The sequence below is a fragment of the Silene latifolia genome, chromosome 8 (genome assembly GCF_048544455.1).
Source record: "Silene latifolia isolate original U9 population chromosome 8, ASM4854445v1, whole genome shotgun sequence".
Lineage (NCBI taxonomy): Eukaryota > Viridiplantae > Streptophyta > Magnoliopsida > Caryophyllales > Caryophyllaceae > Silene > Silene latifolia.
In genome coordinates, this window is record NC_133533.1 from 104915946 (window position 1) to 104988034 (window position 72089).

At 37.7% G+C, this 72089-nt stretch overlaps 3 protein-coding genes, 1 long non-coding RNA gene and 1 other non-coding gene across 6 annotated transcripts; 3 read left to right on the forward strand and 2 right to left on the reverse strand.

The window, feature by feature from the left end:
- Positions 1 to 21441: 21441 nt before the first annotated feature.
- LOC141597175 (uncharacterized) lies at positions 21442 to 24390 on the forward strand. Of its 2 annotated transcripts, none has more exons than XM_074417547.1 (3): positions 21442 to 21821; positions 22744 to 23899; positions 23988 to 24390. In XM_074417547.1, exons 2-3 carry the CDS (start codon positions 22766 to 22768, stop codon positions 24009 to 24011), a joined length of 1158 nt encoding a protein of 385 aa, XP_074273648.1. In that variant the 5' UTR covers positions 21442 to 21821; positions 22744 to 22765; the 3' UTR covers positions 24012 to 24390. The 2 variants fall into 2 exon arrangements, with proteins under 2 accessions (XP_074273648.1, XP_074273647.1); XM_074417546.1 differs by lacking the exon at positions 21442 to 21821 and adding an exon at positions 21907 to 22218.
- A 435-nt stretch (positions 24391 to 24825) lies between these two features.
- TRNAL-CAA (transfer RNA leucine (anticodon CAA)) lies at positions 24826 to 24909 on the reverse strand. The gene has a single exon. It is a non-coding gene; the product is annotated as a tRNA-Leu (tRNA).
- A 600-nt stretch (positions 24910 to 25509) lies between these two features.
- On the forward strand, positions 25510 to 31135 carry LOC141597176 (mediator of RNA polymerase II transcription subunit 4-like). The gene is made up of 2 exons (XM_074417548.1): positions 25510 to 25739; positions 29588 to 31135. Exon 2 carries the CDS (start codon positions 29628 to 29630, stop codon positions 30858 to 30860), a length of 1233 nt encoding a protein of 410 aa, XP_074273649.1. The 5' UTR covers positions 25510 to 25739; positions 29588 to 29627; the 3' UTR covers positions 30861 to 31135.
- A 610-nt stretch (positions 31136 to 31745) lies between these two features.
- Positions 31746 to 38377, reverse strand: LOC141597177 (glycosyltransferase BC10-like). Its single transcript, XM_074417549.1, has 11 exons — positions 37834 to 38377; positions 36350 to 36843; positions 35389 to 35487; positions 34054 to 34154; positions 33896 to 33967; positions 33619 to 33709; positions 33026 to 33106; positions 32777 to 32836; positions 32564 to 32686; positions 32269 to 32307; positions 31746 to 32180 (listed from the first exon to the last, which is right to left on the reverse strand). The coding sequence occupies exons 2-11, from the start codon at positions 36692 to 36694 to the stop codon at positions 32052 to 32054; spliced, it is 1140 nt and encodes a 379-aa protein (XP_074273650.1). The 5' UTR covers positions 36695 to 36843; positions 37834 to 38377; the 3' UTR covers positions 31746 to 32051.
- A 14365-nt stretch (positions 38378 to 52742) lies between these two features.
- LOC141595814 (uncharacterized) lies at positions 52743 to 53252 on the forward strand. Its single transcript, XR_012522302.1, has 3 exons — positions 52743 to 52839; positions 52933 to 53064; positions 53164 to 53252. It is a non-coding gene; the product is annotated as an uncharacterized LOC141595814 (long non-coding RNA).
- The last annotated feature ends 18837 nt before the right edge of the window (positions 53253 to 72089 follow it).

Below are 72089 nucleotides of genomic sequence, written 5' to 3' on the forward strand. Positions count from 1 at the left end.
GCTTGAAGTCAACAAAAACAACGTAGGGTATTCGGGACTGCGGGTACCACAGTCCACTCCCTCTCCCGACTCGGGTGGGTTACCCCTCCCCGCTTACTTTGGCGGAGTCCAAGGTTCGATCTCGGCATCCGCTTAAGGCATACGTTCAAGCAACTTATATAAACATACTACCATTTACCTCATGTAATTTGAATTCAACTTGTCAGCTAGGCACACCAATTTATCAACAAATTTCAGCATGTGGAGCACATAATTCACGTTGTTACTTTGAATATTAAGATAGGTAAACATGTTCACTAGCAGTTTCTACGATTTTAACATACAAGTTCAAATTATTACTACTCATAAGCCATAGTGGTGAAAAGAATTATCATGATGATTACATATGCTCAACAATTTGAATGTCCTAGCATAATCCTAAGGTTATTCCAAACACACTCCTAATCACATGTTACTAATTCAAGAGAAAGAATAATTTATAACATATCATTATCACCCTTCACTATTATGTACAACAACTCAATTAAAATTTTCAGACGGTCTTTACAGCTGTGAAAATTTCGGCATATATTCATCAATCATCGTTTCTATTATCATATTGAAGTTCAACTCATGCTTATACTATCAATTACAACATCAATTTTTCAGTTATGAATCACGAATTTCCATTTAAGGCACTTTTAAGACGGAGTTTTAAGGCAACTTTCTAAGGGTAAAATCATCAAAATCTATCCTTCAACATGATATAAACAATACTTAAGGCTCAATTCTACCATCTAATCATTGTAAAACAACCAAAAATCGATTTCAATTTTGGAAACCCTAGAAATTTCGGGTTCAACCCTTGCAATTCCTAATCTAATTTACAGCAATTAGTCACCAACAAACATGGAAAGGAGGCATGTGAATCATAATTCAACTATCAAAAGCAACTACCTACTCATGTAAATCGAAAATTTCAGATTATTTCACTATTTTAACACATTCAAAGTAATAAACCATGTACATTAGGAAGAATAGCATACCTTGATTTATGAACAAAGTAGAGAAACGAAATTAAACTAAGAAATCAACCCCAAGATTCACTACTAACCCAAGAGAATGAGAGGATTTGAGACGGAAAAAGGAATTGAGAGTAGATTAGGTGGAGGTGTGTCAAAATATAGAGGAATAAGAAGAAGAAATAGAAAGATTTGGGGTTTTAAGAAAACTCGTAGGATTTGCTGTACAGTAACCTACTCGATCGAGTGCCTGGGGTACTCGATCGAGTACCACCCTACTCGATCGAGTAGGAGCTAAATCGTCGAGTATCTGCAGGAATTTTCCCACATCCCGACGTTATAGCCTCCTAACTAGATCGAGTGAGGTCTACTCGGTCTAGTAAGCACTCGCACTCGGTCAAGCAAAGTTAAGTACTCGGTCCGAACACTAAGTAACTCGAAGATACCTGCAAAACAACGCCGCGTGTCGATTCCAAACTAAGTTCGGGATTCGACACTATTTATCACATTCAATCACGTTTTATAACTATTGTCGCGCAAAATACAACCCTTCAACAACTAAGAGACATATCCCGTTACGTTATACAAATTACCCAACTCGGTCTACCTGTCACCGAGTTATATATAAACCTAGCCGTGTCATTTTATTACACTTAAACTTACTTTACATGCTATTACTAAACTCGTGTTTACTTCAAATTGAAACGTATAATTAACATTAATTCCTCCTTTCACTTATCACATAATTATATACTTTGCAAATCACTTAATCAATCATGTCTTATATTTTATCCTAAGCAATCTATTTTGCATAAATCAAATATTACGCAGCGGAAAAATTTCAACTAGCTAACAAAGCATATACACATTACCATATGCCGTGATTCGGATTATTACTCATCCATACTATAATTGTCATTGTAGTCATCGCGGTAGGATCTACAAGCTCACTTACAACTTCCGTCATCATTAATTTATGGCAACACCTACGTGTTCACTATTCATGTTACAACATTCGATTTCACGTTTTCACGCATTTCCATGACGTATAATTTTGTCACATATCTCATAGCTATCATATAAGTTCACTAATCATCCAAAGAACCTCACTAATCTCATCGACAATTACCATACACGGTCAAATATATCACTAATACACCCCTATCATTTCTAACAAAGACTTAACCGGAGGTAGCTCCGGCACAATTAACATACATAGCACACATAGACACACGGACTCCGCATTCCCATCCCATGTGACTGGCTTAAGTGTCATGGGGCCAAGATTTTGAAATGAGGGCGCCTACTCACCCAAAATCTAGCATCAGCCGGGGCTCCCATTACACATACACCAGGTTCATTTTATTAGACTCCCTACGTTCATTATGTTCATTTGTTACATGTTCCAAAATCGTCGCTCTGATACCACTTTGTAACACCCCCATATCCAGAGGAGCCTTAACTAGGCCTTCCTTAGCATATAAGGGCGTTACCATCTCGGTTGCCCGAGGAAAGTAGTTATCAAACGTCAATAAAAGAACTATCAAGTTATATTACAAGTGATTCGAACCAAATACAATACAAAGGTACAACTCAAAGACTACTCGCTATGACCATCATATCTCGTGAAGACTCATCCCTGCCCGGACCTCAGCTATCAACAACATCAACACCTGCTAAGACCGACTGCTCACCATAAAGGATCATGGCAGACACATAACAAACAAACAACCAAACAAGGTCAGTACTGAGATAAGATAAGACAATGGCAACTGAAATCAACAATACAAATAATACTACTTGTCCCAACCACAATCACAACAATCCAACCAACTCACACGATCGTCCACCGACCAGCCACGCCATGGGGGACCGCAGCACGTACCAAAATCCCCGCTCATCAAACCGAGCGATAACCCTGTCCATTAATGTGCACATCCCCTTTCGTGGCGGGTTCCACAAAGGGCGAAACTAGGGCGTGAAGCCACTCCCGCAAGTGACCCCACTCAGCCGAGAACGTATCTCGAGAACCATCAACAACGACCACAACTATCACGATACAATAATTATAGCAAACAACCAAACACAACACAGCCACAATATCCGACACACTAGACCATCTACAGAAACTGAGTAGGCGAACCTACCTTTAAGCAACCGTAACCAATCCACGCCGACGATAACATATCCAAATGACCAAGCAAAGCCTATAACCACCATACAAATATCTATTACTAACAAGCAAACCCTAACTATAGAGACAAAGGCACGGATGATGACTATGACATACCTATTAGGGAGAAACTCAGCGAAAGACCGCTACCCGACTCAAGAGGCTCTCTCCCAAGGCTCAAGAATCTTCACAAAGGTTTCCATGGAGGTTTTGAGGTGAAGGGAAGGGAAAGAGGCGACTGAAAGATAGGAGGAAAGTGGCGGAAGTGATTTGCGGATTTAACAAAACGCGATATAAAACCCTCGAAAAAACCCGGCACTCGATCGAGTACCCAACATACTCGATCGAGTAGCCCCCTACTCGATCGAGTAACCTAGCTACTCGATCGAGTAGCCTCTACTCTATCGAGTACCACCCTTAACACGCACCCCAAGATGGTTTTGGCATACTTTCCTAAGATTACTCCCGCTCCCAAGGACAGTCAATGATGGTCAAAGGGGCCCTAAAAGGGCGGGTATTACACGGTCGGTGCCGGAGTCGGTTCGGTATAACCGACCTCCACCAAGTCCCATAGCTCTTGAGACTTGAACATGGTCTTCATTTTAAGACTCCAAAGATGATATTTTTTTCCCCCTTAAAAATAGGAATTAAGGGTTGAGACGAAGAATTGGTTCCATTTCCAGCCATTATCGTCAATTAATTGGGGTTATTTGTTGGGTTTTTGCGTGTCTGGCAAATTTCAATTGAATTGGGTTTTTTTTTTTTTGTTTTTTTCGGGAAGAAGAAGAGTGAGTTGTAGAGGTTAGTTGACTTTTCTTTGTTTGTTTCTTTTGGTTTTCCTTCGGTCAACAGGGAATTTTGTGGTTTTACGTTTGATTTTGGTTTTTTTTTTTTTTTATTTATTTATTTATGGATCAAAACTTGGTCTTCTGATACCACATATAAGAGTAAACAGAGGAAAGTGAAATATTGTATTGATGTGAATAATCAAACTACAAAGACAAGTTTATTTATAGTAAATAGACCACATCATGGCAAAAAATGAGCAACCAAACAAGTTGCAATTTTATAATTCATGGAATTTTACAACTCCCACGATTTAGAAAGGGCAACCAAACGAGGCTTTAAATTAAAGAAAGAAACCGTTCAAATTACATCAAGGGGGCAGGTCAGGGGGGAGTGGCGTGGTAGCCACTAAAAAGCGGGCAATGGCGTCCGCGGCTTGGTTAGCCGACCTCTTCTCAAAGCGAGCTTCAAATGAGGTGAGTCCTTTAATTGTTCCCTACACTCAAGAATGACGTTAGTATAAGGACCGCAAGAGTGGTCCCGCATCATAATTTCACTCACAGCATTTAAATAATCCGAAGCAATCACAATATTATTCGTAACTTGACTAGCAAAGAGTAATCCCTCTAATGGCGAGCACCTCACAAACGAACGGGCTAGGGGCAAACAAACGGGTGGACCATCCCTTAACCCACGAGCCCACACTATCCCTAACAATACACCCCACACTAGCAAAGGAAGAGGAGGAAGAAAAAGCCTCATCAACGTTGACTTTAAGCCAACCAAGCAGAGGAGATGGCCAGCTACACGAGTACCAAAAGGCAGAAGGGCTGTCACAAGAGAGGGGGGGTTGAGGGTTAGGGGAGATAAAAAAAGGCAAGGGGTTGAGACCCAAGCTGAAGCCTGGGCAGAAATGGCGTCACAAAAGCTATAAAGCGAGGAGGGAGGGGAAGGAAAAAAGGTGAGATCACAACGACTTAGCCACATACGCCAAATGATGAAGGTAAAAAGAGTATTCCACGAAGATTTCATGGGAGTACAATTCGAATGAATCCAGGGCTGCATGTCAAGGGATAAAATCACGTTTGACATTGAATAGGGAGCAAACATTGGCTGCCACACAACAGTCTCGAAGAACATGTACTATTTTATTAAGGTTTTTTTTTATGTTTTCTAATTACGTGCAATTTCATCATTTGTATTGCCAATAATTGTTCCAGAAACCATTTTAAACAAGTGACTCTATAACCAAATGATAGTTTACATAAAATAACACCCACTGATCACCACTTTTCCATGATAAGGGCATCAACGACTCATCAAGGTCTTTCCAGTATAGTTTTATAGTGTTTTATTATAAAACCATTATTTACTTATCGTTACTATGTTGGAATTTGAATTTCCATTGAATTGGTCGGGTTTTAATGTTTTTGAAAACGGGTTGAAATGAGACCAATAAAGCTAAAATACAATTATTAGATCCATTGAGGGCATAGGTCTATCTCAGTCAGTATTATTAAGTACATATATATTAGTATGATGGTACATATAAGTGTATGGCATAATTATTAAACAGCGAGGAGCCTAATAGGGGTTCAAATATAGTTCTATTATGCCTAGGTCACACTTTCTGTGTAGAATACCTCTTAAATAGGTTATCGGATTGATATGTCTCAATGATTGTCATTATACAGAAACCTCGAAGAGGGAGGAGAAGATATAATACTCGTCCTTTTTTAGATTGATATTTGTCCCAAGTAAGGTGAAGATCATATAAGGTATATGTCTTATCTCAAGAGTCAATAGTCAGTTTCATGTGTGTGTGTTTATCCCATAGGTAATACTTCGGAGAGTGACTCGGCCGAGTTAGCATCACTCGACCGAGTACCTGACTGACTCGATCGAGTAGGGCATCACCCGGTGTTACTGAATCTCAATAACACCCTAATTAAATAAAAAGAAAGAATTAATGAATTTGCTTCAGATTTTGTGCCAAACACTTAGGGGTAAAAACGAAAGTATGTGCGAGTGAATTAAGATATGTTAAAATTTTAATAAAAAATATACAATTTAACAACCTCTTTCTGGTATATCATTGTGTTCATCTTGTTCGTCGTTCAGCTTGCAAAGTAGATTTTGGCAAAAGAAAAAAAAAATTAACTATATAGTCATTAATGATTTATATTTTAATTTCTTTTAATTTGTTTTGTTGCACTTTGCAATTGCTGACCCTAGGCCTTATTAGGTTTTGAAGCATGTCAAGTTATCATTTTATTTCTAAGTTATTTTATTTATACTTTCATGAGCTTGGTATGTTGTGTAGTATACATACTGTTTAAGTACTCAAGCTTGATTAAAATGATGCATATAAGACGATGATTGAAGTCAAGGACATATCTGCGAAGTCATCACGAAGTCCTCGAAATAGGTTAAGATATATATTAATCAAGTGAATTGGACAATGTCATGAATTGTGTATTTTAATAAAGGATTTTTATTATAAAACTAATGATATTAAATTATACATTTTTGCTAATAACATATTGTTCAGCTACAACTTGTATCATAACAAGTAATGACTTTTTTTTCTTTTTTTTAACCTATAAAGACCGGAGACAAATATTATGCAAGACAAATTTGTGTAAATTGTTAGATTTTAAATTGATCAAGATACCATTTCCCCCATTATGAGCTGCATCGCCACATCGTCTTCTCATGTTATCTTCAATGGGTCTCCCTCTCGTGCCTTCCTTCCCTCGAGGGGGATAATTAGACAAGGGGGCCCACTTTTCCCCTATATCTTCATCATTTGCATGGAAGCCCTTTCCTCCCTTATCCACCAATCCTGTGCTGACCATGATTGGTCCCACTTTACCCTGGGCAAGGGTGGGGCATCTTTCTCTCACCTCCTCTTTGCTGATGACATCCTCCTTTTTGGTCGGTCTACCGAACAAAACCTTTGTGCCCTTCAAGATACTCTTCTTTCCTTCTGTGATGCTTCAGGGCAAAAGATTAACCGCCTTAAAAGCAGAATGATTTTCTCTAGGCACACTGACTTGGATGATATCCACATGTTTGAGACCTCCCTGGGTATCAATTGTACCAACAATCTTAGAACATATCTCGGCTTTCTCCTTACTTGGAAAAACCTAAGAGATCTGACCGTCAGCATATCGTCGATGCCATCCAATTCAAACTTGCAAATTGGAAGACTAGATTTCTTTCACGTGCTGGCCGTCTGTGCTTAATTAAATCTACCTTAAATGTCATCACTTCTCACTCCATACAGTGCATTCACCTCCCGACTTCCACTCTCCGTGATATTGACAAAATCACACGAACCTTCCTTTGGTCCAGCCGCTCTTCGAGCAAACTCCACTCCACCTCTCGAGCTAGGATTTGGTCACCCCTCCCATTGCCTCTGGTGGCCTTGGTATCAAAGCTTCCCGCCCTTTGAATGATGCCTTCTCCACCAAGCTTAGCTGGAAACTTCTCATTGACAAAACCTCCATTTCTGCCTTGGCCATTAAAAGCAAGTACCTCACCCCCTCTCCCACTCCTTTTAGAGCGGGCTCCCGTATCTGGAAAAATGTGGGTGTGGGCTGGCCTATTCTTCAACACCACCTCATATGGTCCATAGGGGACGGTTCAACCATTTACCTTTGGAATGATACTTGGTCTAGCCTTAGACCCTTAAGGAACCTTGTCTCTGGGTCTTTAAATGTTCTCTCTCAGAAAGCAAAATTATGCTCCATCATCCTTAACAATCAATGGATTCTGGATGCCCTTGATTTCGTTCTGCCCGACTCTACCCGTGATTCTATCCTTGCCTTGCCTCTCCCTCCTCGGCTAGGAGTGACTTCCTTAGTACCTCTCTTGCTTCAAAAGGAAAATTCTCCTTTAGATCTTGTTATATGTCTCTTTTTTATCACTCCCCTTGTCCTCCCTCCGTCTCCGTTGACCTCTCACTACTACAAATCCAGGCAACTACAACGCGCCTTTAACAACGCTTGTTCACGAAAATCACCATAGACGTTGTAGAACGTACGGCGCGAATTTTACTAAAATTAATTACAACGGTTATGGTTATATAACCGTTGTTATAAGTTTTAACAACGGGTCAAACATGCACAACCGTTGTTAATAATTTGGCGCAAAATTGGCGCAAAGTTAGTGAAAAGTAATCACAACGGTTATTTTTTAAACCCGTTGTTAAAACTTTTTAACAACAGTTTTTGTTTTACAACCGTTGTTAAAACGTTTTAACAACGATTTTTGTTTAACAACCGTTCTCAATACTTTCCATACTATAAACCACACAAACACAGATCAGCTACAGCCACAAAACACAAACCTTAACACAAACACAAACACAGACAAACACAAACACAAACACAAACACAAACACAAACACAAACACAAACACAAACACAAACACAAACACAAACACAAACACAAACACAAACACAAACACAAACACAAACACAAACACAAACACAAACACAAACACAAACACAAACACAAACACAAACACAAACACAAACACACACTTTCTCATCGTCTCTTTCTCATCGTCGCTTTATCATCTCGTCGTCACTGTTGGTTTCATCGTCTCTTACTTTCTCTAATTATCAGGTAAATCTCGCCGTCACTGTTGGTTTCATCGTTTTTCATCGTCATTATTTTCTTTTTCTAATTATTTCATTTGCATGTATGTGTTTTTATCGATCATTATGTTATTTCGCTTAATTAGCTAGTAAAACAAATTAAATAAAATAAAACAAAGAAGAAGCAAGATGATAGAGAGGAATGCATGATAAACTTAATTAATTAATATATATATATATATACATAAATTAAAAAAAGAATTACATTAATAAAAATGCAATTCTTATATTTTCATAGAGAGTCTTATTCTCTTCTATGATATCCGTCCTCTCCTCCTTATCTATTTGGAGGTTCCGTTCAGCAGTTGTTATATCGTCATATAGCTGCAACAACGGTTGCTCTGTCAAGCCATTTTTTTTGGCGTCCTTGAGTGCGAATCGAGCATCCACAAGGTAGCTCCTGAAAATGTCCTCAATGTGGAGCAACCGGTGGATGAAATTGTTGTTGTTCTCGATCATAGTAAGAGTCTTAAGGATGATATCATTCATTTTGTTGATGAAGTTTGGAGTTTGTTTGAAAGATTAATTAGGGTTTGGAGTTTGTTTTAGCAGTTAGGGTTTGGAGATAGTGAGATAATGGAATGGTGGTTGAGATAATGCATGTATTTATACTAAGTAATGTGTGGTTTGAGTTGTTTTTAATTAATATATGTTTAGGAAGTTGTGCCATAATCATCATCATATCTCTCTCTGCTGATTCAAATCTTATTATAACTCTTCTCATTTCATATTGTCCATTCATATGCACAGGGATGGCAGTAATAATGCATGCATCGGAATTATAACGGGCCGTAATTATGCATGCATCTAGTAATATTTAATTTAATTTTTTTTATTTTTTAAAAACAAACAACAACGGTGTTTTAGCAGGATTTCCCCTGAATGGATCCGGCTTTATTTAAAGAGTGATTTGGGTATCTAGTTCTATAAGTTTTGTATATTGTGAGTGAATAATAAGGGAAGACGAAGTGTAAGGAATATCACTTGTATTACTTTGATAAGCTGAATACAAATTTGTATAAGTAACTGAATACACGGGAATAAAAGATAAATTGTAAAGTAGCTGAATAAAAACCAATGAATAATGACTATCTTTACAAATGCTTGATTATGCTATTTATAATTCTACCGATATTAACGTTACATTATTCTCAACGTTCTTCCCCGTTTGTAGGAGCCGTTGCCAGATTAATAGGGCATGCTCCCTATTAATTCGCTTGACCTGTTTTACTTCTTAACTGATCTTCAGTCCTTCCCGTTTATCATTCATAGATGATGTAGCTTTATAGTTAGACTTGGTCTTCCTTGAGAATAGGACACGGTTATTGACTCATACAACTGCACTTTTTGTTTATCTTCTTAATCCAGCTTGTTTGAATGCCTTGCCAGGCTATTTCATACTTACTATCAGGCTCTTCTTCCAGGATCTAATAGCCTGCTTATTTTGTAATACTCTTCATCTGCCAAATAGTAGTCAGATTTGTCCGGCCCCTGGAGGTCTTAATCAGCCTAGTAGGGTCAGGCTAAGTTACAGTCAGACCAGGCTAAACTGGGCCTAACAATTGCCCCTTGACATTTTACCCGTGCTGGATCAGGCCAGGGGTGAGATGTCAACTTTACCAGGTTAAACAATAAAAAGAATTATATTTACTCAATGACTCTTAGACTCCTAGTTACCGTTAAACACTTGCAACGGCTAATTTGTGTGATGTCACGCTGACAGTTTTGTGTTTTCTAGGGTTTTTACACCGTTATTTCTTTCCTATAAATATGGTATTTGCGATGAGTTTGTTTTTCACAAAATTTCTTCCACTTTCCTTGCTTAACTCTCTCTAAAATTCTCCCCTATTTCCCAGGAGTCTTATTCTGCCAACTTATAATTTTTCAATAAAATTCATCACTATAAACTAAATAATAAAGGATATGGGAGCCAAAAAGCGTCCTGCACCCCAGAAAGCTGCTGCTGAACCTGAACCCAAAGACGTCCAGGAGGAGGAGGTGATTGAAGTTGATCCTCCTGCTCATGCTATAGCTTTTAAATATCAGGATTCTATTTTTTCTGCTCTTCAATCTCTGGATCCTTATTTCCCTGAGGAAAACTTATTGAAGACGAACTATGATAGGGTTTTAAGGGAGAAAAATATTATTCCTGATTCGACTGAGGTATGGATTCCTGAATCTTGTCCAGTCAGAGCTAACTGGGTGTCACCTGGTTGGTTCTGTATTTTTGAATGGGCGTTCAAAGCAAGCTGTAAATTACCTTTTACTCCTTTAATGATTGACACCATTCGTGCCATGGAAGTATCACCTTTTCAAATTATGCCCATGGTTTGGAAACTTGTTCATTCCATTGAAAATTTATGTGCTAAACACAATCTTGTAATTACTATTAATGATATTAAGGCAATATATCATATGAAAAATCCTGTTAATGGTCGTTTTAATTTGAGAATCAAGTCGAAGATGTCTCCATTAATCACTAACCTGGATTCTGGAGATGATAAAAGCTGGACAAAGACTTTCCTGTTTATCCGAACCGAGAGTCTGGGGCCAGGCTTTGATTACCTGAGATATCCCCCTCTGGAAAGTGGTAGGTTTCCTGTACTGCTAGTTTGCAATATATATTATACAGAATTAGGATGTTTTGAATCTCACCTGTGTATTTTTGATGACTTTTGTAGCTCCTGATTAGAACTCTGATCCTCTTGACGAGGAAGTTATTTCCAGGATAGAGGCTTTCCTTGCTATTCCTGAGGAAGAGAGGGTCTGGCCTGCTAGTCTGGGCAGGGATCTATTGCCCCGGTATATGAAGACCAAGCTGAGTGTGGTCAAAGTACCCAAAGGCAAGCTTAGTTCCACTGCTCTTTCTTGTACGTCTTCTATATGTCTTTATGTCAATTGTTGTCTTCTTATCGCTTCTCGTCTGATATTTATGTATATTCTTTATATATATTCAGTATTCAGGTCTTCTGCTAGGTTGGCCAGCTTTACTGCAAAAGATTTAAAAGCTGGGGTGGCTCGAATTCTTGAAGCAGTCAAGAGCCGGAGGCTAGTGGGAGTGATAAAACGCTTGATATTTTGGTTTCTGATGTCCAGCCTCCCTAAGAACCGCCCAGGCTAGTATCGCCAGAGGTCGTTCAGGCTTCTAAGAGGAGAAGGGAAGATGTTATTCCTGAAGAGGAAGGGGGAAAGAGAGAGCCTATTCAGGCTCAACCAATCAGGAGTATCAGGCAAGTGTCTGCTAGGATTGATGATATGGACGCTGCCCGGGCACGGATAGATGAATTTTCTGCAAAAATGGGCGGCCAGCTTTTGTCTGCTAATACCCTTGAATCTTATACTAAGGTGGTTTTTATCCTGACTTCTCTTGTGACAAAGGCTGTTGAACTTGCTTCTCAAGCTAAGGAGGTTAGTTGTAAAGTGATGTTTTAATTGTTTATGTGCTCTTTGTGTTGCTTTATGTTGGGCTGATCAATTTTGTTTCTTGTAGGGATTGGATGTCGGGTTGGCTCTTGCTTGTCACTCGGGGATGCCTGGACGGGGTTTCTAGCCTGGAAGAAAAACTGGATAAGGTTAACCGCGAGCTGCACACATCCAGGGGTAATGAAGTAGTACTCCAATCTCAGCTGGCGACAGCTAGAGAGGCATCCAGGGCTGCTATAGTTTGTGAGGTGGCTGCAAAAATGCTTTGAGAAGGTTGTCGTGCAAGAGTTGGAGGTCACAAAGGAGAGATGGCTACGAGAAGCGAGGCAATGCAGGATCACCGAGGAAGAATGAAGAGCTTGGTCTTTGAAAAGGAATTAGTGGAGGCGCGGCTTCTTGATGTTGCTCGGTACTTCTTTGGGAAAGGCCGGGTTGATGCTATGAGGGATCCGGAATTTGACCAAGGCTAATGGGATCCGGACCGGGATGAGACAAAGATGGACACTCGGTATCCCGATTTGGCCAACATGGGTCAAGAAGAAGAAGTGGATTCTCCTCCTTCCAAAGAAAAATCTGGTGATCAGGAAATGGTGGATAGTTGTGAGTCGGTTACCGGCTCAAAACCTACTTAGATTTATGTGTTTCTTTTTTGTTTTGGCCCATCCAGGGGGGATGTTCCTGGAATGAATATTTAGGTATTTTTTTGCCCATCCAGGGGGGATGTCCCTGGATTGGATAATTATTAAGTATGAGGCAAGGTTGGCTATTTTGGATGAATAAATATTTGGTCTTTGTTGGCTCCTTTTTGTGTTTTGATAAGGTACTTTTGTAGTATTGGATGTTTTTACTGGATCTGGCCAGTTATTCGACTGGATCGGGCCAGTTTTTTGTGCTGGATCTTGCCAGTTCATCGTGTTATGGGTGGGGTTATTGCCTGTCTGGAGGGCTTACGTCCCCTGCCTGTCTGGAGGGCTTATGACCCATCTATGTTATACAAGTCAGGAAGAGGTTTTCCAGATTTGTATATTAAGTGGAGCTCAATATTTAAGGCCTATTTTGCAACTGAAAATTGGGTATCAGTTGGATATTGGTGGGGTGGCCCCCAATCTTTAAGATTTGTTTTAAATAAAATGCAGTATGTAAAACAAGTATTGAAGATTCAACTTGGTAAAAGTAAATATGAGAATATAGACAAGTACTTGGACACATAATTTGAAGAAATCATATAGGCATTTATTCATATAATGGCAAGTATCATACATTTAGTTTCATATCAGGCCAGGCAAGAAATATTAAGGTGAAAATTATACCTGGACTGGGAGATATATTTTATATGTGAAATAGTTTTAAATGTGCAATATTCCAAGCCCTTGGGATCATTTCGCCGTCCAGGGTTTGTAATCTATAAGCTCCCTGGCCGACTATTGAGTCAATCAGGTAGGGACCTTCCCAGGTTGGGGCCAATTTGCCAGCATTCTTTTCTTTTGTGTTTTGGAAGACTTTCGTGAGGACGAGGTCTCCTACCCTGAATACTCTGGCTTTGACAGTCTTGTTGTAGCTTTTTGCAACTCTTTGCTGATATGCTGCCAATCTAATGTTGGCTGCATCTCTTAGCTCTTCCGTTAAGTCCAGGCTGTCTTCTATTAAAGGTATATTGCTTGTTATTGTGTTCAGGCTGCATCTGGCTGATGGAATGTCTACCTCAGCCGGGATTACTGCTTCACATCCATAAACCAAGGAGTAGGGGGTTTGGCCTGTGGATGTTTTAGGCGTGGTTACGCATTCGAGGAGGACCGGGGGAGCTCTTGACCCATCTGCCTTTCCTTCTTTCTAGCTTATTCTTTATGCACTGATTACTACTTTGTTATTGGATTCTCGCTTTGACCGTTAGCTTTTGGATATCCTGGTGTGGAGGTTACCAGGTTGATGTTCCATTGAGCACAGAAGGCTGTTGTTCTTTTTCCCACGAATTGCGTGCCATTGTCGCATACTATTTCGGAGGGGATGTCATATTTACATATGATGTTGTGTTTGATGAATGCTATGACATCCTTTTCTTTGACTTGCCTGTATGAGTCAGCTTCTATCCACTTGGAGAAATAGTCAGTCATTGCTAGCATGAAAACTTTTTGCCCGGGTGCTTGAGGTAGTTTCCCTACTATATCCATGCCCCACTTCATAAATGGCCAGGGTGTGGATATGGAATGTAGTTCCTCAGATGGCTGATGGATATATGGTCCGTGAATCTGGCAAGCTTTACATTTACAGCTAAATTCCAGGCAATCGGCCCTCAAGGTGGGCCAATAACAACCTGTTCTGAGTACCTTGCTTGCCAGGCTCCTTCCGCCTTTATGATTTCCACAGTATCCTTCATGGATTTCTGATAATATCTGCTCAGCTTCTTGTGGTTCCAGGCATCTGAGGTACGGCCCAGCCTGCGATTTCTTAAAAAGCACGTTGTTAATAATAGTATATGAAGCAGCTTTTATTTTTAGTGCTCTGGCATCTTGCTTATTTAGGGGAAGGATTCCCTGTTGTAGCCAGTCGTAGTAGGGTTTTGTCCAAGAATTGGCAACATAAATTGGGAAACTTTCATCTTGTTTATTTATTGCAGGTTCTAATAAATGTACGATGGGTATTTTGTCGAAGTCAAGGGGACTGAAGTTGGATCCTAGGCCGGCTAAGGCATCGGCCTGGGTATTCAAGTCCCTGGGAATTTGGTCAATATTAAAATTGCGGAATTTTGCCTTTAAAATTTGAACGATTTCCAAATAAAGCATCATTTTTGAGTCTTTTGCAGTATATATTCCATTTACTTGGTTGGAAATAAGAAGGGAATCAGTACGTACCTTTAGGTTTTGCACACCAAGGTCAATACGTACCTTTAATCCAGCTATTAGGGCTTCATATTCTGCCTCATTGTTGGTAGCCTCAAATGCACAGCTTATAGCTTGTACTATCTTATCCCCCTGTGGCGATTTTAGTACTACCCCCAGGCCTGTGCCTCTCATGTTGGCTGCACCATCGACAAATAGGGTCCATTCTAGGTTTGTTTGGTCGCTGGTCAGTTTGTTTACTTCTTTTATTAGGTCGGGTTCTAGGGTTGGACTAAAGTCAGCCACAAAGTCTGCTAGTGCTTGTGACTTAATTGCTATCCTTGGTTCAAATGTTATGTTGCATGTGCTTAGCTGGACTGACCATTTGCACATTCGTTCGGACAATTCTGGCTTCCTGAGTACAGACTTGATAGGAAGATTGGTTCTGACTATTATAGGGTGGCTTTCAAAGTATGGTCTTAATTTTGTGCAACTCATAATTAAAGCTAAAACATATTTTTCAAGCAGGCCATACCGATCTCTCGCATCCAGAGACTTTTACTTACGTAATAGACGGTGTGTTGTTGTCCGTCCTTCTTTGACCAAGACTGCACTGACAGGCGATTTACTGTGGATCGAATTATACTGTCGGGGTTCATCTTTGACTGGTTTTGCCAGCAAGGGAGGAGAGGATAGATATGTTTTCAGGTCTTCAAAGGCAGCCTGATGATCAGGGGTCCATTGAAAGTCCTTGTTCTTCCTTAGCAGATTATAGAATGATTTGCACCTCTCTGACAATCTTGAAATGAACCTGTTCAGGGCCGCTATTCTTCCAGTCAGCTTTTGTATGTCTTTGACCGTCTTTGGTGGTTCTAGCTCCAGGATAGCTTTGATCTGTTCAGGGCTGGCTTCTATTCCTCTTTTTGTCACCATATAGCCCAAGAATTTGCCAGCTGAGACTCCAAAATGGCATTTTTGTGGGTTGAGCTTCATATTGAATTTCTCCAGTATTTGAAAGGCTACTTCCAAGTCTTTGACGTGGTCTTCTGCCTTTTTTGACTTGACTACCATGTCATCTATGTAGACTTCCATGGTATATCATATTTGGTCTTTGAACATCATGTTGACTAGCCTTTGATAGGTTGCACCTGTATTTTTTAATCCAAAGGGCATAGCAGTATAACAATATATACCTCTTTCGGTAATGAAAGTTGTGCTTTCCCGATCTGCGGGGTGCATCTTTATTTGATTGAATCTACCGAGACATCCATGAATGTTAACATTTCGTGGCCTGCAGTGGCATCCACCATTGCATCGATGTGTGGCAGGGGAAATGCATCTTTTGGGCAGGCTTTGTTTAGGTCGGTGTAGTCTACACAGACTCTCCATTTGCCATATTTCTTTTGGACGACTACTACGTTTGCAAGCCAGTCAGGGTACATTACTTCCCTGATCATTCCCATGTCCAGTAGCTTGTCAACTTCTTGGTTGATGATTGCATGCCTCTCTGCAGCAAATTTTCTTCTCTTTTGCTGTACAGGCTTAAATGATTTGTCAATATTGAACTTATGAGTTATAATATCAGCATCTATACCAGTCATATCAAAATGTAACCAAGCAAAACAGGACATTTTAGTTTTGAGAAAGCTGACCAGGTCGGGTCTGACCGAGTCCGGTGCATCTGACCCTACAAGTATTTTCCTGTCAGGGAATTCTGGGTCCAAAATGACCTCTCCTGTTTCCATCTGTGATTGTGCAATATATTCTCCCCTGACAGGTGACTTTAATTGCTATGCAAGGGACTTACCTGACTTTGAGGGTTTCAAAGCCTGAGTGTAACATTCCTGAGCCGTCCTCTGTTCTCCTCTGATGGTGGTTATCCCCCATTCGGTTGGTATTTTCACACATTGATGGTATGTTGATGGGATTGCTTTGACATTGTGGATCCATGGTCTGCCCAGGATTACATTATATGAGGATAGGCAATCCATTACTCCAAATCTTTCATATGAAGCCACGCCTTCCACATAGGTTGGCAGGCTGATTTCTCCCAGGGTGTTCTTTGTTTCTCCGCTGAATCCAACCAGGACGCTGGATTTCTTGATGATCTTTCCTTCATCTATCTTCATAGCTTTGAGGACGTCAAGCATCACCAGATTGACCGAATCGCCTCCGTCTATCAGGATTCTTGATACCTTAGTTGTGCCAATTTGCATGGTGATTACCAAGCTTTGTCATGGTGTAGATCGATATTCCCCGCAGTCCGAGTCATCAAAAGTAATAGCAGGCAATGACTTGGACCTGGAAGGGGGTGAAGTCTGGATTCCCTGGATATTCTTTTGGCATCCGAGCTGGTCCCAAGACCACGATTTCGATCCTCCATTTATGAACTTAACTTCATAGATGGGGGGAGGAGGAGGAGGATCTCTGCCGTTCCCTGAATCTCTCTTGTTTTGTCCTTCATCTTTGTTCTTTGGCTGCTGGATTAAGTCTTTCAAATAGCCTTTCTTTAGAAGATATGCCACCTGTTTCCTGAGTTGGATGCATTCTTCTGTGGTGTGCCCGATGTCCTGATGGAAGTCACACCATCTCGTTGGGTCTTTCCTGGGGTTGTCGGATTTCTTGGGCCATCTGACCGCATCTCCCAGGCTTTCCAGGTGTTTGATTAATCCTGCAGTATTAATAGAGAAGTTATATTCAGGAATAGTTGGAAAGCTAGAAAGGTTACCTTTGTGTTCTTGTGCCATGTTGACTTCAGATCGTTCAGGCCTGGAATAGGGTGCTGATCTGAGGTTGCCTCCTTTCTGGTAGGATCTTTTCCTGTTAGTGTGTCCATAGCCTTGCTTTCCTCCGGACGAGTTTGTCCTGAAGTTGAGATCTTCCTCCAATCTGACATGCTCTAAGGCGATGGATTGAACAGTGGCAAAGGTTGGGCATGCTTTTTTGGTTAAATCTGCATAGATGTCACTGTCAAGCAAGACTCCTTGCCTGAAGGCTTCTACCGCTCTTCATCACACTGGAATGGCCACCTTCTCTTTGACAAATCTGGCCAGGAATTCTTTGAGAGATTCTTTAGGAAGTTGTTTTACCCTGAACAGGTTACTGGGTCTCTTGGCCATGTCTCTGCTGCTTGCGAATTGTTGGTTGAAGGCATTGATCAGTTCTGCAAAATTCTTGATACTTCCATTTGAGAGATTAATGAACCATTGTAATGCTGCTCCGGTCACGGTTGTACCAAAGCCTTTACACATGCAGACCTGCCTGAGTTCACTGGGTATTGAGGCAGCCAACATCTTCTGTTTGAATATGGTAACGTGATTTTGTGAATCAGAGGTCCTATCATAAGTTCTCATGGATGGAACGGTAAATTTCTTGGGGAGATCAATCTTTGCAATTTCATCTGCAAAGGGTGAATCTGCAAAGTCATCAACTTCTAACTCACCACAGGTCTGTACTCCGGTATATTTTCTATTTTGTTGTGGAGTTTTTGGATTTCCTGAAGCATAGCCATCATTATTGCTGCTTCAGTTTTGTTTGTTTCATCATTGGAGATGACTAGGGTACCGGATAATGTATCCTTCTCCGGAGTTCCAAAATTGGAAAAGTCTATGTTTTTGATAATGGATGAGAATGGGGTTCCTGGTTCGAACCTGGTCTTGGAGCCCGAAGCCTGATTTTCTAATTTTTTTCCTCAGGCTAGACTCAGATTCCTTCAGCCTATTGATTTCTGCTTCTGCTTGGGCTGCCTTCTCTTGAATTGCCTCCAGTTCTTTGATTTTAGCCAGGGCAGCCGCTAATTGTTGTTCTGGAGTGAGTTCCACCATTTTTTTATGTAAATATTAAATGGAGAGATGGTAAAAGGAATTTTTTTTTTTATTAAAGAACTAGATGCCCCACGGTGGGCGCCAATTGTTTTAGCAGGATTTCCCCTGAATGGATCCGGCTTTATTTAAAGAGTGATTTGGGTATCTAGTTCTATAAGTTTTGTATATTGTGAGTGAATAATAAGGGAAGACGAAGTGTAAGGAATATCACTTGTATTATTTTGATAAGCTGAATACAAATTTGTATAAGTAACTGAATACACGGGAATAAAAGATAAATTGTAAAGTAGCTGAATAAAAACCAATGAATAATGACTATCTTTACAAATGCTTGATTATGCTATTTATAATTCTACCGATATTAACGTTACATTATTCTCAACGTTCTTCCCCGTTTGTAGGAGCCGTTGCCAGATTAATAGGGCATGCTCCCTATTAATTCGCTTGACCTGTTCTACTTCTTAATTGATCTTCAGTCCTTCCCGTTTATCATTCATAGATGATGTAGCTTTATAGTTGGACTTGGTCTTCCTTGAGAATAGGACACGGTTATTGACTCATACAACTGCACTTTTTGTTTATCTTCTTAATCCAGCTTGTTTGAATGCCCTGCCAGGCTATTTCATACTTACTATCAGGCTCTTCTTCCAGGATCTAATAGCCTGCTTATCCTGTAATACTCTTCATCTGCCAAATAGTAGTCAGATTTGTCCGGCCCCTGGAGGTCTTAATCAGCCTAGTAGGGTCAGGCTAAGTCACAGTCAGACCAGGCTAAACTGGGCCTAACAAACGGTTATTGAGAAACAACCCGTTGTCTTTAGTTATAACAACGGTTTTGTATATTGCAACCGTTGTTATAACTTTCCCACCAAAATTGAGTCACACTTTCCACAACGGGTTTTTATACTTAAAACCGTTGTTAATAGTTTTAACAACGGGTTCCTTAAGAAAATCAACCGTTGTTAAAACCTTTTACAACGGACGCTTTAACAACGTCCGCTTTTTTATATAACAACGGTTTTAAACCGTTGTTATAGCCTGTATCTGTAGTAGTGTCTTGTGGTTATGGGATTTTTCTACCCAACTTAAGATTAAACTCTTTATATGGTTGTCTTGGTGGGACAAGTTTTCTCAGAACTCCACCATTCCCTCACGATCCATTATTTCCTCCCCCCGTTGCACCCTTTGTGAAAACCCCTCCATTCCTGAATCATCCCTTCATATTCTCTGTGACTGTAGTCGTGCAAGTGAGGTGTGGTCCTACTTTAAAGTCCAAACTACCTTCTTTTTTCTCGACCTCCAACCTTGGCTCCATACCAACTGTACCTCCTCTGACCCTTCTTGGAACACCCTTTTTTCCTTTATCATCTGGAGGCTTTAGACTGAACGTTGCAATGCTATGTTCACTCCCAACCCCATCCCCCCGTCCTCACGCCTTAGTACCCTCATCTCCTCCCAAGCCTATTCCTGGATTGCTGCCAATAATCACACCCCTCTTCCCCCTACCTTTGTTCACCCTACCTCTGCCTCTTGCTCGCGTAGCTGGGCCCCTCCGCCGTCTGATTGGTTTAAAATCAATGTTGACGCGGCCTTTTCTTCCTCTTCCTCCTTTGCTAGTATAAGGTGTGTCACTAGAAATAGTATTGGCTCTTGGGTTAGAGGTTGGAGCACTAGATTGGATGCCCCATCCCCTTTTATTTGTGAGGTGCTTGCGATTAGAGAAGGCTTGCGTGGTGCGAGTCAGTCCACTAGTAAATTTGTTATTGCTTCGGATTGTCTTAATGCGGTCAATGCCCTTACTAACCTAATCTCTCCTTGTGGACCTTTTGCTAACATTCTAATTGAGTGTAGGGAACTACTAGACCCCTCACCCCATTTAAAGATTGTCTTTGAGAAGAGAAGCGCCAACAAAGTAGCGGATGCTATCGCCAAATTCGCTCTTAAAGACACTAGCCCTCAGAATGGAAGTTTATTTGGGCTCATGCCCCTTCTTTTGTAATTGATTATTGTAATTCAGACTTTATTTCGGCTTGTACGCCATTAAGCCCCGACCTTCCCCGTGATGTATTTGAACTACTCTCTTTCATTTATTTAATGCACTAATTCAGTCCAAAAAAAATTACAAATATCCCAAGTTAAAAGACCAGGCCCATTTCTTAACCCAACATACATAACATATATTTATAGAATAGACTACACAAATTAGACCTAATTGTAAACTTTAGTGTTTAGGCGAGAGAATTTTCAATATCTCTTATTCTTTTAGCAGTAAGTAGACTATACAACCAGTTATAGTGGTTGTATAGAATAGAACCCGAACTTTATGATGTGTTTACTTGAGCTTAGATTTACCTATCACGAGTTTTATTTGAAAGATTCCGAGCTCCATCATAAAAATACTGAACTTAAAAATTTATAATGAAACTAATAAATAATATATATCTAACCATCCGTAGACATATATTCTCATTTCCGAAAGGAAAATTAGCACTTTCCGAAAGGCCTTTTCGTTTAAAATTAAAAATGAAAAAATATCAGTCATTTTGTCATTTTGTGGGAAAAAAAGTGACAATTTAATGAAAAAAAGTTAAAGCTTTTGTTTAATGAAAAAAGGGACAATTTAATGAAAAAAAAGTGTAATTTTAAATAGAAAAGCCGCATCTTAGGCGAGACAAATGGTAATCCATATCCATGTCGGCCTGCTGTACTCTAATATGGAATTTTATGTAATTCATAATTTAATTTTATTCTTTATATAAAGAGATACGGTATTGGAATTTATCTGCTTTTATTCTACTTGTCTGAGTTTCCTATCAGTTTTTTTCCTGATTAAATGCAAGTACAACTAATCCGACCAATGAATGCAATAAATTTACACTGTTTCTTTTTGCAGTCTTCAGTCCTGACATTCTTCTTCAATTTTGACATACACCCACCTTTTTCCTGGCAGTTTCATTCACTTTAAGACTAAACTTTCAATCATTTCTGCTAAAAATAAACAAAATTGAAACTGGGTTTTTTTTCTCTTGATTAATACTCCGTATTATATTGGGTTTCAATTAATTTGCTGTTCTAACATTTCATTGGCTCATTTTTTTATCAACTGGCCTGCAGCCCTGCAGTATTGTCAGGTTTGTCCTTTTCCAAATTAATTTGATTAAAATATTATTTTGGTGGTAAGTCTCTCTTAAGACCGTTATCTGTTAGAGAGATCCGTTTTAAATCCATTTCACGTTTAGAGTCGTCTTGAATAAGAATTTGTATATTTTTGACGTTTTAACAACGATGAATTATTGGAATTGAATATCAAAATGTAGCTAATATGTTAGTTGCCAAAAAATAAGGAGTAAAAAAGGTGGCTAACCATTGACTTTGGTAGATTAATGATTAGTCAAGTGGAAATTATAGTTTATATCCATGATTAGTGTTTAGTTGGTGAGAATATGTATGTTAAATTGTCCTAAAGAGTTTGTTTTGTCAATGTATCAACTGAATTTCCACCGCAATTCAAAGTTATTAAGAGATTAGGTAAGTCATTTCTTCATCTTGTAGTAGTAAATTAGATTTCTTGGGATTTTGTGTTTTTCTACATTTTGTTAGAATTTTGATTTTTGATAGTTGCATTTGTTAAGAAATTCCAAACCGGAGGCCCGGTTTCCCCGCTCATGCCTGAACATGGTCTTAAACGCCCCTGCTAATTCCTACTTGTCCCTTGTCAACATAGAATTAGGAGATTAATGAATTTCATACATGTAACTTGAACAATTTTGATTATGAAACATATGAATTGCTTAGGATGTTGATAGGTAGCCAAACATTGTATGGGTCTCTGATTGGATCAACAAACTTAGGGACAAGTATGGGTCTCTGATTGGATTAATTTGGGTTTTTGGTCATACTCAGATGGTTGTGTTTGGGTCTCTAACTGTCTAAGTGTGTGTAACTGGAGCCTTAGGTGAGTCGCCTGAGTCGAGTCAAGTTATCTGGGTACGCTCAATTTTGGTAAATCCACTTGTGTGTGTCTGATTGATGGATGTCCTCAAAAATTTTCAGATACGAAATTAAAAGCGCGACAATGATGGCTGCACGAACTATGTCCCTAGGGAATCATGAGATTTGTGTCAAGGAGACTTTACAAGCTCAGCAAGAACTGCTTCAAGACCTGTACACTGAATTGGATCAGGAGCGAGAATCCTCGGCTACTGCTGCTGATGAAACTCTATCAATGATTTTACGCCTGCAAGGTGAAAAGGCGGCAATGGAAATGGAGGCCAGCCAATATAAGAGAATTGCAGAGGAGAAAATGCATCATGCTCACGAAACACTCGAGACTTTCCAAGAAGTTATTTACCACAAAGAAATGCAGATTGCTTCCCTTGAGTTTCAAGTCCAGGCTTACAAGTTCAAACTTGCAAGCTTAGGGATCAATGACTTAGCGTCCTCTGACGTGCAGTACCCAGAAAACATATTATCAAGAAAGAATAATGGGTTAGTTGAGGAAACAAATTCTCAAACCTCTGTGGAAGCGTTCAAAAGGGGATATTCTCTGCCTCCTCGGGCAGATTCTAACTCGTACTCTGAAGAGATTAAGAAGTTAGATGAACGGGTTAAAGAGTTTACTAAGCTAGACAGTTTGAACAATGTTCCTGTACCTGAAGGCTCATTGAATTGGCCAGATGATTCATCAAATAAAACTGATATTGACGAAAGTTCTGAAAAAGTGCTTGATGTTCAGGGTATCTTTGAAGTTACAAAATGTTCCGATGATGATAAGAAAGGCAAACCCGAGTTGAATTTGGAAAAGGAAATTGGGATAAAAAAGATGGATTGTGAAAAAACTTCGATGAAGCTAAAAGATGTGATAGAGAAAATTGCCAGGGAAAGGAAACCGTTGGTATCACTGAGTGAATATAACGGATCACATAAACCAAAGAGCGGGTGGCCTGAGATACAAAAACTTTTGAAAAATCAGACATTTGGTGTTGCTGACTTTGAAGTTAAGCAGTTTAACAGAAGGCTTAAGCAAATTGAAGATGGGCGGTTTATGAGCACAGTCCGCGAAAGCAATCATGAAAATGAAGATGATGAAGAATTGAAGTTATTGAGGGAGATCATGGAGAAAGTCGAGGCGATGCAGTCTGAGATCACGAGCTGGAGAACTAAGAAATTTCCTCCACAAGAAGATCGTTCATTTGGTTGCTTCAAGGAGGTAGTTCCTCTAACTTTACTGCTGAAACATAACTTACATTTTACGCCAAAACATGTCTTATAATTATTCTGTATTTTCTTTTCAACAGGTGATGCAATGCTTTTTGCCGTAATCTTATGGGTTATGCACTTATGCCTAAACAAGTATACAGCATTAATTTTCACACTGTTTCCTGAAGCTGATGTATGAACAAAAGGATGGTGGAGATGGATATCAGAGACTTCATATGAAACTTTTCTTCTTTTTAAGGCTAAATATAAAGTTTGAATCTAATTTGTATTTTCTGTTAAATGTAAGGGTTGTCGTCTGTCGGTTATTCCATGAATGATCCTTACATGGTTAGCTGACACAGCGCAAGAACCCATCTACTTTGTCTGATCTTATAGTTTCCTGAGTGCAGAATTGCATTCGCGGCTACTTTCTAGTTTCTACATGTAGAGTTATTACACTAGTCCTATTTTGATTGATGGGTGAATCGACTTAATTTACCATGCTATTGCAAAATTGGATCATTTTGAATATAAGGTAAAACTATATTTTGACCATGATGCTCCATTATAATGCTGACTTACTGAGATTCTTACGATTTCTGATGAACTAAGTAAGCATAACATGCAAAGATTAGGGCTGTTTATTTTCAACACTTTCTACATCCAAAAAACAAAAACAAAAATTGCGAAGTTTTTGTTCTGTTCTGTCGACGTCTTAACTGGAGTATTCAAATCCTGTTTCCAATTTCGGCATACCATGAATGCATCTCAAAATCAATTATCCAGAGTCAATATGAAAATCGTAAATCCCGGTTGTGCAGCTTATAAAATCTGTGGAAAAAAGCAGCGGCAGGCCAGGCAATAGCACGTAGTTACACGGGAACCCATTTGACAGGAAATGTATGAGGAGCAATGAAGACAGCAAATAATAAAAAATGTCAGAAGTGGGATTTGAACCCACGCCCTCTTTCGAAGACCAGAACTTGAGTCTGGCGCCTTAGACCACTCGGCCATCCTGACTTTGATGTTTAATATTCAAGTTGTTCTTTATTTATATATTTTTATGTTGACTATTCGTATTAGATGTTGTGTTGAACCAAATCAAGTACTCCGTAACTAGTTTAGATCCCGCGCAATGAATGCGCGGTATTTATAGAATTTTTATTTTTGTATTACTTAATCACGCTAAATTAACCCCTCGTTAATTTTTCATGTCATTTTACTTAATTTTTCATATTTCACGTCTTTTTTACAATAATTTGTAATATGAACCCAATTTTTTTTACTTCGAGATTTGTAATATATGAACCCAAATTTTTGACAATGATTGAGGATTTTTTACTTGTAGCAATATAGCAATGATTGACGGTATATTTTTTTGGCAATGATTGAGGATTTTATACTTATTTTTTGGCAATCAGTTTTTACGTTATTTTTGGGCAAGATCATTGATATGATCTAGATTTAGCACATAGTAGTAGAATAGGGTTACACATATTTTTTGGGAATCATTTTTTACATTAGACCTAGCCCATAGTAGAATGCAAAAATTAAACGCCCAATTAGAAGATAATATTTTAGGCGGGAAAAAACGTAGATTGATCTATTCATTTAGTAAATAGAGGATCCGTATACAATGCTTGTAATTTCCACTTGAACCGCCATTAAAGCTCTAAAGCTAGAGCTCGAATTGCCTAAATCTTGTAAAAACTTCTTTTAATATGATAACACAATTATTCAATCTGCTTAATTGATGCAATTCTATTAAACCTCTAACCCTAGACCCAAATCATAAGTTCACAATACAAAAATTCGATTTCTTTCAATTGAACTTCCGATACTAATCTCAGGTATGTATTTCTTCAACCTCTTAAGTTCTAATTCATTTTTGTAATGATTTCTGCTCAATGTAGATGAAACCCTAGGTAATTAATTCTGAATTTGTTTGCCCTAATTACACACCAACTTCGTAAACACTTGCTAGTTATCTAAATTATTGAGAAAATTAATTAATTTACTGTGGCTGAATTAGGTATTATTGATTACGTATTATTGTTATTTCGACAAGTTTGTAGTGTATGGTAACTATGAGATTTTAACTAAAGCTGTTCATGGGCGGTCTCAACTGTTATGCAAGCTCACGAAAGAAGCGGGGTAACCCGCTTGCCCGTGAGCCAAAATTCTACATTGACCTGACTTTGATCGGCCGAAGTATTCCCACATTTGGTTACATCTAGAATTTAGTTAGAGTGCAGTAAAAATTATGGGGATGGCTGAGGCCTGCAGGCCTCGGCTTGTGCTAAATTTGCTTTGTTGAGTTTGGTTGGGTGTGTAACTATCGAATGAGATGGTTGACTGAGGGGAGGAACTAGAACAACTGTTTGGTTTGGAGTGTAAATGTGGTGTTTGAGCAGAAATGTCGTATGACTTGTCAAAGAGGCTTGAGCGTGATATATTCCATGGCTAGTTAATGAAAACATAAAATCAAAGAAATTCCGAGTACTAAATTAGGGTTTTAAGTATTTGAGGAGGAAGACCTGTACTCCTCCTTGTCTTCTCCTTTCCTCTCATATTAATTTCGAATTGTTCTATTAAAGTTTCCGAAATGAATTAGGGTGAAATTTTGATTTCTAAGTTGGGGGCTATGTTGATTTGGGGCTCTTTGATAGGATCTGTATTTTGGTCAACTGGCGATGTAATTGTGTCTGATTAATGTCAATGGGCATGACTTGATGATTAAATTGACGAAAATGTGTTGGATTTATTGGTGTCTTGGTGTGAACGATTAGAGAGCAAAATGTGAGTGAGTTAAGTTGGTGAAATTGAATTGGGTGAGAATTCAAGTATTGTTAGCTGAGAATTGGTTTAGTCACTTACGATACTAGGGTATATTAAGGATGTTTTGGGCATATACTGGGGTGGTCTGCTTACAAACTAAAAGGAAAGTGACGTCATTTTGTGTGTAAATACTTGTTATGGGTCATTGATTCGATATTGTTATTATAGTATTCAGGCCCGTCTTTGACCCTGTGCGGCCCGTGCCGTCGCACAGGGCCCCCAAATATTTGGCCCAAATTACGTAAAATGCAACAGTAAATGGAAAGTTGAGTAGAACTTTGGCCCAAAATTAATCGTGATATTAGGCATAGATTCCATTTTCATTTAGGGGTCGTTTGGTTCAACAAGTCGGAATGGAATGGAATGGAATTTGATAGTATGGTGGTATGGGATTCTAAATCCATACTTGTCTTATCTTGTTTGGTTCATCATAAATTATAGAAGGTTGGAATGGAGTTTGAATCCAAGGGGGGAGGGTGGGTATGGGATTCCAAGGGGTTGGGGTGGAGTTAGAATCCATTGGGTATCTAACTCCATTCCAAATCACCCCAACCAAACAATGGAATGGATCAAATCCATTCCATTCCATTCCAATATATCCAACCAAACACCCCCTTAATGACTATCCATTACTCCGTATTTCTTTCCTCTTCCCAAAATATTAATTACCTCCTTAACTAAATATTTTTAATAAATTTTAAAAAGTTGTATTTCCAAGTGCTCATTACATAAATTCATGATGAAATTCTTTCTAAACATTTTTTTCGAAGAATACAATTTATGGGTAGACATGTTCATATATCTTTCCTTCAATTACTTTCATCAATTGTTAGAACTTAGAACTAAAGGCAGGATTTTTTTCCTTCAATTTGTATGAATTACCTTAATTCTCCCTTTCTACTCCTGTTAATATATTATGTTTGGATTTTGATGTTTAGTATTTTTATTGTGATAATTTTTATGATTGTTTGCGATTTCTTGTATGAACATAAGTTAAAGTTGATATCGTAAAACAAAATTATACGGTTATATTTGTTGTGTTTGTATTGTTTAAAGATCGGATATATGAATTAGTTGGATATCAGACCAAATAATTAGGTTATTTTCACATTTATTTTTATAATAATATATTGGTAGGGGCCCATATTTTTGATTTCGCACAGGGGCCCTCAAATCCCCGAGACGGCCCTGATAGTATTATAGAACATTTAGGAATTTTCACATATTTAGAAGCCCTAGCATCCTAATTTGGTTTACGGTGTGCGATTGACAAAGGGGAAGTTTGTGTGGAGTCTGTCAAATGGTTTTAATAAGTTGTTTATGGACTAGAAGTATGACAAGTAAGAGTAGAGTGGCATGTTTGTGGTAGTAGTATTAGGTGAATCGTGTTGGTGGAGTATATTGGGATGGAGTTAATCCATTCCAATGATTTGTTGAGGTACTTTGGAACGGAGTTAGATTCCTATTAGATTCTAATTCCATCTCAGCCCATTGGAATTGCGTACCTGCCTTGTCCCCTAGGTTTCAAGCTTTGTTGCTCCTATCATACGAACTTAGAATGAACCAAACAGCTACAAATGGCTATGACCTTTATGAGCTTAGCGACTCGGGGAACTTGGATTTGAAAATACCACCACCAAGCCCCACCACTACCACTTAAGACACCATTACAAAAACCTGTCACCGGCGTTGTTACTGTTACATTATACGGAGTACAAATTAGAAAATTGCTGACAGTTTCTTTGCTTTCTTTCATTTTTGCATTTGTTTTCTGGCTTGTGGGAGTCTAAAAAAGAATATTGGATTGAGTTCAAGGTTCGACACTACATTCTAGGGTTCAGATAAGGCTGACAGATCAAAGTATCTTTTTGCAGTATCTAACTAGCCTGTTTTGCTTTAGACTTTGGGATTCATTTAATACTATAATTCAGGAGTAAGAAGATCGTTATTCTGTGCAAAGTGTGGAAAAGTCAGAATCAAGTTACCTTTGAGTGTCTTGCATTCATTTAGTCTACTGTTAGTAGTGGTATATGGTATTTTGGTACTGTATTGTTGTAATGGATCAAATCAGAGTGGGTATGGCATGGATATTTTGTTGTAGAATGATTCTCCTAGTTCAGTAGCGTTGCACTTGTCTAGAGAATGCTGGCTGAGACCTGAGGATAACATAGACCTACGAGTTTGCACCCCTCTATTCTCTTCACAGTTGCTTGTGGCTCCACCCTGTCGTTTCTGCTGTTGGGGCAAGTTAAATTGGTTTAACCATTCTTGCAAGCTTTTGGTAAGATTGAGTGTAGATCTGGTCCGCATTGTTCCAGCTCATTCAAGGAAGTTGAGCCAAGCACAGGGGAATAACTTTAAGATATTGAGTTAGTTTCATTTAGTTTGCCTTCCTTTTCGTGCTGATTCATAAATTTCGTCTCTTGGAGTTATGTGGTGGATATACAGTTTTTTTTTCTGAGTCACAAAAATGAGTTTATAATGTCAGAAAATATTGAGGTTCATGTTAGCTGCCTCATTTCGATTCTCATTCATATTACGTTTATGTTGTTTGTGTGATTGTAAGCAATGGCCGTAGTTTTGACATAATGAAAGTTTTTTTTTTCTTCATTTTACTTTTTTTCAATCCCCTCACCATTCATCAACTACTTGCTAATGCTCAATAAATACCCTCTGAAATTCTAAATGATGTTTGATCTTTGAGATATTTGTAGCTTGTGGGCCAATTTTTTTGATGGGAATCCTGTAAAACACGATCTTACATGTAGGACCAACCCAGATCCTTTTGTTTTCCTCGTATAGTAATAACGATGTCTCACACATTCTGGTGATTTTTCTGATTCTGATTTTCTCGTTTCAGGTACTTTCATCTTGCATCTTGCTGCACAAAAGTACTCAAAATGTTCCAAAGTGTACCTCGCCAAGTTGTGCCATCGCCAGCTAGGCTAGGCCTGTCAAACCCTAATTCACCCTCTCTTCAAAGTCCCAGTGCATCTAAGCCGACCTCTCAACAAGTTTCTCAGTCTCACCAGTCTAACCAACAGATAACCTTGTTGACTCCAAAAATAACGTCGCCCACTCTTCTTTCTCTTCTCCCTCCTCTTTCCAGAGCTCAAGCTCTTCTACTTCAGATGGCCTCCTTAGCCACTAAAATCTTTGATGTCTCATCCAATCGTGCTTCCTGGGTGAGTGCCTTTCGTGGCTCACTACCAACTTTCCTCTCTTCGCAAATCCAATCCATGAGCATACCAACACTTGATTCCTCTGTTTCTAATACCAAAGAAATAACTTCCCTTGTCACCTCACTTCAAACACAGTTATTTGAAGCAGTTTCGGAACTTCAAGAAATTCTTGACCTTGAAGATACCAGACAAAAGCTAAATCATGAAATTGAGATAAAAAATGCTAAAATTCTTTCGTTTACTAAGAAACTGAAAGAGGCCGAGCGAGTTCTCGACATTCTAATAGATGATTATGCCGATTATCGTCGTCCTAAACGATCAAAATCAGAAGATACCGAGAACTCGTCTACCACTACAATTGTTGCATCTCAGCTCAAATTGTCAGATGTCATCTCCTATGCTCACAAGATAAGCTATACAACATTCGCACCACCTGAGTTTGGTGCTGGTGGACCGCTTCGAGGTGCTCTCCCACCGGCCCCACAAGAGGACCAAATGCGGGCCTCCCAGCTGTATGCTTTCTCCGATCTTGATGTGGGCCTACCTAAAATGGCCGAGGACAAGGAACGAGCTATTGAACCTCTCATCGAAATCCATGCTATACCTGAGCCCGATCCAATGGAAGCAATCAAAGGTCAGCTCCCGTCAAATTTCTCGGTCCCTGTTCCAGCAGGCTGGCAACCCGGTATGCCGGTGGAGCTACTGGATCTACCCTTGCCGCCAGCTGGATGGAAGCCCGGGGACCCCATCCCATTGCCTCCGTTAGAGTCGGCTCCATTATTACCTCCTAAAAGTGTACACCAGCAACCACGACCTGCTCCTCCATCTGCGCCTACAAGAGTACCTGAAGTTGTACATGTCCGCCCTGTTGACATCCGTCTTCCAGGTCTGGATGATAGTAGTGATGAATATTCTACTTCTTCCGAGGAGATCTCAGATGACGAGGATTAACTACACTAGATTAGTGCGTAACTTGGTATCTAACAATTTGTAACATCCATTGCTGATACTTGCCCTTTTTTGTTTGTGGTGATAAATATGATGAACTTCTGTATTATATGAAGTCAGAAAAGCTCCCTCACAATTTTCTTGCAGGCGCAGCGTTTTTCGGAAGAGAGTAGAAATTGAAGTATTACTGGCTGATCATACTATGCTTATGTTACTCCTTCCTGTGGCCCTTCCGATCCAGTTGATCTAAAACTGTGAATGTAGGCTCTCTTTGGGATTATGTATTTACATTTTGTACTTTCAGTCAGATATGGCGATTTGAGATGTAAAGGCTGGTAAATTAAGATTCGAACGTTTGTTACAGACGGTACTTCATGCATCATCAGATGCCAATATTGTCGGGCAAGACAATAATCAAGCACTCGTTAAACCAATGAGCTCACCGCTCAATCTTCTGGCTTAATCAGACTCGAAATGATCAACGACCAAGTAACGCCTATCTGATTGATGACAATGATTCATGTCTAAGCAACGACTGTGTTCAATGACTTGACATTATGAATTAGCTTCTCGGCGATCCTAATAAGATATATTCGACATTTAACTTCAAAATACCAACTTTTTTTAATGGCACATTACCATATATACGGAGTATAAAACTTCTTTAATCTCAATGATAGTTAATAGAGTATTTATTTTGTGGTCCTCCCTTTTTTCTGACTTGAAACTGTTTTCGCCTTTAAAAACCGATTTTATATGAGTTCCTTGTTATGTAGGTAAATAGTTATAAGATTTTTGTTAGTAAATCGATATTCAGATGAACCGAACTAGACCAAATCAGAATGATATTAACCAAACAAAACTTCACTCGATCGCTAACTCAGAAAATATGAGGCTGTAAAAATTGTATTTAATCTAAATGGAAAATTTTCATGTTGCATTTCAGAAAGATTGTCGTCAAAATGGCTAGATTTCACAAGGTATGAGTTGAAAGAATAGACACAGTTGCCGGATTCTATCAAAGAATCCAATTGACGGAAAAAAATGCTCCTTGTCAAGCTGCTATTATGTCTGAGTTAAGGCTTTGTCATTGAAGCGGCTCAATAAGATCTCCGAGCAATTCGGTATGCGGACGGACATTTACAAAATGGGGTCGCAAAGGAGTCAACCCAAAGAATTTACTTGGATTTGTACTTAGGCAGAAGTATAGTTGGAGAAAAGTTCTGTCATAACGCTCAAAGTTTCTGGGTAAAATTTTCTGGCGAAAAGATAACATGGCCGCTTTACTCCATTCCATAAACATGGCTTTACATCCATTGCGGTCTGCAATATTTTGACAAGAGTGATGATATTCAGAGTTCAATCGACTCATCAAATTGGAACATCAGTGAGAAACGGCATAGATTCTTACCCATGACTCGCTAGTTTCATGCACAAATTCATCAATTGACTGCAAAACAAAAACAGATAGATAGCAACAATCAGCCGAGTGTGAAAGTGGAGACGGTGAGAGGAAAAAAATCATACTCCGTACAATTCTTCAAGTAAACTGAATTTCTATTTTTTACTTTCCGGTGTAATTCCAGCTACAATGACAATTTTGATGCTGATGCGTTCTAAATCTAGATCATGATGTGCATCACTAGTCGATGACATTACTAACTAAGCTAATTGACACGTGAAGTATTGTGAAGGAAAATTCATACCGTCAGATTTTGCAGTAGCTCATAGCTGACATCCTGTGACCTATATGACTTCGGATGCCACTTATGTTCGGACCAATCAACATGCGTGACTGACCAGTTTGCCATGCCTCCTGGATCGATCATCTAAAATCGCGAAAAAGGTGTGATATTTAAACATTTATTGGACATACGAAAAAAAAACTTTTTAACTTTTGGAAGATGACTGGTGCTTACATTAAAAAGGGTTGGTATATAATGTTCATCAGAATAGCAATTGCGTCCCTCGAAACCAGGCTGCCAAGAGAATAGAGACATAAAACCAAACATTTCAGTTTCACAAAGCAACACTCTGATTGTTGTAGATCCAAAATTGGCATCCGCAATAGGCCAATATCATTGGATGACTTCGAAAATTACAGGTAAAGAATGACGAAGTATAGGGCCAAATCACAATGTTAATCAGGAGTCGAGAGAAAAGCTTACCTTGCAGTAATTCTTGAACTTTGAGTAGTAAAGGTTGTCCGATATAACAATTAATGCATGTTGTCGCTTCAACGTGAACCACTGCATAGCATTTATTCAGGATATGTTATGATCACAATATGGAGCAAGATTTTGTAAAATGCCAAGAAAAATGAATTATACGATATCATTTCAATAGTTTTTGACAGATCGAAAAAAAACCCAAAGAGGACATCAGACAGACAACCGCTTCACATAAATGTTATTAGGCATGGCCCGGAGGTCAAGCAGCATGGTTACTGAACAGCTCAAGCCATTGGAGAAAAGGAAAGCGCATAGAGGATCGACAAACAGAAAGATAGAAGATTCAATGTAACTCTCAGAGAAGTTAAACAAGAAATCAAGGTCTGAGAAATGTCCTATAAACTAGACCCTTTAGCCAACCACGGAGCCAGAAAATAAAATTTCAAAATATTGAGGACAACAGACAAATTTTATGATTTTCTCGATGCTTTTCAATGAAGGTTTACCAATTTTGAATATTTCGTGGGAGCTAAACTCCTACGGTTAATGTCAAGTCAAACATAATTCACAGATTAGCCATGAAGTCAAACCTGAGCACCCTTTCGGAAATCTTTCTTCTGAATTTCAGGCAACATATGTGGTGAAAACCTTTCATTTCCATGAGGGCCTGGATCCAAAAAACTGGCAAAAATAGACAGGAACGCACATTTAAATACACGAAACTCCATTTGATTACAAAAAGTCTTCATTCTTGGCATGGGAATCACTACACATTGAACTTATGAGATAACCAAGATCTATACTTCTTTCTATAGGCTTATAGCAGAAAGTGCCAGAAAGTAAATGGTACAAGCTTATTGTACTCACCTATCAATGTAGCTTAAATTGGAATACATCAGGAAGTTGTACACATATTCAAATTTATGCAATGGTACACAGCTGCAATTATATAAAAGGATCATCAATAAAATCGGCCAATAGTATAGAGGGGTAGTACAAAGCACGGGCGAAAAATGTTTGAATACCTATCAGAGAGTAAAACAAAGTGGTGATTGTTAGTATCCTTGAGTGCATAGCCCAAAAGGCGTCTCTCTGCGTCTATCATAGAGATTTGACCCCAGACAACCTGTAATCAAATAAACATACGGATCGAAATACTGTCAAACTGTATACAGCAGCACTTGCAATTTATCATAAACTCCTTCTGATATGATTGTGTAGTAGAATTTCAACACTGCCCTTTCCATCGGATTAAGGGACAAGTGCTTGTTTATATTGGGCAACTTATTATGCATCTATGCGATAATAGAAGAAAAAACAAAGGAACGCATGAGATAATGGCGGTGATCGATAGAGTAAGGAGATGCAGGGTAATAACTCCTCATAAGGAGATAATAGGTACCCACCTCCCCTTAGGTAATGCGGTGATGCAGTAATGCATTAATGCATTATCCTCATATAGGGGTACTAACTCCCACTAACATTTCCCGCATTTTCTCCTTTATTTGACCTTCGTTGCCCCGGAAACTATACTCCCGATCCAAGCAAGCCCTTTAAAGGATTGCTCGGTAAATCCTATGATCTGTTTTGTTTGGGATATTTATAGTTGGAAGCCAAGTTTCCTTAATTTGGTTGTATGGGTAAAACCAAGAAGGGCGAGGAAGGATAGAAGGGGGCAGAGGAGGGCGACGAGGAAGAAAAATGGGAATTCGTAGTGTAGGAAAGAAAAATAAGTTGGTTCTTAGGGAAAAGATATGTTGTCCAGTTTCAGTTTTCCCAGTGTCTCTACCATGCATACCAAACAACAAACATTAAAAAAAAAGTAACTTTGTGGCTAAATGTATTCCTCATACTACAAAGAGCCAAACCCTTTCTTTTCTCAAGTTGATTTTGGACATGTCTGAATTTCTGAAATAGGTAAGGGTAAATCAAGGAGTCTCGTGAGTATACCCATCTTTCCTTTTTATCTCAAAGGGAGCTTTGCAAGAGGTAACAGGAGTCAGGAATAGCGCAATGATATGGCAAAGTAAACTGAGGAATAGATAAAAGTGACTCAGGGGATAGCGACTGGCACAAAATCTACAGATGAAAAAGGATGACTCCACAAGTGCATCCAACATCAAATGCATCTAACCCCAAACAAGAGAAGCCACTTAAGTCTGTATTAACGAGGTAATTAATATGATAAAGCAATTATAATCAATTGTGATTTCACGATTATATTTCGAACCTCCGGTCAAGTTTCAAACCCTGGCCTCCTTTATATTTCATTCTAAGATTCGTCACTGAATATGATGACCAAATGAAGATGAATAACTAGGAGCATATCATTCACTCTGAACATATTTAACGTTTCTAACCTTATCACTGCGGATGTCACTATTAACAAAATAGCTGCTCTCGTGAACAGGTCTTCTTTGCGATGCATGTACATAAATACTGAACTTGCCTTCATGACCCTGCCAAACAAGATGTACTACGTCATCATAAAGAACATCTACACAAGAAAAAAGAGCTCGATGCTCAGTTTGCTCGACACATAAGAACAACTAATTCGCCTTCCATGTTCCATCACATAATCAAGATTCAAGAGACTGAGGCCATAATAAGAGCGCATAATGTTTTCTCTTATAGGAACAAAACATTTGCACTTAAAATCCGGAGAGTGCTTAAAAATTCATTGGCCAGTGTATATTAGCTTGGGTTAACACATGATAACAACTGTTCAGCGATTAATAGGCATTGGTTATTAGAAACATACAGTGGGAATTAAGAATTCCGGGTAAATAGATGGCAGGGTCAGAATTCATGAGATTTTTTGTAGGGTAAAATTGATAATAACTACCATTAAAAATCCATCTTCAAACTTAAAATCTTTTTTAACACTTGCAACCTTTTATGATGAAGAGGTAAGTACTTTTAGCGATTAGAACAACAACATTACCCCAGTGCCTCAATGGCTACCGGCCTACCGCAAATTGCGGGGTAGGGGGGACGGATATACGCAACATTACCCTTGTTTCAGCGATTAGAAACAAATAATAAATAATAATCTATGCTTCTAAGTGCAAATTAAACACCAAATACCGCAATGCTTCGACGGCTCCCACAACTAGCATGATGGGGGATATCGAGTGTATGTAGACTCACACATTTATTAAAAAAAATGGTTGTTTTTAGATGACCCATAGAGAAAATTCATCGAGAATTGTGGTGAATGACTACTACTAAACCATAAAAAGGAGCACAACCAGTTTGTGTATCATATAAAAAATAGGGGAAATATTTTAACAGAAGATAGAGCGGAAGAGAGAGCCTTACAGAAAAGAACTTATCCCAAAGCTTCTCAAAAGGCAAGCTTCCCGTGGTCAAGAACATGAACGCAATTTTAGGATTTTTTGTTGGTGGTAATGGAGATTTTAACATTTCCTTGGTTAAAACTTGAGATGCCAACTCTTCATCAGTTATTTCTCTTCTACCAGAGGGCGGAAGCCAATCCGTAAAAGCAGAGGAATTTTGGGGAGGATAGACATAACCACAAATAAGAAAGAAGCCAATGAAGCAAGCCAGCACTAACATCCATTTGGGTCTCTTGGAAGCATGTCGAGGGCGGTGGTGCATCGGTAAGATTTTCATGCTTATACGCCAAGCATCTGGCGTCTTCATATATAAACTACAGATCACAGCTCTCTCTAAAGATTGCCTTCAGCCCCTTTACAACTATCTTTAGTGTGCCTCCCTCTCCTTGCACACAAAAATGATAAGCGGCCACTAGTCAACAAAATCGACAATTCAAACACAGCTCGGACTTGAATCTGTAGTAAAAAGAAATCTATCAGGGTAACTTCTTCATATTGATTTCCTGATGAGTCATGACAGAATCGATCTCAAACTTGTATATTCCTCAGATAATTGCAATGTTAGCGGGTTGATCTAACCAGAAATTTTTGTTTACATCCGTTGTAAACAAGAATAATTTCAACGGAGGTATAAATCCATCCAAACCTAACACTTTTTTAAGGGTGATAGTGCTTTCCACCCCTTCGTTGTAACTTACAACGATTGTAAACAAGACTTACTGTGGTCTAACATGGGAACCTGTCTTATATAAGTTTTTTTTTTCTTGATTGCCAAAACAGCTTATGAAATTCACAATGCATATTGTAATACTAAGCATAGAAAGAAGTTCCATTTACGACCTTCACCGAACAAAACGAAGCTTCCATGATCTACCTATCGAAAATTTTGGCTCTTACAAAGTCAAACTAAATAGGAGTAGCAAAATGAAAAAGAGCAGTCAGCAGAAAAGCAAACAGTATACATTTTCTGATTGATTAACTTGCCTTCATTATAGTTGACCTCATCTAGATTACCAACCACAGAATTATGGTTTACAAGGCAATTAGATTACCAACTTTAGGGAATAAAAGGGATCATCCCCAAAGTCATATTCTTAATCCTGATGCATCCAAACTGTCACTTAACCGCGCCCACCAGACGAAAAACCCGAAAGCACCACAATCAATCAATCTTAACAAATTTCCAGCAAATTGCACACTTGGGCAATAATCAAAATCCCATGAAATTAAGCACATTCAGATTACATTCACCAAAAAGGCAAAAACTTTGAAAAGTACAAGTAAAAGGGTGCAGAAAAACATCAGATGCAAGTCAAACCAGCATTAATTTACATCAGAAAAATTCCTGAAATCTGTACAGTACCACATTAACATTCATTCATAATCAAGTCAAACATTTTTATAAATTCCAAATATTGAAAAAACAAAATTGAGTAAATTATATACCTGAAAAAGCAATCAAATTTGAAATTGCCCACTTCAAATCTAGATTTATGCAAATTCTTGAGACAAATGAAGATCTCAAATAGAGAGAGAGAAACACAACAAAGAAATGAAGATAGACAAAGAATTATGGTAGCTTTGATAAACAAGAACAGCTAGTATTTTAAATTATATTTATAATTTTCAAATTTATTTAATTAAAATAAAAAATAATATACTACTGCTATTGTTTTGTCTGTAGTAAAAAATACTGCAAATTGTCTATGGGTTTTTCTTCTACTTGATTAATTTAATAATTATAAAATTCCCAGCTAATCATTCATTCAACTTGCAAATAAACCCTCCCCTAATAACACCAATAAATTTACAAAAAATTTAAAAAATTGAAAAATAAATAGAGAAAATAATGGGTTTTTAGTAGAATGAATGTTGAGAGCATAAAGTTTGAATCTTTTTAAAAAATAAATTTAGAAGAAAGTTCAAATATATAATTTAAGGATGGAATAATTCTGGGTATATTGAGTTGATGAGTTGTGGGGGCGAAGACAAGGAAAGACCAAGTAGACTTGAATATTAAATTGGTAAGATAGAAAGTTTCAATAGAAGTTTTCTTGTTTGACCAATCAAAACCTTGATTTAGGTGATGTTTTGTAATTCTAAGATTCATTCAAACTTGGCATAACTTTGATGTTGCCAAGACATGGATGGTTTGCTCCAAAGAGGGTAACTTATCTTTAGAATTCTATTTTATCCAAATATACCAAATGTTTTACCCAAATTCTCGTAATAGGATGGGGATATTCGTCTATAGTTATAAATGGGTCAAATATACATCCACTTTAAGTATAACACAAGCAACAAGTTGTATGTTGAGGCCCAAAAATATCACCACTTTAACCATATTTGACCTGTCATTCACTTTAACAGATATATCCGTCTACAGTGAGACTAATTAAAAGTTTTAATATTCCAACCTCTAATAAATGTATGATGTTGATCATTTAGACATCTAATGGTGAACTAAGTTTATGTGATTGGTCGATCGAAAAAATTTCAGACAGCTTATGTGTATGATATTATCGTACACTCTAATCAATAAGAATACGCTGTTTTATTTTAGGAAAATGCAGGCGATGCCCCTGAGGTTTCACATTTTACTCGAAATACCCAATTTTTTTATCCGTAAAACTTTAAGAGATCATAACTCGTGTTTAGAAGCTCAGAAAGTGATGATTTTTTTTTTTTTCAAATTGATCATCTTTCCGAGAACAACGACTTGAAAAACAATATTGTCGAGTTTGTAATTCGTGACCAAGAGATTGGTCACTCAAAGTTTGTTTGGTCAAAAAACATTGACATATAAAAACTCCTAGCCACGGTATACAAATACGACAAAGTTTTATTTCAAATCATAGTTCTCAGAAAGATGATCGATTTAAAAAAAAATTATCACTTTCTGAACTCGTAAACACGAGTTTTGGCCTCTTAAAGTTTTCCGGATAAAAAATTAGGTATTTTGGACAAAATGGCAAAATTGTGTAATGGTTGGGACTTGGGATGTTATGGGGACTTGTTGACTGGGAAGTGGAAGTGTAACAGACAGGAGCCGAGCTAGAGCTCATCTATGATGGAGCTCGACTCATATTGTAAAAATCTAGTCCAACCCAAGTCTCAGTCCAAGCCCGAGCTCTTGAAAACAAAGCTTAAACTCGAATCATATGATATTTCACAAGTCCCCAAACTCGAGCTTTGTTTGCGCACATTACTTCAAGCATTGTTTTAATTCCATCATAATTTTTAAGTTAAAAATACAATTCAAACTAATTTTTTTCTCATTTATTTGTTTAAAATAACACTTAATATGTTAATTTATTATCCAAACTAATATTTTAATTATTTTATCATAAAAATGATATAACTTGAAGTATATATATATATATATATATATATATATATATATATATATATATATATATATATATATATATATATATATATATATATATATATAGATTTGGGATCCTATGAGAACCACTAGTATAATGAGAACCATGAGAACTTATTAGGAGTCATTAGATTAAATCTAATCGAAGGGTTCGGATTAAAGCCTTAGTTTTGAGATAAATCTATATTGTTTTCCTGTTTTACGTCACTTTACCCCCTGACACTTCTTCCCTCTTACCTCTCTCTATTCCCTTCTCTTTTTCCCCAATTACGCAACTCTCGATCACAATCATTCAATCAATAGCTTATTAATTTATCGAAGATCTTGTCGTTTCTGCTTTAATTAAAGAATATTTCGACTTGTTTATGCTTCAATCATGTAAGTTTTTTTAATTTCATAAGGTGATTAGTTATTCTCAAAGTTTCTTATTCGTTTCCATCATATTACCTCTAATTTCATCGTCTGTGATCATATTCGTCTAATTCTCGTTGATTTTATGAGTGTATTTTCGTCAAATTGAAGCAATCCAGTAAATCATTCTGTTTTGTCTTCATTTGTTGCTCCAATTATATAGATACTTTGCAACTCAGTAAGTAGGTTGCATTTTATGAGTGTATTTTCGTAGTCATCAAATTTTATTTATGAACAATTATATTTTGTTGGAGTTAATGCAATTTTAGTACATAGACTTGGAAAGTTCTTATCCTTTTTTTATCCTAGTGTTCTTTAACAGGTGAGAGCAACTTGGTCAATTATAATATTGGGATATTGTGCAGAAGATATTGAGTCTTTGCCTGAGTACGAGATCTTGTCTTAGTAAGTTGATGCGTAGTGAATCGCCTCTTGTCCCTTGTACTGTTGCATTTGGCAGATTTAGTATTATTCGTTGCATATTATTTCACTACGCATTTTAGAGGCTATTAGCTCAATGGTAGAGCAATGTGCCAATTTTTGCACAAAGGTATGGGTTCGAGTCCCATATAGCCTATTAAATAGCAAATCACATGATTGGAACTTGTCAAAAAGCAAGCAATAGACTACAATTACGATTAAGCAAGCAGCATTAGTTGGGACGGGATCGTTTTCATAGCAAGTTGTTGGATTCAAGTATAAATCACTTTGGCGACCTAGTTCTGTACGAACTCTGTTCCTGCAGGATGTTTCAATTTGAGGATGGGCCAACTGAACGTGAATTGTACAACATGGAAGCTGATTGCATTTCCTGAAAACATGCTACTAGAACAAGGTAGCTTGCAGCAAGACAAACTCCGTAGCTTGTATGCTTCTTGGTAATTCTAAATAATACAGTAAGCTCTTGTAATTCTTGGGTATGTCTAGATAGTTTGTGCACATAATTTGGTATTGTTGATGCAGCTCATATAATCGAGAAAGATGTATTAGTATGTGATGTTTCGACTTTCAAAGTCTAAGTTTCGCTTCATCTATGATCAATGATAATCTTGAAACTGTAATCAATTTTCAGATCAAAGTCTTCACATGCATGAAATAAGTGTTATATGTGCATGAAATAAGGTTCTATGTGCATGAAATAAGGTTCTATGTGCATGAAAAAGTTCTCATTATGATACTAATCACTGTTAGTTAAGGACATTAATTTTATATGGTCATGAAATAAGAGACTACGTGCATGAAATAAGGTTCTCTGTGCATGAAATAAGTGTTAAATGGGCATTAAATAAGGTTCTATGTGCAATGAAATAAGGTTCTATATGCATGAAATAAGGTTTTATATGCATGAAATAAGGTTCTATGTGCATTAAAAAGTTCTTCAGTTGCACAGTTCGTTATATTATTTTACTAATTACTGTTGGTTAAGGACATTAATTATCATAATATGTGCATGAAATAAAGTTCTTTGTGCATGAAATAAGGTTCTATGTGCATGAAATAAGGGATTATTTTACTAATTACTGTTGGGTAAGGACATTAATTTTGATTATATGTGCATGAAATAAGGTTCTATGTGCATGAAATAAGGTTCTATGTGCATGAAACAAGGAAAATGTTTGTGAAGGAGATTTAATATATTTATCGGCATTTTCAAGGCATTTTAGGCTTATGCATAGAAACTACCAGTCCTTGGCAATTACAATGTAAAAGAATGTAAAAGAAACACCGGTATTTGCTAGCCAATGTGGGAATTGAACCCACATCTTGTGCACTGCACAATGCTCTCCCATTTGAGCTAATTGGCTCTCGAAATAAGTAAAATGTGCATCCTGTTTTGCAGCCTAGTAACTTCATAGTAAAATAGGACTTTTTTTTTTTTTTTTTTTAAATACTGTGGTTGGGGTTATACAACTGGGTTTAGGGACAATAATCAAAAGTTGATCTTATCACCAACTAGTTTTAAGATGTTACCTTACTTGTGACCAGTTTATCTTGCTTGCTTCAACTACGTAACTATAGGCCTATTGTGAGGATATGAGGTGCTCCACAAGTGCTGTCAGAGCGTGATTGTTCAACTTTGGCCGTCAAGGGTAAAAATGGTGATGTGCTTGAAAAAGTGTAGAGTACCATATCATCATGGTGCAGGCTGCAGAGTCTTACTGTCTGGGCTTTCCATGAGTTGTTCAGAGACTGGATGTAAAGTAGCCATCATTCTGTCAAAAGGGAGGTTCCAGCAGGGCTAGACTATTAACGTCTTCCAAAGTGTCCTGTCTCATAAGTGAGGAAACTAGTTTGTACATCATCAAGTTAAATCATTTTACCACAAACAAATAAGGAGAAAAGAAAGGAAACGGAGAGTCAACTGACAAAAGCACAGATAGTCTCAATTTATGCAAGGCTAGACGCAGTTCATCGGCAAATCTCATCTATTTAGAACAAACACGTGACATTTACATTCACCAACCTCTCGATCTCGTCAAGATAAACTAACAACCACAAAGCTAACTTGTAATTTATCGTTTACGATACGACATTACCCAAACAATTCTAATTATGCTGACGGGTTTTGAACTCGAGTAATAATTACCTTGGAAATGTTAGGGACTAAAGAACGAAGTGTGTAAAGTCTCTCATTCAGTTTCTTCCTTCGCTTTCTTTCAGCAACAAGGTTCTTAGACTGAGGTCCTTTAGTCACTCTCCTTCTATACTTAGGATCATCATCATCATCTAGTTGATCACTGTCAGAGATCGAATCAACTCGGCTAACCTCTTGTTTTGGCAACGAACCCTTCTCATCATCGTCCTGAAATACATTTTCAGAGTTGTCCAAAACATGCAAATCATCAACATTAGGTTGAATAATAAGCTCATCAAATTCAGCTAGTGTTCTTTGATTTAGGTTTAATTTTTTCTCGTACATGACCATGTTGGTTGTGAGTTTTAAGGATATCCCATTCACATGGGTTAAGATTGCTTTTGTCATTTGGGTCTTGTTGACGGGACAGGTGGGTCTGATAGGTGGATTTTCAGGTGGTGATGTTGGAACAATAGGTTGACGTGCTGTTGTAGTTTTGGGGGTCTGTCGCATAGGCATATGATGGGGGAGGAAAAGTGGAGGCTGCTATGTTCTGTTAATGATGATTTCATGCTGTATTAGTTTTTTTGTGAGAGCTTCTAAATTTATGGTGGTGCTTTGAGTCGGTACAATTTACATCAATCATCTGTTTATAGGATTCCTAGTCTAATCCTTTAAGAACTTTGGAAACTATATCTTATAGTTCCGTAGGTTTGCCTAGTTGGACAATTTAGTCAGTGCAAAGTTTAATGGCATTCATGTATATGGTTGTCGATTGGTCCTATTTGAATAGTGACTTCAGTCAGCTCCTTGAGTTGTAAGTTATGGCCGTTGCCAAAGGTTTACATTGGGGGAGTGAATGTAAACAAATAGCACTGAAACTAGTTGATTGCTGAGACTGGGAAGAGACAATCGGGACAAAATTTACAGCTTCTTTTAAGGGAGTAATTTCTCTATTTATAAAGAAATTTTAATTGGGTATTTGAAAAGATTGAAACTTTGGTAAATCTCAGGTCAGGGTCGAGAAAATCGAAGGTGTAGAATTTCAGATATCCATAAGCAAAACAGACCAAAATTTCGAATTTCCCATAAGCGGAACCCATATTTCCTACCAAATTTCCAGTAACCACCCACCGGCCACCACCCCCAAAACCAGAGAGATAAACAGCAAAAAAGAGCAGAAAAAGTTGAGCAATCACAGCACAAATCACACAGTATAAAACTTGAAAATAAGCACATTCACACAGTATAAAACTCGAATCAACAAATTCGTAACAATTGAGGTAATTTTTCAATTTTCCCCAACCCTAATTTCAATTCCGTACCCCAATTATACGAATATAAACTAGAATCAACAATTCGCCAATCCTAATTTGTTGACAAATTAACAAATTCGAAACACATAAAGTCGAAAATCAAGGAAATTAATAGAGAAATTAAACAAACCTCGTCGAATTTTGATGACCAGTGTCCGATTTACGTCGCCATGGATGAAGAAAGCAACAGATATTGGTGACCTGGGGAGAGAAAAAAAGTAATTTGGTTAAACGAGTAAATGAAGGAGGATTGAATAAAAGATGTGGTATGATGTCGGTCATTCATTTGTTTCATATCTAAGGGCTGTGAGAGGTTCTCAAGGTTCTCATTATATTAGTGGTTCTCACTGGATCTCGACCCTATATATATATATATATATATATATATATATATATATATATATATATATATATATATATATATATATATATAGAGAGAGAGAGAGATTGAATCAATCATGAGGCACCCTTCTTAGGGTGAGGCGGCCGGACACCTTCTAAACCGTCGATCTAATAACTATAGACGCACCGAGATCTTTGCCACGTGTCCCTATTTAATCATACACTCAAAGCAAATGCCGACCCAACAACTTCATTTACGACATTTTACTCTCTCTCTACTCTCTCTCTCCCTCTCTCTGTCTTTCACTCATTTACTCGCTTCACTCTCAACACTCAACTACCGTTTTCGATTAACTTCGTTCATCATCGTCTGAATCACACGCATTTCATCATCTGATATTTTGATCGCGATCGTCATCATCATCATCATCTCTGTTCGGTCGTCCTTTTTCGGATCTAGGTATGTGATATTCTCATTCGTATCACTATTTTTCTTCATTTTCGATCAATTATTGTAGATCTACTATTTTCAGACGCTTTTCAATCTACTATTTTTTTCGATAATGTATTACTAAATCATTTTCATTATAATGCAGGTTTTAATCATCCTCGAAGAATTACCCGATCAGTACGAACGCAACAAAATCAATTTCGGAGCATTTTCGATCTACTATTTGTATGTCCTGTTCGCTCTCTTCAATACTTACTTCGTCAATTTTTGTTTATTAGGTTTTTCTCATTGTTCATTGCTTAATATGTTTCGTTTTTGTTAATATTGTGCTTTTTTGTTGTTGCTGTTGTGGTGCTCTGTTGATTCTGCAATGTCGATATAGTTATGTGTTTAAAAATCTTAGAGTGCTTTTTGATGAATATGTTTCGTTTTTGTTAATGTAGGCTATGTGTTTTTGTATCATGAAACTTGGAGGTGATATTGTGAATATTGGACTGATGTGTTGTTGTTAAACCTGAGTTAATTTTGTGAATTTTGTAGTCGTTTTTGTGAATCTGGTGGAATATTTTGTGAATCTGGTGGAATATTTTGCGAATCATTCTCATTATAATGCAGGAAGTTAAACTTGCCTCATGATTGTAATTTTTTTATGATGAGTTTATGTGAATGCTTGTCTGAAGCATAGACCTTATCTTGCGAAACCTATAGACCACTTTGTCCATAGTTGGTCATTTGTAAAACTTCATCTGAATGCTTTACCTTGTTTTGATATGGCTTTTAATCCTACTTATCTGGAATGTACTTATACGAAACATGACATTTTGTGTATGTGTATGAAATGTATTACTTATTATGTTTTAGTTATTTTCATTTATTTTTGTCTGAACTGTTTTAGTTATTTATATGCCTAGGTCAATTGCTCCTGTCTGCGTATACATTGCCAACTATGGACACTTGGTGTACGGGTCAGGTAGTCGATATCTTTGAAGAGGCAGAGTTTGAGCTCATTAAATGGATATGCTATCTTGCCGGACAGACTTCTTGATCGTAGGGACTAATCTTGGTCATTTGAAATATAATTTAATAGCTACATTCCCTATCACGCAAGGGTACACTTTTAAGTCTTACAAATGTGTTCTTAAGGTATTACTATGCTCAAACTCTGCCTCATCTGTACAATTCCTTGGGTTGTATTAAAACGGAATTTTAGGTTACCTTTCTTTCCATGTACTAGTAGAAAGAATATATATCATAGATGAAGATGATAACGATGAAGATCGATCCCTACAAACAAGCCTTTCTCACGACCTATATTTTTCGCCATATCCCAACATTTGTGTTGCTCATTTAGCCCGGCCTTCTAGTTGTGACGGTTTCCTGGCTAAATGAGCAACACCAAATGGTGGGATATGGCAGAACATATATGCCATGAGAAAGACTTGTTTTGGAGGGATCGATTATCTTCATCGTCCTCATCTTCATCTTTGATATATTTGCTTTCTTGTACATCTAAAGAAAGCTTGCCTACAATGCCCTTATAATACAACACAAGGAATTGCATGAAGCATGGCTGCTGAATATGAGGACAAGAATACCTTATGAACACAGTTGTAGGACTTAAAGTTGTACCCTTGCGTGATAGGGATGTAGCTACTAAATTATATTTCAAATGAACCTATTATGTTTAGTTGTCGGTCGGTGTACTTAGGTCTATCACCGTTAGTATTTAATCTTACTTTTGTATACTTGCTAAGGCACCCTTGTATAAATATGTAATCAGTAGTTTTCTATTTCGGATGTTGTATCAACATAATGTATGAATACTATGTTCTATTAATCAAGTTTATTTTCCTTTTATTTTGTCAATCCTCGAGCATCTATCTTTCATAATAACTTCGAATACAACTTTCATAATAATTTAGCTGGCATGCACTTGATGAGATTCTTTCGTCTCTCGATCTTTGTAATGTTGATTCATAATTACGTGAATCCTATACTTGATTTTGTGAATCTTGGAGTAGTTGTTGTGAAACCTAGATCTGCCATTGTGAAACTTATTCATTTAGTTACTAACCTACTATGCGTTCCTATTATTATTTTTAGTGAATTATGGAGTCTTGGTGCAAAGGGTGTGTCGTTAATGCTTTTGAAGAAGACGAATCGTCATTTCGTGCGACTTATGTCTGTCAAAAACAAAACGCAATCAGTTTGTCTTTTAAGGAAGCCGATTTGGCGGAAGTTAAATTATCTTCCCCTCGCTATCACTCACAACATTCTGTTTTCAATATTCAAGGAGTTATGCATAATATATTTTCTAAACTTGATGCCTTTGAAGACAAGGCAAATATGGCTATTGTGTGTCGGAATTGGTCTCGATTATTTCTTATTCATCCCAATGCTCCCGGTGTAACCGCTGCATATTGGCTTTCTCTTGAAATCAACCATGTGGAGGGTATTCTAATTATTCATAGGGGTGCTAACCTAATATTCCAAACGTGCAAATGTTTGCTTTGATGATAATATGTCACTAAATTCATCCTTCATTTTCACCAATATAACCATCCAAGTGCCATGAACCTTCTGAATGCTATTGATCGCGCTACAATTTATGAGAACTTACGTTCTTTACCTCCGAAAGATGTCTACTTGAACGAGCCACTTTGCAATTGCTATTGCTGTCAACTTATTACGCAATTGTATAGATGCATGTTCTATTGATTTACCTTCTATTATGGACCTATAGCCTACATTTGTATCCCTTTTCCTAAAATACTATCTTTGTAATTTTCGGCATTTGAACTTGCATCTTGTTTGCCGTGTTCTATTGTCGATAGTTTATAAATATAATGTATGACTACTATGTTTTATTAATGAAGTTTGCTTTGTGTTCTTTGTTTTTTGTGAATCCTTGCGTTCCCTATTGTTTCATAATAACTTCAAATGACAATTTCAATAATAACTTCAATAATAACTTCATGCCCGTTGACATTTCCGGCCCCCTCTTCGTTAACCCCGTCCCCCAAAAAGGGTTCACCCGTACCCTCCTAGGGTGTCTTTTGGTCTTGGCGTTGGTCGAATGACTATGTACAAGGGAAAGGGTTTAGGGTTGGATTAGGCGGATCCGCGGTAGCGGATCTGCCTAACCCAACCCTAAACCATTTCCCGTCCCGTTTTAAGACACCCGGCCCCCTACTGTTAACCCCGTCCCCCAAAAAGGGTTCACCCGTCCCTTCCTAGGGTGTCTTTTGGTCTTGTCGTTGGTCGAATGACTATGTACAAGGGAAAAAGTTTAGGGTTGGATTAGGCGATCCGCGGTGGCGGATCCGCCTAATCCAACCCTAAACCCTTTCCCGTCCCCGTTTTAGGACACCCGCCCCTCATCGTTAACCCCGTCCCCCAAAAAGGGTTCACCCGTCCCCTCCTAGGGTGTCTTTTGGTCTTGGCGTTGGATCAAGAACAGTTTGGACTATAAATCATATAGCTTATTTTTGAATCCTATAGCTTATTTTGTGAGACTGGGGTTTATTTTGTGCATCTCGGTGTTATACCCGGATTCGGACTATATAAATTTTATGCCTTATTTTGTGAATCATAGAGGTTAATTTGTGAAACTGGGGAGTTATTTTGTGAATCTCAGGTCTTCTCCTCACATTCAGACTATATAAATCTTATGTCTTATTGAAAAGAATCCTTAAGGTTATTTCGTGAAACTGGAGAGTTATTTTGTGAATCTCGGTCCTATCCCCCCCCCCCAAATAGACTATATAAATATTAGTTCTTATTTTTGTGTATCCTTTCACTTATTTTGTGACGCTAAAGATGATTATTGTGAAACAAAGCTACAAGATGAAGCGACCATCACAAAGGCGGTTGTTGAGCAAGCTGCGCTCCTCCGACAAAAAAAACAGAGGGTGCGTACAGAGGGACTGCCTACAGTGAGGACTCGAATGTCGCCAAAAGGGTTGTACAACTTTACGAAAGATACGAAAAATCCACCGAGCGATCAATGATTCAAGCTATAAAAGACATGGGCTTTGGCGGTCTGTTAATGATTGAAACAGACAAGGTTCCCGGGGACCTTGCTTATTGGCTAGTGTCAAATTACAACCCAAAGAAAGGGATGGTTATTTGACCAAAAACTCCCTGTATTAGAGGAGGACATCCATCTTTGCATGAGCATTCCAATGGGTTCAAGACCTGTTGAGAAAGCGTCACATGTGGATAAGTGTCCTGCTTATTTAGCTACGTTGGAAAACTTCCGAAAGCAATATCCACACAAATATATCGATGATCACCACGTCTTGAACAAATTATCCATGCAGAAAGATGGTGGAGATGACTTTAAACGAAATTTCATCGTTTACATATTCTCGTCTCTGTTGGGTGGTGTGCAAGGGAATCGCGCAAGTTTGAGGATTTTAAAAAGTTTAGGTGATACTTCATGATTCGAATTCAATTGGTGCAATTTCATCAAACGAAGTTGGTGACCAAGTTGAGTCTTGGCAAAAGGAGGAGTGGAGAGATGTCAAACGCTTGAAAGGAGATAATTTTTTTGGTGGACCCATTATGGTGCTCGTGTACATTTACTTGGACCGTTTCGTCTACAAATCAAGATTGGTCGTAAGACAGTTTCCAACTTGTTGTAATTGGACGAAAGAAAAAATTGCAAAAAGAATTAAACAGGAGTTGAAGGCAAAAAAAGGTTTCGGTCAAGGTTCTGTGGAGCCTCCTCTTGTCATGAGCTACCACACACTCGCACCCGCACCTCAGCCACCGGTCACAAAGCTTGAGCATGTTCAGTCCAAATCAACCATCCAATACCACGAAGAAGGCAAACCAGATATAGGGTCTGATATTCCACATTGCGGTGACAAGGAAACTGATGGCCTTAGTGACAGTAAGTGTGAGATTGTTCACAAACTTGCTGAAGCCGCAAAGGTAGCGGCTGCAGCTTTCGCTAGCTATAGATCTCTTGCTATTCAAGCTACGATCAAGCTACCTTCCTCAGCAGCGGTCTCTACTATGGTGGCAGCCGTTAATGGTATTGCGGACGGGTATATTTCATCCCAACAGGATGAGTTTGATGAGAATGTTGGGGATGAAGAAAATGCCGATGATGGGAATAAGGAGGAAAATATAGAGATGGGTAATAATGAGGATGCTAAGAAGGATGAGGACGGTGAACTGAATTTGGACAACGTGGTCAATAATATCGTTGGAAACACGTTATCCATTTCAGCGAATGTTGTGGAGAAAGATCACGTTGTTAATGACGATGTGGACAGGATGGGTGGATGGTCCGACGCTGATTTACGTGCGGCATTGGAAATTATGGATGACACTTTTGTACCGATTCGTGCACCGGATCCCAAAGTGACAAGCAAACCCATTCGAAACGTCGTAAACCAAGATTGCCAACCCCATCGACCAGATTGCCCACGGTGGAGGTCACTGCGACGACGATCATTTTTTGTCTTCAAGAAGACAGATCTATTGATCCTCGGTCCCACCAACACCAACACCAGTTGTCGAACTAGTAAAACCCCAATTGTTATTGATTTACCTGATACTCCAATGATTCCGATCGTCCGTCCACCATCTCCGAAATCGTGTGTGGAAGAATCGAGCAATTGCCTGAAAAACCATTGGTCACTCACCCGTACATTCGTCGTCGTCATGGAAACCGTTTGTCGGGTGATGAAACCACCGGTCCGTGCGAGAAAGCGAAGAAGAGGGACCAGGTGAGGAAAGCATACAAGGTGAGGAAAGAATAGATCGATGTCGAGGGAAGAGGATGAGGGAACCAGATTTCCTACATTATCGGTACCATCGGTTTACGATCATGTTGATGTCACTAATGTTGATGTCAATAATGTTGATGTCAATACTCCTGCTATTGTGCGTCCTAGAAGAGATAATTCCAGTGCCGCCTATCGATCTCCGTATCTCCAAAGAAACATCGGTGTTATTACTCCTTTTAATAGGGAGGAGAAAATACTTTTTTGGATTTCGGGCTTTGCTCAACAAAGAGAACAAAGGTATTTGACTATGAACTTGTTTTGTAAATCTCAGGTCTCATTTTGTGAATCAGGCAATTTATAAATCGTAGGGCTTATATTGTGAATCCAATAGACTGCTTTTGCGAATCGACGGCTTGTTTTGCGAATCGATTGTTTTGATTGTTGAGTGCGGTGATATTATTTTTCAAAGTAACACTCGAGAGATTGACAAGGAGCATGTTGAGGACTATACCAAGGTGATCGAGTATGTTCTCAAGTAAATATTTGGTGTGAGATCCTAAACAGTAATGAGAAGTTGAAATCACCGGATTCTCCTGTTCGTTTATTTGTTCCATACTCCAATGACGGTGTTAGTTCCCCCAGGTTATCCGGAAAATATTGATGTTTCTTGATTCAATTAGTAAGTTTTGGTTTGGTGTTATTATGTTTTGTGAAACCTATTTTCATCTTTATGTTCTTCTTTTCATTTCATCTTGTCTTGTTTTCAGATTTGCACTCCAATCATGTCTACATCATGCCCACCGTTCTTCTTTTGTTTCGACCTTCGATGGAATAAATTAACATCATACACCCTATGAATGGAGTAGATGTTAACTATTCTGATTATGTGCAACCTACGGTGCGTCTTTTCCTCCATTTCTGGTTATGCAAAGCTGTGAATTTACTTTTTTTTCGTGAATTCACGATCAAAGTGTTTGACAAGCATGTAACACATCCACATAATTAAGTGCTAATTTAGGTTGTGTCTGTGCGAAAGACAAAGGCTCATTAATTGGGTTTCACCAAGATTCGCAGCAGGGGCGACATGATGCCTGAGTTGTTTATCCCTCCTTCAATTTTGAAGTCTGGTGAAATGGATACCGGCGTCTATTTGTTTCACTGTTGGAGCATTACAAAGGGAACAAAAAACTGACTGTCCTTTAATTATAACTTCTGTAAGATACCTTTACTTAACCTTGTGAACCTGAGAGTTAGATTTGTCAGACCTGGAGTTAATTTCCTGAAACCTGGGGCTAGTTCTGTGAACTTTGGAATAATTATAAGGACTTTTTGTTTTGCATTTATAGGTAAGTCACCTGAAACGCTATGCATTGAAGTTATGCCTTCGAATTATGACCTCCGGTGACAACATGTTGAAAGCTACTGTCGAACGAAGTGCAGAAGAGTGGAATTGTGTGCCTATGTATGACCCATTCCCTTATTAATCATGTTTTGTGAATCTTAGATGTTATTATTGGTTTTATCTGTTGTTCTTAATTTCTGAATCGTGGGTCTTATTATGTGAATCAAAGATCTTGATTTGTGAATCACATATCTTAAGCTGTCTTATTAATATTTGTCAGGGGCTACCGGCGTCTACTTTATTCTGAAGACGACCTTGTGAAGTTTATTTGGCACCGCAAAGGAAGAGATGTCACACAGTAAGTATTTTTCCCCTTTACTTTTATTTTTTTGTGCTTTTCCCTTGCCCCTTTACTTTAATTTTTATTTTTATTTGGATAATTCTAGTAATGTTTTTTAATGTGCCTTACTACAGCGAGGCTATGGTGTGTACTCAGTGGATGGAAGTCACACGAGCGGCTTTATCTACGCTTAGACCGCGTCAGTGGGTTATGGATCAAGTAAGTAGACTACTATCAGCGTTCATTTCATTGTATTATCTGTAATCTTTTGTTTCATTCCTAATATTGTTTTTTTAGGTGATTGATATGTTTGGGATTAAGACGACACTTCATCGACCAGATCTTACAGTACTTGCCATCGACTGTCATCGTGGTTAGCTTTGAACTTGTTTTAATATTCAAGTATCTTGATTATCCCAAATTGATATGGTTTGTAAAATCACCTTTTGTGGTATGTAGAACTGTACAAAGAAGAAAAACCCTTGTATTTGGAATCAATACATCAGTGGGACATACAAACCGGTGAATGGTGCCACAATCCGAAAGGTCTGGTCCCTCAACAATATTTTTTTTTTTTTTTTTTTTTTTTGTGGCGGACATGTAGGGCTGTAAATTGGAGACTAATCTTTATTATATCAGGTTTTTATACCGCTGATCAAAGACAAACATTGGTGGGCTTGTATATGCGATATGGAGAGTAAAACGAATTACATCCTCAACTCAAGCAACAGCGTACAGTCTTATGATGTACATAATACAACCATAGACACGGTATTAATTATTTGCCTAATCTAACCCTTGACAGTTTGTGAATCAGAGTATATAAAACATTTTTAGTGTACAATCAGTATTAACTCGAAACATTTTCAGGTGGCCAAATTATCTCCTATTTTGGCAAGTAGTTCCCCGTCATATTATCCCATGCGGTTTCTGCACTCTCACAGGGTTATAACTCTCAAAGTTCCTCAACAATCAAATAAGTAAATTATTCCCTAATGTGTCCGCTTTACGGAAATTAAATATTGTTTACTTAACAGTTGAACACTATACTACATTCAGTTTTGATTGTGGAGCTCATGTGTTGAGGTATTTGAGTATGTTGGACTGTGAGCTCGATGATTGGCGAGAATCCAGGACAATTATCGTAAGGTAAAACAAGTTGAACAAAGATATCGTACATGAAATCTGTATTTGAAACTGTGTTGTTCATTAATTTCAACTATAATTTCTTACAATTGCGAGAGAATGCCAGATTTTCGAAAGTCCAGAATGATGCAACTACTTTCATGGGATGCAAATACTAGAACGGTACAGTCCCGGTTCTTTAATAACTTTTGCATATCAAATCCCCATTCATTCATAGTATCCGCGATATTTTGAATAGTAGCGAGCCATGCTTGTCCGTGTATATATTTTGAAATATTTTATGTGTTTTCTGATATAGGAGTATAAGTAGCAAGATGTGCTTGTCTATGGTGGTGATATGATGTGAAGCAGGGAGATCGTTCTTCAGTGTATGCTTCTCTGGTAGGGAATTTATTCTTCATGATTGTCTTTGTGAGCGTGTAGTAAAAACGGGGCAGCATTTATTCTTTTGCTGTGAGTTTTGGGTGTTATGCAGTGTATACTTACTTATCTCTGGTTGGTTCGTCGGAGGCATTTGTCCCTTATGCGTGGAATTTAACTTGTGGTGGATACAATCAAGTATTATGTTAGTATAGTAGTAGATGGTATATGCAGGATCTATCAAGTATTCTAGTGAATATGTTATTAGTCATTTAGTTGGGTGCTAATCTGCTTATTTAGTAGATCTCCTTTTGTAATAGTTGATTTTAATCAATGGAATTGATTAGTCGCTTGAATTTGACGTGGATGATTTATAAAGCGTCTGATTCGCAAAATGATACCTGAGATTCACAAAAGAATGTCTGAGATTCAAAAAAAAAGACGATATTCACAAAAAGATGGATTCACAAAACAAGTCGACAAAATGAGACCTGAGATTTACAAAAGAATGTCTGAGATTAAAAAAAAAGACGATATTCACAAAAGATGGATTCACAAAACAAGTCGATTCACAATATTAGACCTCGGATTTATATATTGTCATTCACACGGTAAGATTCATGAAATAACGTCTATAATTCACACTAATCCATTTTATATAATATTTAAAGTGTGTCATTCACAAAATAAGACCGTTTAGCCATCATTGTTCCTTTCTAATAAGATTACGAATCTTCCTAATAATCGCGAAAATTAGACCAGGATTCACAAATTAATACCAACAAATAAGATTTCCAGGTCTTTTGTACATATTAAGATTTAAGATTCATAAAACAACCTCTTACATTCACAAAAGAACCTCTCAGATTCACAAAAATAAGATAAACAAATAAGATGTCCATATTTTTGGAAACCAATAATATGTTGCCAAACTAAAAGATCGCTCCTTTCAAAATTGTCAGTGTCTTCTTCAATCATCATATCTATTTCTCAAGGCTTAAGAAGACTTTTTCCTTCATTCTTCATCCTCATCCCCTTCCTCTTCTACTTCTTCGTCCGCTAGCTCTCCCTACGTAAAAGACAAAGCTGGAATTAGAAAGATGTTTACAAACATTAGATGTACAATAATAAAAGTGAGGATCATGCAAAATTGGGTGACACGACGTGAATCACATTCATATAAGCCAACTGTTGTCATTTATGTTACAAAGTGAGGAATTATATCAGGTTACTACATACAATCGCTCATTTCGTGATTCACAAATAAAGATATGTGATTCACATAACAAGACCCATGATTCACAAATTAAGACCTGGGATTCACAAAGCAACCTCTGGGATTCTCAAAATAAGATAAACAGATAAATAAAATACTTGATTAATATCAGATGTAGTTGCGTAGATGAATACAAACCCGATTCACTGGAGGAAGGTCTGCAAAATCATATGGACAATTCCTTTTGTCGTGGTTACCCTTGCGCTTACAGTTAGCACACAACCTTTTTGCTTTTTCCGCCTTCTTGATTGCCTTATTTTTCTTGCTCACCAACCGTTTACCACAACCTTTGTTCCTAGACACATTAGGCGGTAAGATGTTGGTTTCTTCCGAACCTTGCGGCCCAAAGAGAAGCTCAATCTGTTGTTATTTTGTCAACGGTTGAGTGTTTCCCTCTAGTTTTGTCCTGAATTCCTTGATTAACTTGGCAAACTCTCTCACATCCGACTCTTCTTTCCTTTTGAGCATACCAACAGATTAATCTGAATCTCGGACCACACCACGACATTCCAATCTGTTTTGTACTGGTATTGTTGTATTTCTCTAACAGATTCCCATTCCAATCATAAACGTCACTTTTGAGTGCATTCTTGCTCCACCTTTGCAAAATATATTTATCAGGTATGTCCTTAAACTTTCCCGAACAAACCCAAATGATGTGACTGCATAAAATACCTCTCCTTTCAAACAGTTTACATGTGCACCTTACATCATTCGTGCTTCTACCGCACTCAACGCAAATTTTAGTCCTTTCTTTGCATCCTCAACTAACGACACTTCAAAGTTCGTCACAGATCTCAAGCGGAGTGTATCCAACCAAACTGCAGGTATTTATTGAAAGCTTCACCTGGTTTTGGAACTCATAGAACATCGCATGGGTATAGCTTCTCACCGCTTGTGTCTCCTATTTTGACCCATACAAGTGTTTCGAGGATTGAATTCGCATTCTCCTCTTCACGGAGCTTCAAAGAGTGCTTTTGGTGGTCAGTGGCGCTTTCATAGCGCACCAAGAACTCGGTTAATGTCCCGTATTTGTTTTCAAACCGCTTAAAGAAACTATTAGCACTCTCTGACCTTTGTGTAGTTCGTAGTAAACCGCCCATTGGCACATTTCAAATATAGCGGGTATCCATGTGTGTCTATCAGCGAACTTCCCATTCAACCACGTATTGTCTTCCAAGGAGAAATCGTTCATGACTTTAAGCCACTTCTCTTCAAATTCCCCGGGCTCCAGGTCATCGTCCCATACAACACCGTTCAGACGGGTTAAAAAGTCGGTATCTCTACAAATTTTACTCCCAACCTTGTCGGTTATTTTCTTCATGATGTGCCACATGCAAAACCGATGTTTCGCTGTTTTGAACTTAGCTGCAATGAACAAAATCAAATTATCGACCGTCACCATCATTTTATAATAACTAAATTCACGCAGTTTCACATAACAAAGTCATACGATGCACTATTATGTAAATCTCAAGTCTTATCCTCCGATTCGGACTATAAATCATATAGCTTATTTTGTGAATCCTATAGCTTATTTTGTAAATCTGGGGGTTATTTTGTGAATCTCATGTCTTATCCTCGGATTCGGACTATATAAATTTTGTAGTTAGTTTCGAAACATACCGAACTCGCTTTAATTATTCCCCGGTCTTCGTCGGTGATGATGTAGTTAGGCTCCTTCCCACCCATAGCTGCCAAACGGTCAAATACCCACATGAATGACTCCTCGTTTTCATGTTCTATAAGCGCACATGCAAATGTGATTGACCTTTTATGATGGTCAATGCCCGTGAAAGGCGTGAACGTCATGTTGTACTTGTTTGTACCATAAGTTGGGTCGTATGAAACTCCATCCCCAAACAGAGCATACGCTCTTTGCATGTCACAATCCGTCCAGAAAATCCTTGTCAATGCGTTCTTGGAATCTTTTTCATAAACAAAGTGGAGCCCTTTTGTTTCAGCTAGGGTGTCTAAGCGTGATTTGAACATTTCCCCATCATGACTGTTCATTAGACACTTCATTTCCCTCTGAAAATTTTTGAATTGCTTGACTGTTGCCCCGACATTTTGAAAACCACCCAATTGTTGAGTGCATAGTTGGTGTGTTAAGCTAGGACCAACATTTGCTTTTGAATTCTTTGACAATCATTTGCATATGAAATTCATTGATATTTTCAAAGAAGTTTCTCAAATTCCTTATTTTTCACAACATCAAGCGGGTGATTGTGACCCTCAATAAACACGTCAACCATGTACTTGTTCTCATGGAACTTGAACTTTATCATTGCTGGACAGCCCCACCTTCTAATCTTTGTTATTCTTGTGGTTGACCCTTTGTTGGAACTCTCTGCCTCTCCTCCACCTTTTTTCACCCTACGTTTAGCAGCTGGTTTTTTCGGTTTGCTCTTTGTACCACCTATTTCTGTTATCTCTGATGCAACGGATTCATCCGCCTTTTCTGCAACACCAGTTAGGGCAGGTCGTCTTTTCTTCTTATTACAGCCTTCCCGATTACAAACCATGCACTTTGTTCTGATAATATCATCACGAAACCTTTTGCTTGAGGATTTCCTTGATTTAAACCCACAAGCAACATCGTACGTTTCATAAAACAAAGATCGGCCGAGTCTAAGACAATAAATGTTTTCCCAATCGCTGGTGTAAACTTTTCATCAATCCTATTTATCCATCGTTGGCTCGCCACTCGGTGTGTAAGTTATAAGAGTAGTAGGTGTGGAAATAGTTGGTACTGTAGGGCTTGTTAAAACAAAAGAGAGGTAGAAGCTTCACCGCAATTAACATTGGAATCAACACCTGAAAATTGTAGATTCACAAAATAAGCCAAAAGTGCAAGATAGGAGATTAACAAATAAAGTTCCACAATATTAGCATATAAGGTTCATAATCTCTCGCTTACAAACCAAGTTTCAGAATCTTATAGTCTATATTTCAATAAATAACCTACTAGATTCAAATAATTAGCTCTTATATTTACAAAATAAGCACTCGATTCACAAAATAGACAATGTTAAACAATCTCTCTTACAAACCAAGCTTCATAATCTTATAGTCTATATTCACTAAATAACCTATCAAATTCACATAATTAGCTCTTATATTCACAAAATAAGCTATCTGATTCACAAAATAAGGAGAATAGCAAAACAATCTCAAAAAAATAACATCTCAAATTCATAAAAGATTGATGTTTCTTCGGTTCAATTAGTAACTTTTGCCAAAAAGAGCAACATAGGAGATTCACAAATCAAGTTTCACAATATTAGCATCTAAGTTCCTCTCAGATGCACAAAATTAGCTCCTAAATTCGCAAATAAACTTCTCAGATTCACAAAACCAGACCAAAATAACGTCTCAAATTCATAAAATAGGGACAAAACAGAATACCATTTGCAATAGCACTCTTATCGAGTCGTTTGTAGTATCGGGAGTTAGACCTGCAACATCATCAGAGAACACTATAATAAGTAGGAAGAAATTGATAAATTTTGATCAAATTCAGGATATTATAGCATACATTCACGAAATAACTTCTCAGATTTACAAAATTCACTCTTAGATTCACAAAATAACCTCACATATTCACAAATCGGGATAATAGCGAAAAAAAAGAGATTACCTGTTTCAACAAAAATATTATCACCGATTCTTGTAATGTCCGTAATCTCCATTGAAATTGAAGCTGCAACGTCAATTTGAGCCTTATTAGCTCTTATATTAACAAATAAAGTTTCACAATAATAATGTTTCAAATTAACAAAATAGTAGGAACACCATAATAAGTATGACATCGACAACCATAGATAAGAAAGCATGCAATATTACTGATACAAGACAATTAAAGCATTCAATGGTGCGGACTTGTGCAAACTTTTCAGAATTTGTCATCTTGTTTAGTTTTAATCTTACCCAGGTTGTATATATTAGTTATTTAAGTTTCACAAAATAACCTTCTAGTTTCACAAACTAGGGTCTCGATTCACACAATAAGAAATAAATAAATTGCATCAATAACGTTTAACAACAGAGATTCACAAAATAAGGCCCAAGATTCACTAACTATAGGCTGAGATTCACCAAATAAAGTCCGAGATTCACTAAATAAAGTATCGATTATCGGTTCAAATAATTAAAAAAAAATTGGTGAAGATTATGAATTCACTTTTAAGAAAAGGTCAGGTTGTATGTATCTAGATATTTTGTTGATTTGTTAATAACAGTTCCATTCCCAAGAAAAGGACATTGAATAATCAAGCATTCAATCAAAAAATTTAATATATGGGTAATGTGAACAGCACTTGTGATTGTGCCAAATACCAGGCCTATAAATATCTAATTTCTGAAACATAATAGTATATCCCAATAACCTCTCTTCTCTCTTCTCTAAAACATTTCAAAAATCCCTATTGCACACAATGTCTCATTTATTTGTATTTCCCTATACTTGTGTTTTGGCGAATGTTCCAGTTATATGAATAAAAAAGGGAAGTATGTTTGTCCTGACCTCTCTAAATTGGCAGATTGTTTAATGAGCCAAGGTTATGAGATAGAGTCTTTGGTGCCTATTATCTGCAGGCAGACTTGTCATTTTATGGGATTAATACTAATTCAATTTGGCACAAATGACAATGGTGCAAAAACAGCTTTTAAGTTGCGGGAGAAGTTCGAGCAATTTGGGCGTACTAGATCGAATGGTCGGCTACCTATTCCCGAGTTCAGGGGCCCTTTCTATGGGTAGCATCAAGGCTTGATTCAAAATATTTTAGCTACACTCCAGATGTAGAAGAGTCCCATATTCATCTAAACATGCGGGAGAAGATCACTCGTGATGCGGATGAACGCCGCACCTATAGCTATATCAATATTGCTCTATGTGCATTGCCTCGAACAAATAGGGGTGATTGATAAACTAAACAAATATCATATCTTGTTTAATTTTTCAGCTTTTCAGTTTATTTTATTTTTGAATGTTGTTGTTTAGTTAATTCGAAAGACATGAACCTGCGAAATTTTATGTGATGAAAAATTACAAGATTTTTAAGTTTTCTGAATATTATATTTAGCTCTTATATTCACAAAATAAGCACTCTAATTCACAAAATAGACAATGTCAAACAATTTCTGCCACGATCCAAGTTTCAGGATATTATAGACAGTTTATATTTTCGAAAAAACCTCTCGGATGCACAAAATTAGCTCCTAGATTCGCAAAATAACCTCTCGATTCACAAAACCGAAACAGTTTATATTTTCGAAAAAACCTCTCGGATGCACAAAATTAGCTCCTAGATTCGCAAAATAACCTCTCGATTCACAAAACCAGAACAGTTTATATTTTCGAATAACCTCTCGGATGCACAAAATTAGCTCCTAGATTCGCAAAATAACCTCTCGATTCACAAAACCGAGAAGTTTATATTTTCAAAATAACCTCTCCGATGCACAAAATTAGCTCCTAGATTCGCAAAATAACCTCTCGATTCACAAAACCGAACAGTTTATATTTTCAAAATAACCTCTCAGATGCACAAAATTAGCTCCTAGATTCGCAAAATAACCTCTCAGATTCACAAAACCAGAACAAAATAACGTCTCAAATTCATAAAATAGGGACAAAACAGAATACCTGTTGTAATAGCACTATTATCAGGAGTCGCTGCAGTATCAGGAGTTAGACCTGCAACATCAGCAGTAATACCATAATAAGTAGGGCGAAATTGATTATTTTTGATCAAATTCAGGATATTATAGCCTACATTCACGAAATAACTTCTCAGATTTACGAAATAACTTCTTAGATTCACAATATAACCTCACATATTCACAAAATCAGGAGAATAGCAAAACAGCTTCATAAAATAGCGAAAAAATGGAGATTACCTGTTTCAACAGCAGTATTATCACCAGTTATTGTAATGTCCGTAATCTCCATTGAAATTAAAGCTGCAACGTCAATTTGAGCCTTATTAATGAATGAATTATAATCAATTAATGAATGAATTAACAAAATCAACAAATTTTACACCGCGAATGCCGAAATTGCTCAATTGCTCGCTTTTGATCGAATTCAAACCCTAAACTAACGAAATACTTGATTTTGATCCTTATAAATTTACAAAACAGTTCGATTTTGTTCAAATTTGATCATTATATCATCAATTAATGAACGAAGTTAAGAAAATCAATTTTTCATCAAATAATATGAAATTACCTGGAAATTACCGCGAAATCTTCTAAGAAATCGATTAATTTGATGAATTCGCCTCTTTGATTGTCAGAATTTGATTAATTTGATGAAATCGTCTCACAAATTTGATGATATCGCATCTTTGAAATCGACGCCCAAATTGAGTGTTTTTGTATAACGTGAAAGCTCATTAGTTTTGGAAGGAAAGAATTTGGGCCTTTTGTTTAGATTAGAGAGAATAAGGTATTTGGGCTTTTGTTTAGATTAGAGAGAGAAAGTGTTTTGGACCAAATGAAAAGTTTCTTGTTGACCCCTAATTTTCATCCTTGTTTTTTCAGTCCAACATTACAAAATCAGCCCATCCATGTATAATGCAAATCAGTCCAAGGTAGTAATTTGGTGAGACCGGCCGCCTCGCCATAATGAGGTGCCTCACCGGATCCGGCCTCTCTCTCTCTCTATATATATATATATATATATATATATATATATATATATATATATTATTGATAGAAGTTAAGCTACATTAATTAAAAACAAGCTCATACGAGATTCCGATATGTCTCAGTGTGTTTGGGCTCAACCTGGCTCGAGCACAAACTTGGACTCAAATTGATCGATCTCGAATCGAGCGTTAACAATAGCCAATTTCTAGGGTTTATCGAGCACGCTCAGCTCGTTTACAACCCTATATAGACAAATACGCAGCATAATACACCAGGTGTACTCAAGAATTTCTCTCTCCAACACCACCTACTACAACCAGTTAGCCACCGCCACTGTTAGTTGAAAACATGTTCCACTACCACGCATCTTTCACCTACACATAACATCCCAACCACCACAAACCTGACCCCGTATGATAATTGGTATTAGCACCGTTGATTCGCCAACGTCAACTCAGTCAACCCATCGGCCCACAACAGAATTTAACATAATTTACACATTCCCCACCACGTCCCATGCCCTTCACAATCGCCACTATGCCCGACCACAACCCAACAATCAATTCTCACGCAAATGATCCAAACCCCAACTAAAGTAACCATGTTCTACATAATTTTAAGAAAATGTCAATTTGAACAATTAATTATAACTTACGAAATAACTTTCTTGCAAAAAAAATTATAACTTACGAATTAAATATGCGTTAATCAATAAGATTAGGATCAAAGATCGAAAATAATGATAGATTTGAGAGGTCGTATATGGTTATAATTTTAGAGACTATGTGGTTACTATTTGTTTTTAGTCAATGGCATATAAATGGAACTTATTGTGTAAATAGTGTTGCGCTAGTCCACTAAATAAAGTGTGTATTGCGAAGAGCAACTACAAGTCTACAATTACTAATATCTCGCATTATATAAAACAATATAATGACTTCGCGAAAATAATAATATGAAATATTGTTTTGAATACCAAAGTATGTCATGTTCATCTTATATATTCGTAAATATTTACAAAGAATTAGTGTCATACCAAACCATTTGAAGTCAAACATGTAATATAGATGTAAAATTATAGTAATATATAGGTAATTATTTGAACTTTTAAACATAATAAAGTTCTACCATATTTTCTTATAACTACTAGATCTCAACAATTTCTTATCCAATGTTATGTATGGATTACATTCTAACTCTCTCATGAATTTAATGTGTGATTTAAATTCTAAAAACTTCATTTTTCACAAGGATTATTACCTAAACATATTTCCTAAAATGGGTTATAAATGGGCATAATTGTTTAGATTTGAATATTTATCACACATTATGGAAAAAAAATGTACGATAAAAATTCTTTGACTTTTTCTGATAAGAAGTTGCGGCTAACAAAATATGTTCTTGTAAAAAATTGTAAATTAACATATTTAATTTCTCGAAAAAAAGAAAAACTTACGATTAAAATTCTTTGACTTTTTATGATAAGAAGTTGGAACTACAAAAATATGTTATTGGTAAAAAAATTATAAAATAACATCATTAATTTCTCGAAAAAGAAAAACTTCATTACAATACCCATTTCGTGGCTTCTTACGATTTTAATTTTTATTTCTTTAATCAAAATATAATGATGGGAAATATGAAAAATAAATGAATTGTTGATTTAAAATGCATAAATATTCCCCCTTTTACCAAAAGATTAACAAATCTCCAAATGTTTCCACTTAGTTTTCGCGTCCAAGTGATACTCTAATATAAAATGTCTTCTAATTAATTGATCACTATCTATAATTAGTCTTATACAATATTCACCTCATAATTAATCATATAACAAAAATATTAATGGTAATTATGGTCACAATTTTTCATAAATTATTGTTTAACTTTTAGTAGCCTTTTACATGAACAAAACATATTCTCTACCCTTTCAAAATGGAATAAATATTATTATTATTATTATTATTATTATTATTATTATTATTATTATTATTATTATTATTATTATTATTATTATTTATATAAAAGGATGCGCGCAGCTTTCATTAAAAGAAAAATAAAAGTTTACATGAAATTGGTGGGGAGCCGAGAGACAATCTGGGCTCCCACACCCTTAGCAACAGCAAAGCTAAGTCTAGTAAAAATGTAAGTGGCCACCCGAGCCCCCTCATCCTGAGATACCGAGAATTTCTGGATCCGCTTGAGCAAGGCAATAGCATCTGAACCTAGCTCCCCAAGTGAAGAGAAAGAGAAGGGAAGGAAACCATAACCCGCTGCCGCTCACAAATCCCCGTACTTAGCACACTTACGCTGAGCAGCATCAGCGACAACCCGGTCAGGCACAAAATCCGTCATCCCAGTCTGAGTCAAAGGAGAAGACCCTGTCAAGTCAACGCACACATCATGCCCTCTGTCCCAAGAATAAAGCAGCAAATCCGCAGGACGAAGAGAGCGCGCTTTTGCGCAGGATTATTATTATTATTATTATTATTATTATTATTATTATTATTATTATTATTATTATTATTATTATTATTATTATTATTATTATTATTATTATTATTATTATTATTATTATTATTATTATTATTATTGTCCTATTATTATTATTATTATTGTCAAAATCTCTCAACATTAATATCTAAAAATACCGCGCTTTTGCGCAGGATTAATACTAGTTAAATATAAGTTATTATATGTAGATATTGTTTTAACTCAGGTCTTAACGAACATATATATCAAACGATATACAAAAACGACAACAAGATGGATGTGTCATACTGGTAATAGTAAAGGCATCCAAACCAAGAGGTTATGTAACATTTCGTATTTGTTATGTTTAATTGATGTGTCAAAAGTGTGTGTTAACTGTATGTACGATATACAGTACCCTTCTGATGTTTATGTAGTCTAGTTGTGTGTTTGACTGTGTTAGTTATACGGGATGCCTTTATATTCGGATGACATGTTTGATGTGGGAGCGAACTTCGGGACGAAGTTCATTTTAAGAGGGGAAGACTGTAATACCCCGTATTTTATATAATCGAGTAAACGGATATTATTATATATTAATTATTATGTATTTTATATTACTAATTGTGTCGGGATAATAGTTGAGTCGAGTTATTTGTTTAGTCGTGTTGATATCGTAAGACCGAGTTACTCGTAAACTTGTTGGGACGGGTTTAACTGAACGATAGCTTACCCATTTACCAATCACGTTACCCATGACCCATTTACCATCTAACTTGATCTTTACCCTAATTTTTAACCTAGTCTTACCCTAACCATACACACGCCTCCCTTCTTCACGCCTCCCTCCTTCACCAACACCAAAACTTCAGATTTCAAGCATAGAGAGGGAGAGAGAATGGCCGTGAGTAGTGACCACGCAGCAAGGAAGAGCTAGGGAAGCTTGTCGACGTTCATAGGCGGCTATAGGTGGCCGTTATGGTGGCAGAAAGGTAAGCAGTTAACTCCCTTCCTCTGTTTCGTTTTTCTGTCAAGTTTTGTTGAGGGTTGTGCGTGTCTTGGTGAGGTTGCTGGTGGTTGTTGATGGGGTATTTGGGTAGTGGGGTATGTGACGAGTATAGTGGTGGTGGTTAGGGTGGTTTTGGGTGGTGGAAATGGCGGCAGGAGGGGTTGTCGACAGGGGTAGACACAGGGGGTTTGGTTACGGTTTTCAGGCGAGTTTTAGAGGGGTAAGGTTTGGGTGGCACCACCGTGGACTAGGGGGAGGTCGAAACGGTGGTGCTGTGGTGTCTGTGTGCGTGGGTTGGCAGCGAGTTGACTGGTGGTTGTTTGGGCAGTGGTTAATTAATGGTTACGGTGGTGGCAGGTGGAGAACGAGGGGTGTTGGTGATGCGTGGTGGTGAACCAGGCTAAAGGGCGGCCTTGGTTTGAACCGTCGGCGGCAGTCGACCCCAGTGGGGGTGGCCGTTGGTGGTTGGGGTGAAGTGGGGACCACGGCTGGTGGTTGACACGGCCTCGTGGTGGCCTGTGGTGGCGGGTGAGCGCGTGGGAAGGGGTTGTGTGGATGACGGGTCGTTTTGGTTTTTGAAGCGGGTTTTCGTAATTCAATCGTTATATTTCGTAATGGGTCATATTCTTAATTAATTAATCCCCGAGTCTTCTAAATAATTTATTTGAGTTAATTCACGAGTACATTAAAATAAGTAGAGACGGGTTTGAGTCGGGATTGTTGAGTTGTTCAATGTTTGATTCGGATTCTTTTAATCTTATAATTCATTTAATTATCATATTAATTATCCAATTTAATTTCCGAGTCAGTTAAATAATTCAAGTCGGGTTTTGAATCGGGTTTGTTGAAATAGAAAAATTACTATATCGGGAAAGTTTCCATTTTTAGGAAGTTCTATCATTAATAACCCTCTATCTTTGGAACGGGAATGGTGAAGTAATTGTTATCATTATTTATCTTTCAGAGGGCGATTTCGTGATGAAATATTATTGGGCATCTGTCCATTGGACTGCTTAACTGCTTAATTGGATTTGCTGGCACTTGAGGTAGGGAAATACACTTGTCTTATTATCGTCGTTGTTGAGTTGTGTTGACTTGATTCCTGGTTGTTGACTTACGTTATGATTTATATACGGGAAGTGATTGACTGAATTTATCGTATTGAGTATGATATCACAACATCGGGTAACTGGCATGACTTTATGATTTATCAGTTCAGTGATTTATGTACATATCGCATTGCATTAATTACTGTTGAGCATTTCATATGCATTGGAGTTGGAGGAGGATGTGGTGGTGACAATGTTGGGATACGATGTGATGTTGTGATAAGGCCCGGCGGGTTCTGCAGACTTGCCCTGGTGTCCTCAACAAGGAGTGGCAGATCGGCTACGGTCGATATATATAGTCTACCGGGGATCGGTATGGCTGGGTTGTCCGGGGTATGAGATATGAGATATGAGTTGAGATGGAGATGGAGGTGACGGAGGAGCATGCATATCATATTTATTGTTTCATTGTTTTCCCTACTCAACCTCGTGGTTGACCCTGTGTATTCGTGAACACCTGCGATGAACCATAATGGGGAGCAGATTTGACAGGTACTAAAGATTAGCTGACTTGGGAGCTATGGGATGCGTGAGGACTTGGCCAATCTACCTAGAAGTCTAGACCACATAGAAGATTTTATCACTTAATTTATTTTTCCGCTGCGGGTTGTATTTATCTTATATTAAGTATTAGTTGGATAATTTGTAATAAACACGTAATCGTTAAGTTTTAATTTAAAGTACTTTGGTATTGTTGTACTTTGTTATTCACTACCTCGGGAAACCGAGATGGTAACAGTCCGGTTTATTAGGGAATGTCTTGCTAAAGTCTCCTTCATAAACCGGGGTGTTACAAAGTGGTATCAGAGCGAACGATCCTCAGGCCTAAACCAATGAACCCAATGAACGTAGGATGTGTCTAAATAAAATGAACCCCTGGGAATAAACTGTTAGGAGCTCACAGTGCGGTTAAGAAGGGGCCCTTAATGCGTGCTCTTTTGCCCTCTCGCCAAACCGGGTAACCCGAGAGAAATTGAGTGAATGGGGTAGTTGGAAGGAAAACCTTGGTTATAATCGAGTTGATGTACACCTTGAGACCCATATATTCTAACCATGCTACAGGACAACATTACGGTAAGTATTTGTATGAATGATGACGTGATCATATGATGTTGTGGTGATGAGAAATAAATTTTCGAGTTCAGGTTGATAATCAATGAAGTGTTGAATTGTGGTAGTTGTGAGCGTGAAAATAATTGCGAATTTATGATAATTATCTGGATGGATGTTGAATGACATGTTGATAGTACTATTATGTCTAATGATATGCGGTTATGTGATCCCGAAGCCATGCTAGTATAGTATTGTGATAGGAATGAGAAACACTATTGAATTGCATGTTTTAGTCATAGCAATCGTGATTTAGATGTACGGAGTAGATCGAGACGCGAAGGGATTCTATGGGGTAGATATTATAAAATACACAGTGTGAGATTCAAGTTAGGATGAGTTAGTATCGATAGTATGGTTGTAAGAGTTTGGGACATAGAAAATGAACGACTTAGTGCTGAAACTTGTTTGTTTGATTGTACTCTTAATTGACCTTACTGCCATTTCTTTTCTGTTTATTGCCTATGGATGAAAAATTTATGAGAGATAGCCTCGTGAGTTAGTGTTCATTTGGCGTTGGTTTCATGCTTATAGGATGTACGGATTAGGAGTAATAAATATTTTAGTGGGCTATGGTCAGGAAGTTCCTGTGCAGTGATGTTTTGACCAACGATTTTGTAAAAATCCTCATTTAAAATGTATTAATAATTTTTGCATAATTCCAACTCCATCGATCAGAAGATTCTCATATGTTCCCAAATTGATGAGCCACGAAAATTCTTGATGTCTCTATATTAAATGGTAAGTTTTGCAAACTGACCCAAGTTTCGGACCAATTGCTGTCACATGTTTGTTTGGACCAGCTGAGTTGTAAAATTCTTTAAAAATGGAATTCTTGTGCTTTAGACCTAATTCTTTTTCCCATGTGTTTTTAACTCTCCATGTTTTATAAAAATAATATGAATCAAGTTTTAATAGAACGGTTATTTATTCGTGATCTTTGAAAGTTACAACGTGAAACATGACTTGTAAAATGTGTGTTCTAGGTTGAGTTTCATACAGTTGTTTGATTAATTCATGAGCCTTAGTAATGTGAATTTATAATGCTTTATATGACGATAGTAGCACGCATGATCAGCAGTTGTGTATCTTAACAAGTGATAAAATTAAAGTCTAGTTGATAACACTGTTGGCATGATAGTATGAGTGAAATTGAATAGCTTAAATTGATTCTTAATCAAGAGTGAAATATTTTATATGAGTCCAGTTGTTGCATATTTTATATACATTTGGCATGTTGTAATGTCTCTGGTGTGTGCATCATGTTTGCATAGTGGTCGGATATATGTAGATATAAAACTATATTGTCATATCTGGTAAGTTGATGGCGTTAAAAGTTAATTGATTGTTCTAATATACTCGCATGGATAATTATAATAATTATGTCTAAATGTTTACACATAGATGGTAGTAATGAGTATGTCTAAATGTTCACATATGTAGGATGCATCTGAGTTCTAATGTCTTTTATATGAGTTGTGTGCCCATAATTATATTTATTACCTTCATCGCATTAAATTATTTCAGTTGGACCTACACCTATAACATGATAATAATCAGTGAGTTATTTCTTATTGGATATGTTCGTTATTATATTGTCATAAAATGCTAAGGTGATTCTTGCAATCGTAACACGACATCAGACATATCTATATTCTCGAGTCGTTACTATCAATTATATTCTAATAAAGATTGTTTATGTTAACTATGTTGGCAATTATAATGGGATGATTCACATGAGATGCATTGGTTTAAATGATAGTCGTTATAGTTACGTTTAATTGAGCCTACGAGTTGCCTAATTATTCAAATCGTGCAAATCAGAGAAGTTGTTCAAATTGCTAATCTTTTATCATAGCTAGTGTTCTACAAAGTATATGATGGCAAATGTATATGTCTAAGTTATGTATACGATATCTTTTGTTTTGCTGAAAATGAGTATACTAAGTTGCTAGACACAATTGAAAGATATGATTGCTAAAGTGTGAAACATACGTGGGATATGAAAGTGATGTTGTTGTTGTCATAGATCATATGTAGTTACTTTTATTGGGAAATATGTTTCAGAATTGATATCGTGCAAACACTGTTTATAATTTAAAATAGGAATTATGAGTCTTTGTTGATTGCTTAAATTAAATCGACCCAATTCGTGACCTAAACCAGTGAGTGAGTAAATGGTTGTACGGACATGTCAACAAGATCATGTGAGTGTGATGGATGGTAGTGGTAGATCTATTTTCGGTGATATGTTTACAAATGTGAGAAGTTCCTAAATTGTTTTATTGATTTTACTCTCGCTCGTTCATGGTCTGTAATTGATCATCAAATTTATTTAGTTGTGAAACCATGTAAACCTTGGTTCCTTTCTTGTTGTTCTTTTAGTTTGATGTTGTGTTTTAAGTTAAACATGAGCTAAGTAATAAATGTTACTTGTTGACAATCAGTTAATTCCATAATAAAACCTTGTTTCGACTTTAATGTTAATGCGCAATCTCTTATTATGTGTTCTTTCCTGTCACAAGTGGTTGATAATGATTTTGTTGCATAGGTATATGAAAGTTGAAAGAGGTTACGAGGACGTAACCATGTTTCTAGTCGGGTAGGATTGTAAAATCTTAATGTTTATATTGCACTTGTTTGTAGACTGTAGTTTTGATCAAGTTGATGATTCGTTGTGGGGTACCTATGCAAATGAGTTCTATATGTGTTATTCCTACTTCTGTTAGTTGGTTGATGTGTAAAAGGAGAGTATAGTCAAACTACCGGTATTGAGTTATGAGTTGTGGGGCCTTTGTGCCGAGTTACGTTTACGGTCCAGTGTGACCATGGTTATGGAGTTACTTGAGTTGAGATCGGAATTTAGATGGAAGATGACGGTGTTCTCAAGTGATTATTTAGTTGTTATACATTTGTGTTCTCAGGTAATCATTAGTCGTAGTTAGTGGGTTAAGTGTAGACGAGTTAAACTGTTCTCAGGTAATCATTAGTCGTAGTTAGTGGGTTAAGTGTAGACGAGTTAAACTTCGGGACGAAGTTTATTTTTAGGAGGGCAGAATGTAACATTTCGTATTTGTTATGTTTAATTGATGTGTCAAAAGTGTGTGTTAACTGTATGTACGATATACAGTACCCTTCTGATGTTTATGTAGTCTAGTTGTGTGTTTGACTGTGTTAGTTATACGGGATGCCTTTATATTCGGATGACATGTTTGATGTGGGAGCGAACTTCGGGACGAAGTTCATTTTAAGAGGGGAAGACTGTAATACCCCGTATTTTATATAATCGAGTAAACGGATATTATTATATATTAATTATTATGTATTTTATATTACTAATTGTGTCGGGATAATAGTTGAGTCGAGTTATTTGTTTAGTCGTGTTGATATCGTAAGACCGAGTTACTCGTAAACTTGTTGGGACGGGTTTAACTGAACGATAGCTTACCCATTTACCAATCACGTTACCCATGACCCATTTACCATCTAACTTGATCTTTACCCTAATTTTTAACCTAGTCTTACCCTAACCATACACACGCCTCCCTTCTTCACGCCTCCCTCCTTCACCAACACCAAAACTTCAGATTTCAAGCATAGAGAGGGAGAGAGAATAGCCGTGAGTAGTGACCACGCAGCAAGGAAGAGCTAGGGAAGCTTGTCGACGTTCATAGGCGGCTATAGGTGGCCGTTATGGGGGCGGAAAGGTAAGCGCTTAACTCCCTTCCTCCTTTCGTTTTTACGTCGGGTTTTGTTGAGGGTTGTGCGTGTCTTGGTGAGGTTGTTGGTGGTTGTTGATGGGGTATTTGGGTAGTGGGGTATGTGACGAGTATAGTGGTGGTGGTTAGGGTGGTTTTGGGTGGTGGAAATGGCGGCGGGAGGGGTTGTCGACGGGGGTAGACACGGGGGTTTGGTTACGGTTTTCAGGCGAGTTTTAGAGGGGTAAGGTTTGGGTGGCACCACCGTGGACTAGGGGGAGGTCGAAACGGTGGTGCTGTGGTGTCTGTGTGCGTGGGTTGGCAGCGAGTTGACTGGTGGTTGTTTGGGCAGTGGTTAATTAATGGTTACGGTGGTGGCAGGTGGAGAACGAGGGGTGTTGGTGATGCGTGGTGGTGAACCAGGCTAAAGGGCGGCCTTGGTTTGAACCGTCGGCGGCAGTCGACCCCAGTGGGGGTGGCCGTTGGTGGTTGGGGTGAAGTGGGGACCACGGCTGGTGGTTGACACGGCCTCGTGGTGGCCTGTGGTGGCGGGTGAGCGCGTGGGAAGGGGGTTGTGTGGATGACGGGCTGTTTTGGTTTTTGAAGCGGGTTTTCGTAATTCAATCGTTATATTTCGTAATGGGTCATATTCTTAATTAATTAATCCCCGAGTCTTCTAAATAATTTATTTGAGTTAATTCACGAGTACATTAAAATAAGTAGAGACGGGTTTGAGTCGGGATTGTTGAGTTGTTCAATGTTTGATTCGGATTCTTTTAATCTTATAATTCATTTAATTATCATATTAATTATCCAATTTAATTTCCGAGTCAGTTAAATAATTCAAGTCGGGTTTTGAATCGGGTTTGTTGAAATAGAAAAATTACTATATCGGGAAAGTTTCCATTTTTAGGAAGTTCTATCATTAATAACCCTCTATCTTTGGAACGGGAATGGTGAAGTAA

What these genes read in the sequence shown, in the direction of transcription:
- LOC141597175 (XM_074417547.1), top strand. Translation starts at nt 22,766, where the DNA reads ATGATGGCTGCACGAACTATGTCCCTAGGGAATCATGAGATTTGTGTC. An exon ending in CATTTGGTTGCTTCAAGGAG is followed by an intron (nt 23,900 to 23,987) that starts GTAGTTCCTCTA and finishes TCTTTTCAACAG; the next exon opens with GTGATGCAATGCTTTTTGCC.
- LOC141597176 (XM_074417548.1), top strand. Translation starts at nt 29,628, where the DNA reads ATGTTCCAAAGTGTACCTCGCCAAGTTGTGCCATCGCCAGCTAGGCTA.
- LOC141597177 (XM_074417549.1), bottom strand. Translation starts at nt 36,694, where the DNA reads ATGAAGACGCCAGATGCTTGGCGTATAAGCATGAAAATCTTACCGATG. An exon ending in ATATACCAACCCTTTTTAAT is followed by an intron (nt 32,687 to 32,776) that starts GTAAGCACCAGT and finishes TCGCGATTTTAG; the next exon opens with ATGATCGATCCAGGAGGCAT. An exon ending in AGCTACTGCAAAATCTGACG is followed by an intron (nt 32,308 to 32,563) that starts GTATGAATTTTC and finishes TTTGTTTTGCAG; the next exon opens with TCAATTGATGAATTTGTGCA.